Here is a 71,324-nt window from a genome sequence, read left to right as displayed (position 1 = left end):
GAAAGCTTTCTGATTTGTTGTGTTCAAAGGCTATCGAAGTACAGAGTTGCACACACTGCCCAGCCCAGCCCAGCCCATCCTTACAGCTTTTCAAACGCACCAAATCGTCTGCTGGGATGATGCAGTTTTCAGGCAGCGATCAGTTCGTGGAGAGAAGGGGGAATGTCCATGTAGAAATATTGTACAATTACATTGTAGATAATTACACTGAAGGATTGTACACACATCCTTTATATATATATATAATAATTGCAGTAAAGCATTGTACACAAATCCCCCCTTCAATGTTTGAGACCAAGCCCTTTCACCTCCATTAGGAGGCGCTGTTGGAATAGTTGCCTGAGTCAAGCTGCCCTCTGTTTAAAGAGGAGATCCTGAGGTTGAGATCAGGGACTCGTGATGTGTTTGATCCTACACGAGAGCCCGAACCTAATGCATAACAAATAGCTGCACATTTTACAAGTTGTGGCTTCTGCTGTGAAAACAAAGACCTATATGTGTAGATGGATATGTCTGCCTTCAGCCTCTCTGCCCCCACCTTTTGGAACTCCATCCCACAGTCACTTTGCCTCGCTCCCTCCCTGGCCTCCTTCAAGGCACGTCTCAAGACCCTCCTCTTCGACCGCGCCTTCGTTTACCCACCTTCCCTCCCCGCCCTCCACCTCTCCTGATCCCAACCCCCTGCTCGGGTCCAAATCCCTGACTGTCCAGTGCCTTGCGACATCCTCGTGAAATGCGCTATACATATGTAATTTGTTGTTGTTGTGTGTGTTGGTGGTGTTTGGTGTTGGTGTGTGGTGGTGTTGTTGAGTGTGTGTTGGTGTGTGTTGTTGGTATATGTTGTTGTTGTTGAGTGTGTGTTGTTGGTGTTTGTGTTGTTGGTGGTGGTGTGTGTGTTGTTGTTGGTGTGTTGTTGAGTGTGTGTTGTTGTTGGCGTGTGTGTTGTTGGTGTGGTGGTGTTGGTGGTGGTGGTGTGTTGTTGAGTGTGTGCTATTTTTATGGGGAGAAGTTAGGAAGCTGACTGGGCCACTGGTTTATTGGTGAGAGACCTCGGGGGGTTTGGTGTCGTGGAGAAGCACTGGATGATCAAAACATTTAATGTTGAGTGGATCAATTTCCATGGGAATAACCATCGAGGTACCATCAGGTCATTGTGAATAAATGTTATATCTTATTTTAAGATGGCAAAATCAATCCCCCAATGTGATACTGGAACTGAGATGGGACTTACATGTTATACATTAACCAGTTATATATACACATATATATATACATAGTGAGTTCCTCACAATGAGTCACTGATTCTTCAACATGCAATGTACAATATGTGGCCTTACGCTCAAATTCACTGCATTATCTAACGCTTTTGCTGTGTGTTTGTATGTGTGTCTTTTTTGCGATGGCTCGAGGCTAAACTTTAACATAGCATGAGCCTGATGTATTAACTGCTCAGGCTTAATTTCAGAGATACATCGCTGAGACACAATACTGGTTCCTGTCTTTCTCCCCAAGTCGTTGTTTGCCGTGAAAGATCTGCCTGACGACTTTAATCTATTCCAGCGTCTTGTCCCCTTGTAGCTAAATCAAAGGGTGTGCTTCACTCCGCTAATAAATGTATTTTTTTCTCTCTCAATAGGATACATTAGTTCACATTTGTTCCTGTTTTAAGTGATGATGAATGAACGCAGCATTTTTTTTATATAACTGTCTACGCATCACTAAACTGAGGTCAGCTTCTGCATTGAACATTATGCTGCAGTTTCAAACACCAGATTAAAGGAGTACTTTGGCTTGAAAGAAACATTTAAATGCCTGCCAAATCTCTCTCCATTTGTTTTGAAACACAGGAAATCTAAAATATTGCTGTATTTTTTAAAAAAAACCTCAATCAATCACTGTGGTCGAACATGTGACGGTGGGATGAAAGATGAAAATATTTGTTTTTCTGTCTTTTTTCTCCCTTCACACTCTTAATAAATTGTCAAATATCCTTTCAGGCAGATAATTTCTCTTTAAGAAATCAGATTTTATATTAATGAGGCGTTTGAATTGACTTCCTGGCTGGTGCAGTTTGCTGTCAACCTTAAGACCAGTTACCTTAGCTACAGACAGTCCATTAACATGAGAGACTGAACTGAGGTGTCATTGGGATGGAAGAAAGCTCAAGTAAAATGCTCATTATTTTCATACAGCGTAGGTCACATTGTCACATCACACAATGCATTTTTATACCATTTACATAGGGCCTGGGTTTTGGGTCAAAAAGATTTTTGTGTTTTTTTATAAAGAAAAAGTAACCTAAAAAAACTTTGGCTAAACCTTCTTAACATGCGCATCATAATAATACTCCTTGCATTTGAATGTACCACCTTATCACGTCGTTGAGATGTCTCAAAGTGTTTTAAAGATGTCTGGCACCATGATGGGTGACCAAAAAAAAGAGAGTAAAATAGCAACTATGTCCTTGGAGGCACCAGAGGCGATGTTTGGCTTCTGGTTTCTCACTTCACTACCACCAGAGCCCAGGGACAGGACCTGTGGATATGGCAAACGGTGGCTCTAGAAGGAAAAGAGAAGGTTAATTTCCATGGTGAGCAGTGCTGCCTGCAGAAGGAGGGTTTGCTGTTGGCTGCAATTTAAACTTTGCGTTCGTGCCTGAAGCTAGAATGGAGATAAGCACGAGAACAAAGGCATAAAAACCTGGAGACTAATTTAGAATGGCTGCTCACAGGAAGATAACGGCATGAATTGTTTGAGACTTCACTCAAATCAGCGTTAATCTCACTGGCAGTAACTCCAAGTGCATTTGAAGTGTTGAAGTGGCTCCCCATCCCCCAGAGAATCGAGTTCAAGATTCTCGTCCTCACTTTCAAGGCTTGCCCCACTTGCCCCCTCCTATCTCTCTAACCTGCTGACTCCCTACCAACCCGCCCGTTCCCTCCTTTCAGCGGGTTCCGGTCTACTCCTTGTCTCCCGCCCAACCCGCTCTACCTTCGGTGGCCGGGCTTTCAGCTTCTCTGCCCCACACTCTGGAACTCCATCCCACGATCCCTTCGCCTCGCTTCCTCCCTTGCCTCCTTCAAGGCTGGTCTCAAGACCCTTCTCTTCGATCGAGCCTTCGGTTGCCCTCCCCCCTCTCTGCCTTCCTTCAGCACTACCCCACCCCTCCCCCATGCTTGGGTTGTTGTTGTTGTAGCTCCGCCCACAGACAATCTCATGTATTAGCTCCACCCGCCAAGTATCACACATCAACACCCAGAACCAAGGGTTTACATGACCTCATGCACACGGTGATATGATTTGATTGGAACCTTCCAATACTTTGAGAGGCAAGGTCGAGCCTTGCTGAGAAGGTGAACCTTCCAGGAGTTTCTGGAGAGAATGAAATAACTATTTTCAGATAGGAATCTACTCCCCATGAGACGCACTAATTGATATCTGCTGTGCTGTGTATCCTATTTACAACTGTAAACGCTACCAGTGCAGGAATATTCTAATCAACAAGCCACTGATTTATAAAACCTGAAACAGCTTTGCTCATATCTTTCTCCTCTCTCTCTGAAGCTGGTGATTCACGCTTGGAGTCCAGGTTTCTATCTGACAGTGACAGCAGCCCCACTGTGTATCACCAAAGTGGTCTTGTCTTTACCTCGGAATAATGTGCTCGCCTGTGGGAGACAGAGCCATTCTATAATCATATGACATTTAAGCTTCTCAAGAGAATTCTGTTCGATCCTCCGCTCCGTCATCTGAGAATGCTGAAGCCGAATGTATAGATTATCTCACTCAGCATGTAGAACACAGATCAAACCTGGTACCTGACCTTTCTGTTGTGTTGGGTTCATAAGAACTTAAGAAATACTAGACGAAAAAAGACCAAGGTCCATCTAGTTCGCCTTCCACCTTCTTGGCGGTCGCATGCACTTATCTCCCGAACTACCTACCAAAGTCTTTGGGTTCAGTACCAAAACCGATGATTTGTGGGAGAGAGAGCTTCAAAAGTTAGGTTTAACTGGCTAACAAAGGGCAAGAGCCTTATTTTACTTAACGTGAGATGCAAACATTACCATCTAAACACAAATTTCTACTCTCCAACCAAATGGAAAATTAAGTGGACAAATCTAATTTAAAGAGTTCAATTGATTCCCCCCCCCACCACCCCCCACAATCAGAAATGCATTGATTTTCACATTCACTGTTATTGTACCTGGAATCAGTTCGGAAACTTATGTTGCCTTTCAGCTTACTTTCAGCGCACGTGACATGAGAGCAAAGCTACCAAAAGAACCACATTCAATCCAACTTGACGTTTCAGTAAGATATCGGTCCTTTTGTTCAAATGAGTGTCCACGGCCTCCAAGGCATAAAAGAACAAATACAAAATGACGAGAACTTCAGCTAATTCAATCCATGCCCTGAAGGGTGTTGTGTTTTTCACCCTGAGAAAAAGCGAAACAAGTTCTAAATCCAATCTAGCAGCTGCCATTCCTGGGGTCAATGCCAAATACAGCTCCAAATGCGTCTAGAATCCTACACCGAAAACACGGGGGAAAAAAAATTGCTGAAGAAAATAAAACAAATGTTGTACAGCTGACACTGAATCTTGTCTTAAAGAAGAAATTATAACTCGATTATCTTTCTGCGTACATTTTTACAAAGATTCATGCAGAAAGTATCTACATATAATGATAATGTCTGTATTCAGAGAAGTGTGGGCGGGGGGTGGGGGGTGAGTCTTAAGCTACCTTTGTGCTTGCTTCCTATTCATTCTCTTTCCCTGCTATGTCCCCAGATTGGTAATACAGTATTCAGATCATGTAGCAGTCTATTTCCTGCCGTGCTAGCATTGCTCAATACCACCATTGCAACTCATAAAAATAACCTCACTTCTGACACTAGAGACAAAGTAATGGTGTTAGCCTGGCTGCCCTCTCACCTCAGAATCAGGATTCAAGTGACATAATAATAATAATAATCCTTGCATTTGATATAGCGCTTTTCATGTCTTCGAGACGTTTCAAAGCGCTTCACAGAATAGACTGTAAAGTGAACTGACTGTATATTTGTGGGCGAAACGCGTCAGCCAATTGCGCACAGGAGCGTCCCACAAACAGTCGTGGGTTGACATGATGGGATTTTGGGCTCATAGTCTAGTCTGACACTCCCATGCATTGTGGAGTCCTGTAGCTCAGTGGTTAGAGCACTCGCCTCGCACGAGAGAGGACCTGGGTTCGATTCCCGGGCAGGACAAAATATTGGGCAAGTTTCCTTACTCCACACACACGCCTCTGTTTACCCAGCAGTAATTTATTTATCCAGCAGCAAGTCATTATTTTATATTATTATTGGGCGAGTGCCGCATTGATGAGAAAATGACAGAAATCCTGTCTGCCTGTCCAGGTGGATGTTAAAGAGAAGGGAGAAGGGAGTTTCTCCCAGTGTCCAGCCCCCTGCACCCCACTCCCGATAAAAATAGTAATTTGCTCCATGGCTGTTTGTACCAAGCAGTAAGTAGGAACCCACTTGTTGGTGGATTGGCGGATTGCTTTTCTGTTTGTGAGACATTGCTGAGTGCAAATTGACTTCTGCATTTGGCTACAAAACCGCACTCACCGTGCCTCAAACTAAAAGTCTGTGCTGCACTTTGAGATGTTTCGACCACGTGAGAAGCCACTATCTCAAAGCAAAGATTATTATTATTATTATTATTATAAGTTATACCATTGATTTTGTGCAAGAACATTCCTGATGAGGAGGTGATATTGCTAAGAAGTCTTCGGGCAACCGATTTGAGTTTGGAATCTGGACACGGCTAAACTAGCGGGGGGGACATCAACAGCCCATGGTGTAAGCTCCCTTTAACATGTGGTGGCAGTTTTTGGTATTTAAATGAGCTTCTGAAAAAAATGTTGCCCTTTGGCCAACCAATTGGATCACTCAATTTTAATTAAAGTACTAATCAGCTTTACCTCATAAGGCTTAAGCAGCTAATCTTTCCACAGATGTAAAGGCAAGATGGATATGGAAGATATCTGCATTGAATACGGAGATTCCCTGAATTAATAGAAGTCAAGATCAAAGATGAGAAGAGGAAGAGATGATGAAGTATTGAGGGTGGGGAATGGAGATATCAGCCACCTGTATCTTACAGTTAGACCTAGAGGCAGTGTGTAGCCACAGCCTCCAGACCTGCAGGTCCCACACACCAGCCCAGTGTCCATTCTGGGGGATGGAGTCACTTCGGCCTCTGACAAAGCAGTTTGTTTCTTGTTGCTCGAATGTGTCCCAGGACCAGGATCAGCCATCGAAGAGGGAACCGGCAGCAAAGCATCAGATCCCATGTTAGCAGGTCAGTGTGGTATGTCACACAGAGAGAGGGGGAGAGGCAGTGAGATACACACAGTGACATACACACAGGTGGTTAGAATAAACAGACAGATACAGTTAGAAAGACAGAGAGTGAGAGAGAGATACCCACAGAGAGGGTTTGAGAGCAGAATCATCAACAACAACAACAACAACAAGCCCTTCACTCAGGGTAGAGTCTCAGAGCGCTTGAATCCACCCAAACCCAGAGTGGAGGAGGGAGGGGGAGGGAGAGATACAGAGAGAGAGAGAGCAACATTGTTTTTATATCTGCATTGGAGCAGGTCCCAATTAGTGCAGATATCACTTCGCCTTCTCTACTTGTGAGTTCAGATAGTGCAAACTGGAGATAAGTATTGGTGGATATTGATTTACAGGAGAAAACATTATATCTGCTATAATTGGGCCACAATTCCATATCCCATTGTGGAGATAATGGGTCATTATTCAAACTATAAATTGGTTAGTAAAGTGCTATATAAAGTGCCAACCATTTCTTCCACGAGCCCTTCACCTCTGGTTTTCTTTATTTCCCTCCTCTCTCTCTCTCTCTAAATGTCTCTTTCCCTTTCTGACTTTCACTTTCTAGTTCTGCCTTTCTGACATTTCCTCTCTCTCTCTCTCTCTCTCTGTCACTCATGTTGTTGGATCTCATTTGTGTTCCTGGAAAAACCTTGTATGAATATGTGCAGAAATGTTTGTTTTCGGGCCAACCACGTGCTTCTACAATTGGACACCATTGCGGATAAGCAGACAAGTGGCTGATGTGCGGATATGGCATTCTCTACTGTACATGTGACATTGTACTGAGGTTCATGTTAAAGAGCTAGAATGGGGATGTATATGCCCCACACAGAAGATTCAAAGAGTGGCCATCGGGATGGAACCAGATCTGAGAATGTATCTGGTTGAAAATTGTGACTTGTTTTGTGTTAGTTGCTGTGCACAATTGGCTGCCACGAACTCACCCGCAAAATATACAATCGATTCGCTTTTGTGAAGCGCTTTGAGACGTCTCAACAACGTAATAAGGCGCTATATCAAATGCAAGGATTTTAATATTATTATTACCATCTACACACAAACTTTCCATTTGGGTGTAAATGTTGGAAACCTCCTTTTAACCATTGTTAAAGATCCTTTTACGGATATTATTAAAATCAGGTGTTAATCAAACCCTCAAGAAAAAGACGGGAAAAAACAGAGATGGTGTTAACTGGCAAAAGTCTGTCATGTTATTGAATTATTTTAATCTATATTGAGGTGAGCAGGTAAGGATCATTAGTGATTGTAGCTGTGAGATACAATTCTAACATGTTGCTTATTGGGTTCTCATTTACTTACAAACTAAATTAAAATCTGACATTTAAAATTAAAATCGAGATTTAAGCTGCAGTTAAAGAATTTTTTGAGGTTACAGCTTCACATGAGGCTGGTCTGTAAAGGTTATGGCAATAGTCTGAGAATTGCTGAACCAGGAAAGCACTCATTTAACTAACGCTTTTCTAATACAGGGTTCAAGTGCTTGGACCGAGCTATTATATGACCTTCATAAATAACAAAGCTGATGTTTTGTGGTGTTTGTTAACTGAAAATGATCAAATACACGATAAAGCTGGACACATTGCCTTTATTATTTTTAAAGTACAATAAATAAAATACAAAACGGAAAATATAAATTCAGGAAAAGATTGTTTTTTTTGTGGAACTGTGCATTTTGTAGCTTTGATCAATAGTTTTCATAGATTTTCTGTCTTTGGTGCAAGCTGCTGCATACTGTGTGCATCTAGTGAAAGACTACAGGAGTTTACTCACATCTGGCACGATATTGCATTGTTAAATCCCTGTCTGTATTCTGCACATGCTTACCTTGCCCTTAACTGAGTAACTGTGGATTTATTGTGGATGAGCGGTTAGTATTGCAGAGCAGTGAAAGTAATATTGGCACAAAATGATTATAATAATCCTCAATCATTACATTTGGTCTAGCAAATCGGAAGGACTTCTCAAAGCACTTCACAGGATACACTCGAAAGTGGAGTGATGGGCAAATCCACCGGCCAATTTGTGGACAGCAACATCTCGCAAACCTCTAATTTGGGTTTGGTGAGTTGGGGTGGGAGGGTGGGAATTGTTGGGCAGGACACTGGGAGAGAGAAACTCACTTCTCTTTTCAAATAGTTCTATGGGATCTCGAACAGGTACCTGACCAAACAGACTACATTCATCTTTCATTCCAATGTCCAATGTAACGTATGCGTGACATGAATATAATGTACATTGCAGCGTCCATCATTTAACTGGTGTTTATTCTTCAATGCACTATATATTTTTTTATGCACTGTTTTTCATCTCTTTATTTATCGAGAAATCAAGGTGAGGGTCTGAGCTCCATAGTCCAAGTGACCACAAAGTCTGAAGAGATCAAAAAAAGACATCAGGTACGTCAGAATGTCAAGCGTGGGTCTAAAAGGCTGTATAGGGTTGGAAGAAGAACAGATTGAGGGAGAGAGGAGTTTCCTGGTAATGAGATCCTGGCAAAGAGGAAGTTAGAATGGGAGTGTTAATGACAATACATTGAGGTTGGAGAGCAGAGGAAGGGTGTTTGGGTTGATGTATTTGGAGTAGAAGATGAATGGGGAAGAACATCTAGACTAATAATGACTCTAGTAACAACGTGCAGATAAAACGGAGTAAGATGAGAAACTCAGTAACGGGGATAGAGAGATATGTTCAAGGCCAACAGGTGAGAGAACAATCACTTATGGCTTGCTCTCTCTCAGAGAAGCCGGCAGGCACAGCGTGATGAATTGAACGGTCTCCAAACTCACCTCCAAATAGAAGGGACTAAATTCTTCTGAACAGTCCCGATCACTCTAAAACCTCCCCAACCTTATCATATAAACTCCTAAACTAGGTAGAGTATTAACAGAGGTGTGATGAGCCCAGGCATTGCCCTGTGATTTACAAAGAGAAGCCAAACTATACCACTAATTGTGCTGTAAAGTGAATATGATTCCTGTGTATGTAGACACACCAGGACTTTTTCACCTCAGGACATCTGTTTTATATAGGAAATGTAACATGTCATACTTGAGAAAGCAAACCCAGAATAATAATTGCAGATCCAATAAGGCAGTAATGCAAAAAATGTACAAGTTCAGTATTGTAAAGGGCAAGTTTCCAGCAGTAATGTTCTTTTCTTTACACACAAGCCAAATAGCAGCTCCAGAGATTTACTAGGAAAAGTGGTTAAAGACAGGATCCTTCAAATAGGGAGTGTGAATAAATCAGGATTGCTTCTTCCTAATAGACGGGGGGGCATGTGGGGACAACAACAACAAACTGTGCACCGTGTGTGGAGAGGATCAGTCTTGGTCTTAGTGACCATGACTTCACTCACTGATCGAACAAGATATTAGACAATGTGGATATGTGCTGGACACTATCTCTTTGGATCTCTAAACTCAAGGTCACTTAATAACAACAATTCTTACATGTAACATAGCAGCTTTATTAAGGTGTTTTATTAAGGTCTACATTAAATGTAAGGATTATTGTTATTAAGTGACCTTGAGTATTATTATTATACCTTGATTATTGTTATTAACTGCTGCTGGAAGCTGTGAGGGAAGGGAACAGAAAGGTCATGGAGAGGGAAATAGGCTCGTATGGGAGCATAAACACTAGTTGGGCTGAATAGCCTGTTTCCGTGTTGTAACCTACAATGTGCAACATGAGAGTGTGGCAATAGAATCTTGTGTGGGTGTTTTGACACTGAATAATTTCACAGGTCTATACATATTTAGATGTGATAACATATGTTTGCTTCATTAATAAACATTCGGATATTTAATACGTGGCAGGCATTTGATCCAACTTTTGGGAAAATCAGCCTGGCTTGTTAATGACGGGGATCGACATCAGGATGCACGTGATACGATTTATTACCAAATCTTCTGTGCAACATCCATTCCGAAACAATACGGCTGTATACCCTGCAGGACATTGTTATTTGGTGGCCATTTTGTGTAATCGTGTGATGGCCTTAACGTCAGTTTGGATCAATTGGTACCCACTCCCACCACTCAGAAGGTTGTGGGTTCAAGCTCCGTGTCTAGGCTGATGCTCCAATGCGCCCTGCATTGGTGAAGGTGCCACCCTTCAGACAAGATGTTAAACCGAGGTCCCATTTGTTTGTTCAGGTTGATGTTAAAGATCCCGTGGCTATTTGAAAAGAGCCATTTGTCCTGGCCAACAATCCTCCAGTTAAAATTCATCATTCACTTCATTGCCTGTTTGTGAGCCACTCGTGTGTGCAAAATGGCTGACTTGTTCACCCACAAAATCCAGTCACTCCACTTTGCAGTAAATCGTGTGAAGCACTGTAAGACGTTCTCCTGATGCAAAGGCACTATATCAAAGGCAAATATTATTACTATTATTAGATTAACTCTTGTTTAATAGCTCAATATTTTCACACATCCACCAAAAATCTTGCTTGTCGATTCAATTATGGTTATTTATGTTTAATTTTATTTCACACAACATTTCCAAGCGCAGTTTTTACTGAAAATATTGGGGCGGTGAAAAGTACCGGTTAAACATAGTGAAATGTGCTGTTGGCATCTAGGGAGAGAATCCTTTTTATTCTGGTAGCAGATTTGATCACCTTTGATTCTGTTTGCGGTGTGTTGATTGGAATAGCAATTGTTGGCCACCGTGAGTGTGTGTGAGGAAGGGAAGGGAGGACTGTGAGGGAGAGGAAATCATTGTTTCAAATTGATCACTGGAGATTGGACAAGGTGGAGAATGTCTCCAAGTTGCTGTGGAGTCTGATCATTGTGCGGGAAAGATTAGCTTTGTTTTAGACTCTTGTGATGAGTATGTGCGATTTCAGTGTGAGATGTGCCAATGACTACACTTGAATCTTGTGTGCGGCACAAAATAAATGGTTTGTTCTGTGTGACATTTACAGTACTGTTTGTACAACACACAATAACATTGAACCAGTGAAATATACAGAGGAGATGAGAATGTTTGTGATACAGTATTTATCACACAAGGGAGTTAAGCCATCCAGTTTTGAATGTGGCAAACACAGGTTGGTACAGGTTGATCGCTCATTCATATTTATGTAACTACTAACATTGTTTATCTAACAATGTTTTGAAATGTCGATTGTATTGTATTTTTGTGTAGTTTAGGATTATACAAATATACTTTTAAAAAAAACATTTTGTGACTTCTTCATCCTCTGATATTTCAGACCTTTTTCACAACTTTCTGTGGCATTTTTAGACCCCAACAGTGTCTTCATTGTATTGTCTGGTAAATGCCAAATAATAACGTGGTCACTCAATCCACGACTGTTTGTGGGGACGCTGCTGTGCACAATTAGCTGCCGCGTTTCGCCCAGAAAATACACAGTCAGTTCACTTTACAATATAATCTGTGAAGCGCTTTGAGACCTCTCAACAATGCGATAAGGCGCTGTATCAAATGCAAGGATTATTACAGGATTATTATGACAATTGTAGTGAACACTGCAAGACAAAGAGCAAAGGTACTCATTACGCCAGTCAACGCAGCCTCTGTTTGCAGTTAAGTGAGTCTCGTTTGGTGTCCTCTGCATCTTGTCCTGTGGTTTGAGATATCCAATATCTTCTCTAACTTGTAATGCAGTGAGAGCTGTCTAGATCCGCAATATCTTGTAATGCATCACAAGAGAATGGTATTACATCTTTTTTTTATTTAGCAAAGCAATAACTATCGACTCCCACACCCACAGTAATGATTTACACGATCCTGTTACCAAGGACAGAGTTCTGAAAGGGACAATGTAACCGAAGAAGAATTAAAAAAATTGAAAAAGAAAAGCAAATAAATATAAGTAAATCAAAAGTTTTGATTATAAGCAACACTGATGACCTCAGACATATGTTAATCATCTATCAGACAGTGTACTATATATATATAGTCTACAATATACAGTCACTACACTTTACAGTATATCTCGTGAAGTGCTTTGAGACGTGAACTGCACTATATGAAATGAGGATTATTATTAAATCCTAAATTAAACAAAAATACAAAACACTTTACATTTAAATAGTGTCTTTCATACTGTGAGGGCATTTCAAAGGACTTTGATCAAAATGATCATCAAATACCATAATAATAACAACAACTTGGATTTATATAGCGCCCTCCGCGCTGGATGGCGTCTCAGAGCGCTTGAATAGTTAGTAATCCTTGTATTTAATATAGAGCATATAGAGCATTGAAACATCTCGAGGCACCAACGTAAATGCCGTAACGTGTAGTGTCTGTATATTTGTATCTGTAGGTCAGATTTGCACACAAACAGGCGCAAAGTGAACGATCAAGTTTAGCTGTAGGATTGTTGGCCAGGACATTGAGAGGAAACTGCCTTCTATTTCGAATAGTTCTGAGGCATCAAAACATAACATTCACCAGAATAGATAGAGAGGACCTGAGTTTAACAGCTCCTCCAGTGCTGAACTGGGATGTGAGATCAACATCATGATTATTATTATTATTAACATGCCAATATGGGGCTTGAAATCACAGCTACAGCAATAACTGAGTGATGTTTTCAAAACCTTCTCCATGTCCACAGCTCTGAAGTCATTATCATTAAATCAATAATAATAATAATAATAATCCTTGCATTTGATGTAGCAACTTAACACGTCATCGAGACGTCTCAAAGCGCTTCATAGGATATACTGTAAAGTGTAGTGACTATATATTTTGTGGGTGAAACGCGGCAGCTGATTGCGCACAGCAACGTCCCCACAGACAGCCGTGGGTTGAGTGACCACATTGTTATCGTTATTAATTTGAAGGGATTATTACCCTCGGAAAGGGTCCATGTATCGTTAGATAAATGCTAATCTGCCAATCAATCAACACCATCGGTGTGAATTGATTTGTGTGTGTGTGTGTTTTTTTTTGCCTGTGAATCTGTGTTAAAGCGTGGATTAAACCAGGCTGCTATGACACATTTCACCCTCTGCACTGCTCTGTGGCTGGCTTCACGTGAAAGCTCACCCATTACAGATGGAGCAGCTTCTGTTAATAGCAGCCTCTTTTTTTTTAACACAGTCAAATCAGCAGCCTCTTGATTCATAAAGGGGAATTGTGAATACACAGCATATACATGTATTTCCTATGCGAGAGAAGTGCCTAACAAGAAGCCTGGTGGAATTTGATTTCAGATACTTTAACCTCTGGACAGATGCCACATTCCTAAAAAAAACACACAAGGTAAATATACAATCATATACAGTCTGTGTGTGTCTATATTATATATAATATAATATATATATATATCATCTCCAAAATGCAATCCAAATCCCAGGCAGATGATTGCAGATGGGAAAGTGCATTAAATACTGTTGTGTTTCCACGCTGACGTGTCCCATGTTGATTTGCAATCCGAAAGGATATTTATTCTCACATCATTGTGAAATCGATTTAAATGTGTTTGTGGTCTGCCCCCTCCCTCCCTCCCCTCCTGCTGCTGCTGATGCTGTAGTTTTGCCATGGTTTGTGTGTGAGATGCTGAGGTTGATGCTGTGTGATCTGACGTCTAGATGATGTTTGTCAATTTCACATCAGAAACAAAGCCAAGGCAAAGGGAAAGCTGTCTCTCTCTCTCTCTGCTATGTTCCTCAGTCAATGTTCGACGTGAGAAAGGACACAGCCAGCAATAAGCCAGAACACCAGAGATGGCTTCTCACACAATCCAGTACCAACATCCAGCCCCAACGATTCAAGCCTCCTCCTTCACCATCAAGATCATCTACTGGGTATTTCTGATCTCCTATCTCCCAAGCTGGTGAGTAGCATGTCTGTGTAGAATGTTTGCCCATCTATTGTAATCAGAATTAAAACGCCTTCTTGCTCTCTCTCTTTCTCTCTCTCTCCCCCACATGAGAAGCTTGCTGTCAGGATGCTGGTCAGAGAGACAGAGAGAGAGAGTGCTGCTGTTTTTCTTTAATAGGACTTGATATTGAGATGTGGAAAGGGCTTTAATCAGACCCCGGCAACGACAGGGATCCAGGAATCCCATTGTTCAAGGATTGTTTGTGATTGTGGGAAAAGAACCATTGTGATTTATCCACAGAGAGATTTATCCCCCTCTCTCTCTCTCTCTCTCTCTCTGTACTGAGGATGGAGACTTGCCTGGAATGTTAAACAGCCAGGAAATTGCCACTGGATTAATAGCAGCCTTTGTTTCTGTTAAAATGCTCTCTTTTTTTTCCTGACGAATAGTTTATCCTTAATATCTGCCCCCAGCGACCCCCACCCCGCCCCACACACACACACACACACACACATACCTACACAGATGAAAGCTTATCTATTAAGGCTGTTCTGATGTGTTTTTTGCACATCCAGGAAGAGATGGTAAATATGCCTTATGTAAGTTCATCACACACACACACGCTTAAATATACATTTACACACGTGTACATAAGGTGCTCACCCACACATGCAAAATTCACATGGTTATGTAAAGTTGATTTTAATTTGGTGTTGGGTCTGTTCAGGCTGATGTTGAGTGGGGATAAAGCCGATTTACATGAACCATATAGATTCATACAGCAAAAAACATGACGAGCAGATAGGGAAAAGTAGCACAGAGTAAAAATAGATGCTTTGAAAATTTAATGTAGGCCCTGCCGGCGTCAGTGAAGCTTGGGCTTGGGCCGATGCCGTTGGCTTGGGATTTCCCGAGAGCATTTGAAGAGGAAAACACCAAGTGTGACTCCTAACATGGCATTGCTGTCAGCTCGGAGCCAGAGCGATGAGGAATAATAACCCTAAAATAAAAATCCTTGCATTTGAAATAGCGCCTTATCACGTCTTCGAGACGTCTCAAAACCCTTCACAGGATGTAGTGTAAAGTGAAGTGACTGTATATTTTGTGGGCGAAACACAGCAGCCAATTGCGTACAGCAGCGTCCCACAAAAATTATAATTTTTTTTCAGACCGGGACTGAAATAACCCGAATGACATATTTGCCATAATAATAACAATAATAATAATAATCCTTGTATTTGATATAGTGCCTTATCATGTCTTCAAGACGTCTCAAAGCTCTTCAGAGGATACACTGTAAAGTAGATTGACTGTATATTTTGTGGGTGAAACGCATTAGACATGCATTAAACATGTGATGGGTTGCTTTTTGCTTTCAAGCCTAGACGTAAGCAAGCATCAGTGATGTGGTTCAGATCATTCTATAATTCTTTAGAGAATATTGTACCTATTTGTAAACCATTGTCAGGTTAAAAAGAGAACTTGGAGGAGGTTTTACCCAGTGAACTGCTGACATCATCCCTGGAAGATAAACAGCAGCTGAACACAGAGCGACCCCAATACTGATACTGACTTAACTGGGAGTAAGGAAGGGTAGTTGGAAATAGAAAAGGCTGACTTTTATCACATCGTTTTGGTAAGCAATGTCGATAAGCCACAGCCCTGGGCAAGAATTGTGTAAGTCTTCCTATAAATCCGCATTAAAGAGAAGACGAGGAGTTCAGGGCGATTATAGAGTCTAGCCTTAGGACAATGAAAGTTCTCTTTTCCTCTGCTTCTCTCCTCTCAGGGAATGATTCGCTTGCCTTTCTACAGTTATTTATGTTTGTATGTTTTATTCTTTCTTTTGGAATAACTATTAAAGTGCAACATAAGCGATAAATATAAATCTTATATTTAAAATTTTGATTGCTTTCACACACATGCTTTACTTACAATAATAATAATAATCCTTGCATTTGATACAGCGCCTTATCACATTGTTGAGACGTTTAACAGGATATATTGTAAAGTGAATTGACTGGACTGTGTATTTTATGAGCGAAACTTCGACTTGTAGAGAAAGTCAAGGCAGTGTGGACACCCAGGGGCTGTACGGTTGTTGTAAGCTGCTGTTTTACAGGTTATTGTTTCATTGATTCCTGAAACAATATAGTCTGTCCTGAGAATTGATAATGAAATGCTCCCCTTCTCCCCTTTCCTCAAACTCTTACGATTGGACATTACTCGGTTGGAGACAATATGATCAAATAACCTAAACGGTGCATAATGTTGAACTAAATTATTGCTGTAACTGAAATAGGCACCACAATTGCAACTCGTAGGGTATGGCCTCCAATAAAGATGCCAGCCATCCTATAAACTATACAGAGTTACAGTCCAATAGTCCAGATCAGGCTCTTGACTTAATTAAACTATTAGTTATGTCTTTTAAACCTAGGTCAGCAAACCTCAGCCAACTGTTCGGTGAAAGTACCAACCAGAGTAGAGACACGTGCTAATTTATTCAACTTAACTAATCCCCCATAGTTCTGAAGTATTCTGTCAAATGTTATAATGATCTAACTTGCTTAAAGCATCAAAATTCCTGAGAAAGTGAATGTTGTATATTCCTTGTTGTTCCTCTGCAGTAAAGTCATCTCTGGTGTGGGAATGAAATGAACCAACAGTGTGTGTTTTGCCTGGTGTGCATATTAGAAGAAGTTATTAAATATGGAAATCCTCCCTGTCCAGTGCAAACTGTTGGTTCGCTGTTGATGTGTCCACACACTCTCTGCTCAGTCAGTGATATCAATGGCAAGCTGTTGCGGTTTTAGTTGGTTAGACTCTTAGCAGTTAACCCAACGCACACTCTGGGCTCCCCTCAAGCCTTGGCTCTCGCCAACCTGCGCCTAATACTTTCCAGATTAAGGTAAGCAGGATGTGTCCCTCCAGGGAGAGAGAGCGCACTCCATTCCAGCAATCTATCTCTGGGATTTCCATGTGTAGGTGGGCTGCTTGGAATTCTTAGCTTGGTTTGGAGACTCTTAAACACGATGATGGGTTTCTGCATGTGTCAGACACCCAGCTGGCCAAAAAAAATCCTTTCTCTCTCTCTCTCTCTCTCTCTCTCTCTCTCTGTATTCTGGCTGCGTATTGTGGGATAGAGCAAATGTAATAAAATTGTGTGTGGGAAACATGACGACCGGCTTTGTGGCATTATTACCTCACAGGAAAAGTCACATGTGTTCTAAGCTTTTTGACAGACCCAGTTAGTTTTATTTATTATAATCATAATAATATAATCCTTGCATTTGATGTAGCGCCTTATCACGTCTTTGAGACGTCTCAAAGTGCTTCACAGGATATACTTTTACGATATATATAATATACAAATTTGCAGGGCTATGAGTGGGGGAGGGGGGAGTGGGATTAATTTGGAAAAGCTCTTTCAAAGAGCCAGCATGGACATGATGGGCCAAAATGGCCTCCTTCTGTGCTGTATAATTCTATGATCAGATTCAAGTGCATGCCTATTACACGGTAAAGTATAATCGCTGCAAATCTTTCTTCATATCGCCATTGAACTTTTACTCTGCTCTGTGTCTGCGCTCCAGGATACTATCCCATGTGAAGAGCACTATATAAAGTTGTTCTTGTTGTTGTTATTGATTTGTTCATTAACTTATTCTCACTCTTCTCTTTGTCCTGACCTCTCAAGTTCCAGTAAAACTGAAGATGCCGATTACGAAGATGTTACTCCTAATAAAACGTGGATGCTAAATCCAAAGATTTCCAAAAGCGACGTGACTGATATTTTAAACAACTTATTGGAAGGCTACGACAATAAACTCAGACCCGATATAGGAGGTACTTATTCCTAATTAATACCTGGCACTTCTGTTGTTTAGCCAGCCTTTGTCTTTATTTCATGTCACCAATTAAGTTGGAACAATGTCTTCACCTCGCCCCCCTCCCTCGCCTCCTTCAAGACTGACTCAAGACCCTCATCTTCGACTGGGCCTTCGGTCACCCTCCTACCCCTACTCTCCCTGCCCTCCGCTCCTCCTGAACCCAACCCCCAGCTCGGGTCCAAATCCCTGACTGTCCAGCCAGCGCCTTGTGACATCCTCCCAACGTGAAAGGCGCTGCTATACAAATGTGATCTTGTTGTTGTTTGTTGTGGTTGTCGTTGCTATTGTTGTTAAGTTAAACCAATCCTGATAATTTGCACTGTTTCGTTCCAGTAAAACCGACGATAGTTCACACTGACATGTACATAAACAGCATTGGTCCAGTGAATGCTCTCAATATGGTGAGTGAGATCCACTTTCACCTTCTCTTAGGGGCAGTCTAGGTGTTGAGTTATTTTTGTGTGTTTTCTTCGGAGAGAAATCATCCGACTGTTCACGGCGAGCGCTAGCATCGATTCGGAATGATCTGGAATGTCTTGTTGAGGATTAAGGAGACGGTTTTGTTAAATTACATTCTCAGGTTCCCGTCGCCCAGCTTCGAAACCTAATGATATCTGTTTCTCGGCAGATGGATTTTAAGGTTCTCAATTTCCTCCGTGCCTTTGCTGAACTCTCCTTTGTTTAACCTTCTCTAGCCCTGTATCCCAGCCCCTGGCCGCTGCTATTGTAGTTGCTGGTCACGTGAAGTCCACTATATAAATGCAAGTCATTGTTAATGTCCCGCTTTCTCCTCTTATAGCTTCCTTCCAAGCCCACTTTGCCTTGCTACCTCTCTGCCTGGTTTTCAACCTAAAACTCCATCTCTCTAACTATGTCTTTGGTCACCTTTAGATTATAACACATTATAATAATAATAATCCTTGCCTTTGATATAGCACCTACTCACATTGTCAAAACACCTGAAAGAGCTTCACAAGATTTGACTGTATTTACTGATTGTGCATGTTTGTAGGCGAAGACACAGCAATGTCCCACAAACAGCCATGAGATCAGTGACCTATTGTATCTGGGGGATTAACGGCCAGGACACTGGGAGAAACTCTCTTCTCTTTTGGAATAGTGTCTGGGATCTTTAACATCTCCCAGAACAGATGGATGGGACCTTGGTTTTCCATCTCCTCTGTTGGTAGATTCACCGATGTTGCTGACCCTAGAACTGCACTGCAGTTTAGCTGTGGGGCTTGAACCTACAACCTTCTCTCTCAGAAGAGAGAGTGCTACCGACTGAGCCGGGGACAGTATACATCATGTGTATAATCCTTTCAATAATTTATTCACTGAAACCTTCACTGTACCTTTATTCGTTGAGTCTTACAACCTTTTCAATCAATATGAATATATGAAGGAAACGTTAGGGTATTCTTGATTATGCAAATTACTTTTAATTTAATTGCAGCACAAAATGTAACAGAAGCCCAGATTGAATTACTTGCACAATTTTAAAGGCAGGCTCTTGTTGAAGAATACGATCTCCCAGCAAATTACAGATATAATGCAATTTACATTTATATCACGCCTTCACCCTTGAGACCTGGGAGGACATCTCAAAGAGCCTCACACTGCTGGCTGGGAAAAGGAAAGGTGACTGAAAGCACGGCCAAAGACGTATGATCCGAACAAGTTCAGAACGTTTTCAACTTTTATTTCTGACATTGAACAGAAGATGAGCTAAACGACAGACCCATTCAGTTGCTTAATTCTGTTCTTGCCACCAGATTGCCCGGATACTTATCTTTCGCTCAGTTCTCTTTGAGATAGTTGCTTGCTCTTGGTTCCACAGGAATGGTGAATTCCTTACGAGCGGGTGGCTCTGTGGGTTGTGTGCCATTGGTTTTCTTTATCCTGGTTCGTGGGGAACCTGAATGAATAGATTAACGACTAGTCTGGGCTTTCAGACTGAAATTAGATTATTGGTTCATCACCTCCAGCAGAGAGGTTCATATTGAATTTACCAGCATCTCAAAACAGTGTACAACATGACTGAGCACTTAACATATCCTGTTTATTAGTCACCTCCACTGGATTTGTTTGTGCATAATATTAACTTAAATCAAAAGTAACTTCATGTTTAGTGTCAGTTAAATTAAAAGTTCCTCCCAGTGAATTTGGATTTTGGGGTAATCCGTTTATGTTGACTACTATTTCAGAGGCCCTACACACTCTTAAAGTGATTAAGCTCCTATTATACTCAAATTACAATCTTTGTATTGTGCAAATACAAGTTCCAATCCTTCATTATTTAGCTCCTAAAGCGCTGTATAATGTTTCTAAGGAAACAATGGAAATTGATGCTTACAGTCATAATGTGTTCAATCTTGTCACAAGGATCAATTATGCCTTTTTTCCTCCAAAGTATTTATTGCACTTCAGCTGTAGGAAACATCAGTATTAAGAGTACAGCCTTTTTTTTTTAACATAAACCATCCAGTCAGTTTCTGGTGAGTGGCTGTTAGCTCGAGAAATGGATTTGACTCTCCTGATGGAAATATGGAAAAGCTAAATCCCTTCTTTAAATCAATGTCAGGAATGCATCAATTTCAACCCAAGCTAAAAGAATGTCACCGCACATACAGCTTTCTTTATACAATTAAACAGGTTGACAGCGCCTCTCAATATGTCATCTCCTGATACAGTAAAAAATTCTTAAATGTCAGGGAAAACCAAATGTCACTGGGAAGCATTCTCTTCCACAATCGTAAGTCTAGATATGGGTAGCAAATGCGATATTACCTTTGAGGAATGTGGACTGAGAACTGCATGAAGTGCTTCGAGACGTTCATCCTTTGTGTAAGGTGCTTTACAATCACAATCGCAATGTCGTACTCAATCTCTTGAGCTATTGCTAAGCCTAATGAGAATGTAGCTGATTGAGTACCAATGACATGGCAGTGTTATTTGATCGTGTCCAAGTAGCTACTGAATGTCAGAGGTAGTGAGTAACTCCTCTATAGCATAGATATCATTGGTGCCATCACAGCCAAACCCTGTCCTGTCCTACGTGCAAATTGTGATTATAAATCATGGCGTAATGATAAAATGTGAAGTTTGGCTAATTCTCTTCTCGAGGGTATTGAGACCCAGGGTCCTCCTGGCTGACATTGTGTAAGACATTAACTTTCCATCCTGATATTTTTGTTAAGACGATTCTTTTCTCTTTCTCTCTCTCTCTCTCTCTCTGTACCCCTTGATCAGTCTCCCACGCTAACCACTGCGCTTGGCCAAGCAAATAGGAACGCACTGTGTGACTCCAGTACTTGCCAAACCAAGTTTACGTGAGAATAGCCAGTCTTCATTCGTTTTTTTTTTGCCTTGTGAGGACTCAATGGTGTTCTCTGCCCCTTTGTGCCTCTTGTGAAGAATACACAGCTACAGCGAGAATTAACTATGTTGGCACAGAATTGTGGGCACAGATCCACATTGACAGACTCCGTGACATATTATGTTAAAGATCTATTGTACTGCATCACCTTTTGAGTTTGAGTTATTAGACTTTTGAGCAAAGGAGCATTTAATGAGCGATCTTAGAATACTCCAATGAATGGATCCAAAAATAGCCGAAAAGGTTAAAGTTTGCGCTGATATTTTATCACAGCCATATTTCTACGTGCCAGGAAGTGCAATGCATTAATTTTATTATATTATTGATTTCGAGTTAGCTGGTGCTATCTAAAGCTCCCACTGATACCAGTTTCCCCTTTGTAGCAGTGTGTAGATTTCACTATTATCTCATTTTATTGTCACCAGATTATTTACTTTTAAGGAAAGTTTGCTCTTCCATGTCTTTGTTTCATAAAATCCAGCTCAAAACATAGTAGATTCTGTGAAGCGCTTTGAAACGTCTCAATGACGTGATAAGGTGCTACATCAAATGTAAGGATTATTATTATTATAAATAGATTCGCTCCCTAACTTTAAATTTGTTTCAAGTTTACTTGCCAGATTCCATGTATATTATTTAATATATTACTAAATGCAGAACATGAAAGCCATAAGTGGAATAACCTGCAAATGTCAAATGTTTCCTATTGCATGTTGTTCACTTAATAATAATAATAATCCTTGCACAGTGCCTTATCATGTCACCGAGATGTCTCAAATATCTCTTCACAGGATTTGCTGTAAAGTGCAGTGACTGTGCATTTCTTAGCATCTTGTGTGAAAATCATTACAAAGTGAATTATTTTGTTTACTTTCAATACTTGTTATTACAAGTGGAGAAAGTATGGTTTAAAATGCCTGATAGCAAACTGGCCATAGCACCTGCACAGATATTATTACTTCTCATCCTGGTTTGAATGTCTGACTCATCTGATCATTTGCCTCCATGATGCAAATATTCATTTGGTAACTTTAAACTCTGAACAACCTTGACATCGTAAGCTCACCTCAGTCTCTGGTAGAAATGTCACCATTTCAATTTTGCTGCAATGCCAGTTTGTTCTGACAGAATTATGACAATAAACATTGTCTTGTTACCAAATAATAATGATATTATTAATTATAATAATTATAATAATAATAATAGGTGAGATAACTCATATTACCTGCTTGATAACAGGCATTTGTCATATGGCACATATTATTTTTACTGCTCGAGAAAATAGTGTCATTTGTCTCGTATTACTTTATGATATGTTTCCTCACGCAACAATCTACTTTGACGTAAAACTGAATAAAAACGTAGCTATTTAAAATAAAAACTGGCAATTTCTCATTCAATAACTTTTAGAGAAACTACAAAATGTTAACTAACTGGTGAGTCTTTGCTCTCTTTCTATTGTCCCTTTACACATCCTCTTCTCCCAACTCTCGCATCGAGAACGATTATTAATTGTGGTCACAAAGGCTTTAATCATGAAGTTTCAATGTGAGTAAAATAAATAGTTTGACGTGGACAATGCTAAACTATATTTGGTTCAATTCAACAGGAATATACCATTGATATATTTTTTGCCCAAACATGGTATGACCGACGTCTGAAATTTAACAGCTCTATGAAGGTGCTTCGGCTGAACAGTAATATGGTGGGCAAAATCTGGATCCCTGACACTTTCTTCCGAAATTCGAGGAAGGCTGACGCACATTGGATTACAACTCCGAATCGAATGCTTAGGATTTGGAACGATGGAAGAATCCTGTACACACTAAGGTAACAAGTGGCACCTCTCACGCGAAGGGTGGCGACCGTGTGGAAATCACTGCCGAAACCTGGGGTTGAAGCGCAAAGGATCATCGCATTTATTAAGAGGAGATTTGAAGGGTATGTGAGGGAGACGGCATCGAGCTGCGTAGAGGAGTGGAATAAGGAAGGGTGGGAGTTTGTAGGAGTTTAACCACTGGTGCGGTCTGTTTGGGCTGAATGGCCTGATTTTCTGTCGTAACATAACCTCAGGCTAGTGAGGTTTGTAGAGTAATCACTGCAGTTTGGTTGAACGTTACTTTGACAGTTAATGAGGGCAACTCACTATTCAGGCCATAACGTCACAGTCCTTTGTGTGACACCAAGGATGACCAAAATTCCTAACTCGCTCACGGTTCTGTAAAACTTAGCACAGAAAGAGGCCATTCGGCCCATCATACCTGTACTGACTCTCTGAAAGAGCTGTCCATTGAATTACATGCTCCTATCTTTCCTCCTACCACCCCCCACTCCCCCCCCCCCCCAACCACCACCCGCACATGCCTCTAATATATCTTCCTTTCAAATTATGCCAAAGTTGGTCTATTTAATAATTGTTCTTTATGATGACTTTCTCCTCTACTCTGTGAATGCTTTATTTGCTGATTTTTAACATGTGTCTTCCGTCTTGTATTTCCACTATATTCTGAACGAGAAATAGCAGCGAATGAAGAAAGTAAAATTATGCAGGAAAAGAGGCAATTAGGTCCAAACATGTTCTACCTTTTGACTGATCTCAACCACATCACCCAATCTTCTCTTTCACTTCTCCCTAGGAACACGTCTAATTGCCTCTTGAACCTATTTATACTCTGCATTTCAAAGGTCATCTCTGTTAACTTATTCTGCAAGTCACACACCCTCCTTCTCATTTTTTTTGTGTGCCCCCGGGTATTTGAACTCCTTGCCGTGTTGTGCCGCATTGCTAATTGATCTTCAGTTATTTTATTTGTGTATATCTCTCCATATATTTAATTCATTCTGTACCTCGCTGTGCCAGTAACCATATTTTCTCACAATGTACAATGTTTGATGTTTAAGTTCAAACAATATTATTTCATGTTTTGCTTAGGTTAACAATTGACGCTGAATGCCAACTTCAACTACACAACTTCCCAATGGATGAACATTCCTGTCCTTTGGAATTCTCAAGCTGTATGTATGAGTTTGCTATACATAACTTAGTGCTAGACATTCATAGCTGTAATACTGCAATACAGCAAAGCATCAGAGTTTCCTATTTTTATCTTCCTGGTACTTCAACAAAATATAAGATTAAAAAAAAATTGTATCTAGTCCAGAAAGAGAGGCCACATGAATATTTTTACACTCTTACTGTCCTCTCACTGTACTCATAAAATGAGTGGGTGCTAATCTACGAGCGGTATCACTGTATCTATCGTATGCTTGCAGATTTTTCAATTTTTTTTCTTACATCTATCCAAACCAGACTAAAAGTTCCACATCTGTCCGCCCCCTACGCGTAGAAATTGCCCTGTGTCTGGAACAGAATGTGCACTTGCTCTCTGGAGGGAAGCACAATGCTTACCCAACTCTGAACAGAGTGTGGGTTGGGGTTTTGCTGGAGTTTTAATCACGTAAAAAGCATAGCTTCACACTAAGAACATTGTCTGGTAAGCTTCTGACAGCTGGTCCAGCTAGGAACACCCCACTCATTAGTGCTTTGGCTTGGAGAGTTAACAGGAGCCAAACGGGAAGGTTCCCTCGTCCCACTTATTGGTCTGACTCTTCAAGATCTGCAGACAAACCAGTCTGCCACGTCTGCCCTGGGATACCGTACATGCACCTGGCTCAGGAACCCAACCACCTTCACGTTACAAATATACAATATCATTGACTTCCCAAACCAGTGCAGTGTGTTAGTGCAGCTAATGTCAATCTTGTGACATTCCAAATAGCCATCTCAGGATTTACTCTCTAAGAGTTAAAAGATTTATTCCAAGCGTTTAAAAGGATTTTTGAGACTAAATAATGATTTTTTTTCTTACTCGTAATCTCTGGAAGGACCTAAACTGATTGGTTGAAAGAGCAGCCAATTAGAATGACATTCCAGAACCACCCAGCGCATGAAAGTATAACTATAATCCTAGCATTTGTTACAGCGCCTTTAACATTGGGAGGTTGTCTCAAAGCACTTCACAGGATTTACCATAAAGTAGAGTGAGAGCTGTCATCATTCACAACAAGTGGCTTATTCACCTCAGGAACATTTCTGGGGATGTTAACTCTGATTTCAATGTAGCAGAAGTACACAGAGTGGAAGACAAGTGGTGAAAGCGATTTCAAACGGCAAGTTTATAATAATAATCCTTGTATTTGATATAGCGCCTTATCACGTCTTTGCGACGTCTCAAAGCGCTTCACAGAACATACTGTAAAGTGAATTGACTGTATATTTTGTGGGCGAAACTTGTGTAAAAGTAATAAACATTAGTCAATGAAACCTTGAACTTTCTCTATCCTGATGTCTAGATGGATATCCCAAGGATGAGATTGTCTACCAATGGAAACATAGCTCGGTGGAGGTTGGAGACACTCGCTCTTGGAGACTCTATCAATTTGCTTTTCTTGGATTACGAAACACCACAGAATTCATCACGACCACTTCTGGTATGTCACGTTTTTAACAGCTTTAGTTATAAATAATTATTTCCATCAAATATTCCTATTTTTGAGGTTTGATCTTTGTTGACTGGAACAAATCATTTTCAGGCACACTGAGCACATTTGTTTCAACAGGGATTGCAACAGGAGAATTTCTTCCATTCAATCACCAAGAAAAATGTACATTTCTTCCTAAAAATGTTTAGATCACTTGATTGTTTTGATTCAATCCCATTAGACTGGATGCAATGACAACACTCTAGAAGTGCTATCCCATCTCTAGCCAATGGGTGTAATAAATGCAATATCATTTACATTTATATAGCGCTTCTTATGACAAGAGGACATCTTAAATTCCTTAACACTGCTGGCTCCCCCAGCTCGGGTCCAAATCCTTGACTGTCCAGCACCTTGAGATATCCTCCCGACATGAAAGGTGCTGTGTAAATGTAATTTTTTCTGTTGTGGTTGTTGATGTTGTTGGCTGGGCACCTGAGCTGAGACTGGAAGCCGAAAGATGTGGAGAGGGCAAAGCTGACGAAAAGCACAGTCAGAATACCTTGTCTTTTGAGCTGACGAGATTAGGGTTACAAGGTGACCTTTGTACATTCTACCAGTCACTGTATATGATACGCCACTTTACGGCCTCTCTCACTCTGATAAATCCGACTGACAAATCCACTCCCAGCCCAGTTTATATAAAAAAAATAGTTTGCAAATTCAAACGAGTTGTACAAACAGGACACCCGAACTAAGTCTGGATGGCTGGTTCACCAGATGTAAATCACTGACAATGCACCCACCTATTTGCACACGTTCCCTGGCATATCTTTTACATTGTTGAACTATGTGCTAACGCTGGCTGTGGCTATTTATATCAGTAGCTCACGGTTCTTGTTTCAGTCAGCCTGAGCTTTGGAGGAATCCATTACATAAGAGACAAACTGATTGACATTTCGTTTGGAGGACACACTTCCAGTATTTAATTTGCGTCTGTAATGAAATAGTAAATGAGTTTGCACTTATCATCACGGCCCATTATCCAATCCCACAAACGGAAGGTTATACATTAAACTGCTTCGCGGGTCTCTCTCTGCCTCCAGCTCAGTTCTTTTGGCAACCCATTTCCTTAAGGGCTTTAGCTGATTATTATCAGCCGCTGTCTCCACATAGCTTGTGATATCTTTTCAATAAACATTATTAGAGTTTTCAACAGACCAATTGAACTCAAACAATTGCATTAAATATGAATGTCCTGCGTGCAGAATCTAATCAACCTGTTAGAGGGCATTCCTTCATATCATTAAATTGTATCAGCACATCTCTTTGAGATGCCTCGAAGATGTGTTAAGGTGCTATATCAAATGCAAGGATTATTATTGTTATTATTATCTCCCAGCACACAACCCCTCAAAGACATAAACAATCTTTAACAATATTCAGAGGTATAGGGAGTAACATTCACTCTTGATCCCAAGATATATTAATAATAATCCTTGCATCTGATATATAGCACCTTATGGCAGCATTTTACTGTAAAGTGTAGTGACTGTGTATTTTGTAAGGAAACGCGGCAGCCAATTGTGCACAGCAGTGTCCAACAAGCAACGGGGATTGAAGTGACCAATTTATTGTTATTTCTTTTGAAGGGATTATTACCCCCGAAAAAGTGAATCTATTGAACCACGCCTGGCACGTGTATATCTGTGTCGTTTCTATTCCTGTCTGCAGTCCATTGTTTACAATTTCAGCCCTTTCATTTCTAAAGCTAGGATTCCTGCGATCACGTTCTGATATATGTAACTGCCCCTAATATCTGGATCAGGATTTTGACCCACATTCACCATGGAGCGAGTGTAACTCATCACTGACCTTGAAGGCCACATTGACTCTGTGCAACTGGATTCCATCACATTATCCTACTCGCTCTGTGTCTGTACAGCAGGATTTAACAAGGTTTTAATGCCACATGTTGGAGTGGTGCCAGTCTCAGTGATGAACAGCAATGGTCCCACAGCAAAGGAAGCATCACGTAACAATTCAAAATCCCAAATCGTTTCATTCTGAGACTTCACTGTTGACAAATGTTTTCACAGACTTTAGAATATGTTATTTTTCTTGACTTTATCTTCTTTCGTTTTAAATTGTCTTTTTCCAAACGAGTCACTTCTTTCAAAGGTGGGATTCAAAATGTGAGTCGGAAAGGGTTCAGCTTCTTAAACACTTTGACCTCATAATCTAAGATGACATTCCAATACTGTATTGGGAGCGTGTTGCAATGTCGGAGGTGCCGTCCTTCGGATGAGATGTTAAACTGAGGTCCCGTTTGCCTGTTCAGGTGGACCTTAAATATCCTATTGCTCTCTTTGAAAAGAGAAAGGAGTTTCTCTCTCCCAGTGTCTTGGCCAACAATCCCCTAAATAAAATTGGTCACTCACTTCATAGCTGTTTGTGGGACACTGATGTGCACAAATTGGTTCCACTTTACAATAAATCTTGTTAAGCACTTTGAGACACCTTCCTCACATGAAAGGCACTTTATCAAATGTTAGAATTATTATTTATATAATAATAATTGTGAAGTGGTCTTCGAACACTTCACAATGAGGAGGTTGGACACTGAGCAAGGGAAGGTGGTGACTATAGGTGGGGTCAAGGAGGTAAGTTTTTAGGCATGATTTAAAGGTAGATAGAGAGGGGTGAGATGGAAAGGGATCTAGATGTTAAAGCTGAAGCATCATTTGAAATATCACAGCAGCAGGAATATTTACCTATCTGATACTCTGGCGTTTTTATTCATCTTTCTCCCCCATCTCGTGTTTTAATCCTACACGACATACACTCTGACTGGGAGAGCAGGCACAGTGTCTGCTCCAAGGCCTCTGCCAATATTGCTCACCAATTGTTCATTGAAGAGGGATGTGATGGGGAATGTACATTGACTCCACCTTAGGCCTTTAGTGAGGTGTTTTGCTGGATCTAAACATGCTATATTAGTAGTTGTGGTATGAAAGCTGTGCATTCATTTGCCAAACCAACAATCTACTGGGGCTAGATTTTCTACCATTTCTGTTGAGCTGAGTCTAACTTTAAATCTTCAATTCAAAGTCTTATTTCTGTACTGATGTGTGTGATTCATCTGAATTTTAATTGATGTGAGTTTTTGGACCTAATTTGCTTCGTGTACATTAATCATTGCTTCACATACATTAATCAGCAAGGATACGTATTGAACTCTCTCAAACAGCTGCAATGCTATGAAATGCATTGATGGAATGGACTCTAGAGCATATTTCTGCTTTTAATTTTAATTCTTTGAAGCAAATTAAACTCTATTTATAGGCATTCTCGTTCTTTAAAAGTAAACTTGTCGCAGTAATTTATTGTCAAGATATGCCAACAGTATCATCAGGTTATTTTATTGCTAAACAAAAATAATAATCCTTGCATTGATACAGGGCTTTATCATGTCGTTGAGACGTCTCAAAACGCTTCACAGGATACACTGTAAAGTGAATTCACTGTACATTTTGTGGGCGAAGTGCAGTAGCCAATTGTGCAAAGCAGTGTCCCGCAAACAGTCATGGATTAAGTTACCAAAATATTATTATTTTTCTGAAGGGATTATTACTCCCGGAAAAGCAATCCGCCAATTGACTAACAACCGGGTTCCTACTTACTGCTGGGTAAATAGAGGCGTGCGGAGTAAGGAAACTTGCCTGAGGTTCATATATTCATTCTTAGAGAGAAATTCCATCTTGGTCTAGATTTACTCGGTTAACGTAACATTTCAAAGAATGTGAAATTTGGCAGATTCTGAACTTTGAAGCTAGTTTTCTGTAAACTGTTTTAAGAAGCAACAAAAAAAACTGCTTTGAGGTTGAGCCATACCAAATTTTTGGACCCATTAAAATATTACCTAAACAGAGTAAATCCAGCCCCATTGGGTACCTTGTTTATTGAGGAAATGTGAAATCATCTGAATGCTATCGTTAATTACCTCTTTTGCATGCAGATGAAGGTTCAAGGTAATAAGTGGTACATTCATTATCTTCTTTATATGGATTTCTCCAGGGGACAGAAATCTATTTGAGTTGAATGTATAGGTAAACTTACAACCCGTGGGGCAGAAAAGCTTGAATTAAGAAAAGAACATTTATAATCATGTTGTTTTGCAATACGCAACTTGTGCTGTTCCACAAAGGAACCAAGCTCTGGCACATGTAAACCAGACAGCTGCTCAGTGCTGATTACCATTCACATTCCCTACAATGATTTGAATGACATTTCGATTAAGATATTTTGTGATACTTGGCATAATTGGAACGCTATCTCACAGTAAATTCTACAGAGTCTTACATTAGTGACACAAATGGCCATTGTATGCAGGCTACATTCTCATACATTTTATTGACATATTTTTATATATATTATAGAGAGAGATAAAACTAGTTAATGTCTTTTCTTCTGGAAAATTGATAGTGTGCAGTTAGTTTCGTGTGTGACACTCGCTTGAGGCTTGTACCAGTCCATTAATGAGTATTGCTGTAGACCATTCTCTCTAGATTAGTATCAGTCCTTTAGTGACCCTGTGGCTAGCCTTGCTCTCTCAGTGAACTCCGTTAGTTAGATACCTTTGTGTCTTGAGCAGCACCACATAACTAACTAGCACTGCTATTGCTATGTAACATCCTCTGCTCACTATTGTGAAATTGGCAAGGACAACAACACACAGCAGAGAAAAATCACTAAAGATTCATCACATTATATCAGGGCCGATGTTTAAGTCTTTGCACAAATTGACGTTCTTTTGGCTCCCGATTATGTAACACTGTTGTGATTCCAAAACGGGTCTATAATCAAGCGCGCAGACCGCAGTATTGTTAATGAGATGTCATTGCAGCAGCTTCACCAATCAAAGGGCAAATGATGGAAGTTGACATTCTATTTATTTTAGGAAGGGATTCAGGAACAATAATATGTTTGTGCACCGTTATCTTTGAGAATGCTGAACTGCAGCAATGCTGGTGTCAGGAAGGTAAATAATGAACATGGTCTATCAATTGGCAATTTTACATGCAACGATACAGCACAGAAATAGGCCATTCACCCCAACCAATCCATGACAGAGTTCAAACTCCACATGAGCCTCCAGCCTTGCTCATCCCGTCCCATTAACTTCTATTCCCTTCTCTCTTATTCCAGGATCTTGATAGAATGAAAGAGAAGAGAAGGGTTTCGCCCACAAAATATACATTCAATTCAGTTTACAATATATTCTGTGAAGCTCTCGAAGACGTGATAAAATGCTGTATCAAATGCAAGGATTATTATTATTATGCTTCCTTTAATCCTTTGGTGAAATGCAGCAGATTATATCCCTGTATATTTGCTAGTTTCTGGTTCAGCCTTGTCTTCTAGTTCTTATCTGATAACCAATTTAAAATCCTTATACAGTACTTAGCAGAAGATCGATGGTAGTTTTGGTAACACTCTTATGAGACTCAGTTTGTCATATACAGTACTTTGAATTGGAATGGAAGGTTCTTTGAAATATAAGCCATTTAATTATCTCGAATATTCAATGCGTTACAGAGACCTATCCTCAACATCATGCAAGTTATTACCATAATGTGATTGAGTGGAGGGAGGTGTGACATTTTCTGTGATCCACAGCTAAAACTGAAAAGTTAGTGGGAATAAATACAAAGAAGTGTAAATAGAAAACATTTGAGATTGACAGTTTCTGTTTACTTTTGGTGTATATTGGAGTTATTGTCATTAACAGAACTTTTAAACCACCCCCAGAAAAACTATCATCCACATTCATTAATATCCCATTTTCCTTATCTATTTGAAAGTGTAATAAACAATCTTTATATTTGATATAAGTGTATTTCGTGGAAGCATCTTAAAGTGCTCCATATTGACTGTGTATTTCTTAGGTGGCAATGGTGACTGCATGATTTTTCTGGAATTCATTTAAACTCGCAAACGGTGATGAATTCAGTCATCTTGGAAGACGTCCTAAAGCAGTTGAATTAATATGCAAAGTTGAGACTGAAGCATTCTGCGTTGATGCCGAGATCCTTTAGTGATGTTAATTTTATTTGATTTACACCCTGACGATCAGTAAGTTAATGGTAATACCTCGTCACTGATTTCATAAAAAGGTCACTTTATAAGTCGGATTGACCGGATTTCTTGATTTGGTTTGAGTTCCCACCTCAGTTATCCTGAAACTATTGTATGTTCCTCTTGGTGATGCTTCTCGTTTCCCCAGTGGGGGAGGGAGGAGGTGGAGGGAAACATGGAGGGAGAGGGAGGGAGAGTGGGAGGGAGGTTATGTCTGAGACAGGCGGGTGATGTGAAAGTCGTGTGTACATTCACCACTCTACTCCAGCTCGGCTCCTGTTTGCTGCCACTAATTATTAATTTCAGGCAGGCTCAATGCACTTGATGCCAATTTCAGAGCTGCTTGTAGATGCTTCTAAATTTTCACAATGAACTGAGTCCTGCGTTGCCATCCATTGGCAATTGATCTGTGAAATCCATTGCTTAAAAGAAAGCTGCTGTGTCATTAGTCATATTCTCAGACAGCCTCAATCTCCCCCTCTCAACAATAAAAACAACCTTTATTTCTATTTTACACACATTTACTCTCTTCTTTTAAATCATTCATTTTCCTCCCAGGCAGTGATGTTCTCTTGCTAATAAATGCTAAAGCAGCAAAATAACAGTCCAGCAGTCCAGCATCATTATACCATGTTATCTGAAATCAAGCATTTTTATTTCATAATGAGATGCAGCAAAACCTCCTAACTGAGAGCTTTAGATACATAATAAACGCACGGGGATGCAAGGTAGGTCTGCAAACCTTAGAAGTGAGCGAGTTATTACTTTTCTGCAAGGTATAATGAGGGTGTGATGTGTATTAGAAGCAGTGTTAGTGAGAAGCTTAAATCATAGTAAAATGTGAATAGCAGTCTCCTGCAGTAAAGCTTATTAATTTGGTACTAGAAATTATAATGATAATAATCCCTGCATTTGCCACAGTGCCTTATCACGTCATTGAGACATCTCAAAGACCTTCACACAATACATTGTAAAGTGTGTATTTGTAGGCAAAATGTAACAGCCAATTGCGCACAGCAGTGTCCCACAAATAATTGTGGAATGAGTGACCAAACTTTTTGCTGCTTTTTTGTGGGGGTGGGGTCGGGAGATTTTTACTCCCAGAATATGATCCACCAATCAACTAACAACTGGATTCCTAATTACTGCTAGGGAAACGGAAGCGTGTGGAGTAAGGAAACTTGCCTAAGGTTTTGCCCCAACCACCCGGGAATCGAACCCTAGTCCTTTCACTTACGAGGTGAGCGCACTAACCACCACTACACAAGATTCTACCTGAGTCTAGATTTACTCTATTTTCTTAGCATTTCAGAGCTTCTAGAATTCTTAACACCAGTCTAAATGTTGAAGTCGGTTCCTTGTGTGTTCTCTGTGGTGTTGGATGTAGGACCAAGTGAAGCTGAGTTTAGAGGGAAGCATCAATAAAAAAAATTATAAATCTTACACTTCCCCCTTTCACGTCACAAGGAAATCGCAACAGCACTTGACGGGATTTTACTGTAAAGTGCAGTATTTTGCACAGTGAAAGTGAATGAGCGATTATGGGACTAGGACAACTGTTTCAACAATAAGGTTACACCAGGTGAACAACAATAGTCGATTGAAAACAATTTAAACAACACAAAGCAGAATGGTGCTGTGAAATCATATAGAAAGACTGGTCACCTCGACTGTCTATCCTTCCTCCTCAACCCCCACCATTCTCAGTTGTATTTTATTTCAAGATGGTTCCCCGTGTGTTCTTTTAAGATAGCTGCTATCCGTGGTGCTGAAGTAAGTAGAAATAATCCCTTCAAAAAAAAATTTAAAAAAAAATGTGGTAACTCAACCCACAAAATATACAGTCCATTCACTTTATAGTACATTCTGTGAAGCGCTTTGAGACATCTCAACAACATGCTAAGGTGCTATATCAAATGCAAGGATTATTTATTTTTCACTCTCTCTAGGTCTCACAATACCAGAGAGTAGAGGTCAGTCAGCCTGCTCCAGATTTCTGCTAGTCTTGTGTCAGGGCAGGATGAACTCAACTGATCTTCCATCTAATTTCTTTTCTTGTCTCATGGGAAAGTATCAAGCCTCCACTTTGTGCTTCTTATAATAGCTGAGACCTGAAGCTCGCTAAGTTGACTATTTCAGGCACCGAGCCGATGTATTATCCACTGTGAAACAGGACGGGATGTTATACCTCTTGTTTTAAGTGTACCTATAATGGGATTTTCCCATTTAAAGTGCACTTAGTCAACCTCACTGCACTTAGCAACATAATTTCTCAACCCTTAAGATGTTGGAGAATCAATAAACTGTGCATTTTGCATTTATTTGAAGATAGTTTAACAAGTATAATCCTGTCTTGAGCTATTACATTTTCAGGTGTAATATATATTTTTTCTTCTGTAAATACAGTAAATCGCCAACAAAATATACAGTCAATTTCACTTTACAGTATATTTTGTGAAGCACTTTGAGACATTTTAATGTAATAAGGTCCTATAAAAATGGTCAATCCTTCCTTTCTTTTAAATAATTGCAAATAATTTACCTGAGTTAAAAGGCGTAGATCTTAAATTTGAAATAAAATGTATAAGCTTTGGTTATTTCCTCAGTCCAACAACTTGGGCAGATTTTGCGGTGATCATGTGCTCACATTGTAACAGAATGTGATTACTACAGTTCATGGCATTTCGTTTCCACACAGTTGCTTATAGGGAAAAATCTAGCTCACTCAGTCAAACAAAATGTAGAGTTCCTTACAAGACTATTGATCATATAGATCTTGGCATGCCATCGGGTTGACAACATCTCTTTATCCTTTGATACCAGTTGAGTTTCCTCACTGTCATGTCATCAGGATTAATTTTTGGAACAAAAATGTAGTTGTTTATCCAACTAAAATGTACCCTCCAGAGTTATTATTATAGTGATTAGTAAAAAAAATCAAAAGTTAAGAACCTCTTTTTAACAAAAACTCAATACCTGCATTATCCGCACACAGAATTATTACCTTTGACTTTCTGTCCATATTATTGCTGAACTCTTCAACATGTGTCCTTGCTTTTTTTGCTGTCAAGCAAGCCAATTCCCTCTGGCTCTTCTGCTCGGTTGATAGAATGACAGTCAAACACACTAAATGATTAATTGCTTGCAGGGCTATTCAACACAGCAATGCCTCTGAGCTTTCTAATAGCAGCACAAGCCATGCTTTATGTATTGACCAGTATTGCAAATTGCCTCCGGTAGAACTTGTCAATTTGCAACTCTTTTTGCGAGCGTAAGTAGCTGTGGCTGTGCTGGTTTTCTCATGTGGCTTGCTTCATTGGAAGCTGGTACCCGGCTAACTGGCAAGTTTGCTTCAGAGCTGGCGAGTTAGTAAGTTTTAAGGAAAAGCAAATAGCTGGAACATTTTTTGATTGTCGTAAGATTGAGAAGAGAGAGGGCGAAATAGAGGCATAAACAAAATAGCGTTCCCTTTAGTAAAATAATATTTATTTCATGAGAAGACTTGAATTACATTCTTATTTCTTCCCGTTTGGAACAGTAAAATAATTCCTGTTTATAACCTCTGGTGAGTGGCCTCCAGTGACGGCTATATTACAATAACCTCTTTGGCTTTTTCAGTGTAATTTCAACACCAATTTCAACTCTCATTTTAATTTCCAGAATCGTGCTATATAATAATGGGTTACAAAGAGACTCATTGTGAAGAGTGAACATAGGGCAGGATTTAATCAAAGGGAATAATCTTATTGCTTACCCCCAGCCATTTGACAATCTATATATAATTAGACCAGCTTCTTAATGCTCCAGTGAGTTTATTTTATTGCTCCAGAATAGTGTTTGTTCTGTTTGTGGCTGTGATTCATGTAATAGCACCACTCTTCGGCCCTGACATCAACACATTCCCCTTCTTTGTTCAATGTTGCTGACAGATTATTTTTAACTTGGTACGAATAACTCTTATCCTTTTTTTTCCATTTTATGGAAATCATAATCTGTACTTTATATTAAAAACAACACATAACGGGGGAGTACAAAGGTATGGAGTGCGTCCCTGCATTCCAAATAGCTGTTTTGTAAGGGTGGGAACAAACTAGCGGGGCTCAGTGGTCTGTTGCGTGCTGTATGTGATTCTGTGCTCGGTGTAATTGTAGCTTCCCTCTTAGTTTATATTGTTGTCTTAGATCAGTTAAAGCTCGTCTCTTTCCATCCATTCCACCATTCATATTGCTACGACTCGAGTCACAATGAGTCACAGCATCAGCCTTTCTGAAAATCTGTTTTATTTTTTTATTAACCCCTTCAACTATGGAACGCTTCAGGGAATTTCCGTTGTGCCGGCTGGCTGTTTCTCTTTTGCATTATCAGGTTGTGCATGAGTCACGATGTCACAGAAACAATTCCTAGCTATTAATTCCTTGTTATTAATATACCCAGCACTAACTTTTATGTTACTCTCATTGTAATTTTTAAGCTATCGTATGGGCAGAGAAATGGGTGGTATTTGTGTCGCTCCCAATAGGTTGAGTGCGGCTATCTTTAGCCTCAAACAAATTATCAGTGGTTAAAGTGATCCATCACTTAACCTTCAACATCTGCAAGAGAGGGTACTCGAGTGTATGTAGACAAGGCCACAGAGTGATTTCAACTTTAATTTTAATTGAACTTTAAATCTAAGCGCTCCAGGACACTACCCAACGTGAAGGGCGCTACATAAATGCAAGTTGTTGTTGTTAAACTGTCGCATAAATTATTGTAGCAATAAAGTGGTTGCACTCTCACTAAGGACTGTGAGTAAAAGCCTTCTTCATTAGCATTAGAGTCAATTGTAGACTCATGGAGGCAGTGTTTATGTGTCCTCCTCAGTGAATCTATCACAGTCAGTGGCCTGGAAAGTATAAGCATAAATCTCTCGCTGTGACCGCAATATGCCCTGTTCATAATATCACTCCAGTGAAAATCCAGAGCTAGCTTGATGGAGAAGGCTACTCTCAGGCTATCTCTGGTCAGTGAATCTATCTAACATTTGAAATATCTAGCTATTCAGATGAGATGTCTTTCACCATATCTGTGCTTCTCTGACATTTGGTCTTTCCATCTTTGAAAAGGAGGATTTATTTTTCGGGGGCAAGTGGGAAAGCTTATTAAAGTGGGTTTAATTTCCAAACATTGTTTCTGTGCGTTGCTTTTGAGAAAGCCAATGAATATTTATACATTGCAACTAGATTGTCTTCCTTGTCTGTTTTTATCAGTCTGGATGATTAAGCTTCAACTAAAGGAGCCCTGGGATGTATTTACCTCCAGAAGAACCACAGAGATCAATCGATTTTACATGGCATGTTGACGCACGCATCTGGAGGCGGCTTTTATGAAGTAATGAGTCTTCTGAGAGTCAAATCACATTGTCTTCAATGGTTGCCATATTTTTAAAAATTCTCCTTCAAGTTTCTCTCATTTCCTTGTTTGATTCTATGGAAGGTTAACGTGCCTTTAACAACTGCCTGACTCCAAAGATCCTGCAACACTACTCGGGCGGAGATGGGAGATTTTTTTTCTCCGTGTTCTGGCTAACAATCTGCCAGATTAATTGGTCATTCACCTCATGGCTGTTTGTGGGACATTGCTGACGCAAATAGCTGCTGTGTTTGCCTACAAAAACCATCACTGTATTTGACAGTAATTAATTGTGAAGCGCTTTGAAACCTTTTTATATAACATTCCTGTTGCTTTGATTTTGAAGATTGGACAACAAGAAAATGTCAATGTATATATATAACCTGTTGCTTCAGGTCTCACTCCCAATTGCTGAGTGAGCAATGGATTGCATTGTGTGGTACAAAGCCATGGACATTATGAACTCCAAAGTTTGTTAACTGTTTTAGCTGCTCTCTATGGCACCAATAAGTTCTATTTGACCCTACAATTAGGTTCAGTGTCTTTGGTTACAGTGTGAATAAAAACAGCAGTTAGGGGATGTGTGATGTACAATTTGTTAGTTTGTCTTGAGTGCGAGACTCATTAAAACAACTTCTTTCTTTTCTGCAGGAGATTACGTTGTTATGGCAGTGTACTTTGACCTAAGCAGACGGATGGGCTATTTCACTATTCAGACCTACATTCCTTGTATACTGACTGTCGTTTTATCCTGGGTATCATTCTGGATCAATAAAGATGCTGTACCAGCGAGGACATCATTAGGTATGGAATGCTTAAATCCTATGTAACAACTTGGACTTCTATAAGTGTAAGTTGTTACTGATGAGCATATTTTCAGAAGACCAGGAACTTAGATTGTAAGGTTTCTGCAGATTTGTTTCAGGTCTTCTGAACTTGGCCCAAACATTTGGCTGAAGTTGATCACAAGCTTGTCTTTGAACTGTTCATGGAGCCAATAGGGATTGATATTCTTATCAGTCTACGATTGCTAATTGTGCTTTGATACAGATTCTGCTCACACCAAGTTGAGGCTTGAAATGCATTTACAAATGGGAACAAGAAGCAGAAAACAAATTCCCCAAACCAGGAAGTGCCCAAACTCCCATAGAATTCCATCCATTCTTCAACTGGGAGATTATTTTGCCTTCAGAATATTAGATTGTGCAGAATTGTAGAAAATTCTTTGATTCAGTTTTAATTTGAAGCTGGTTCTCTTTCAGAACCGTAGAACTGAATTGAAATAAGCTGCTTTATCCACATATCTTACAATCCCTCCCGGTGCAATTTCATTGCTGAAAAGTAATATGTTCTGTGTTTCCATCATATGGATTTTCATAAAGCCCCTTGTATAACAACTGCTAGATATGATTCTCACCAGATCTCTTTCAAATTTATATACGGGTAGAAACATCAGCCTAATGTAACCTGACAAACTAACTTCCTCAGATGAGTTTTCTTTGCTGTTGTAACAACCGCAATTCCGCCTACACAGAATAATGCAATGCCAGAAGCTCTCGCGTACCTGTTCTACACAGTTAAGGGAAATAGGACTCTTCTGGATCCAATATTTATTCGGTTTATGGATGGAATATCATAATACATTCAGGACTTTTGGTTCTCAAGTGCTTTTTGGCCAAGTCTGTTAATGGAATAACAAATGTTACAGCAACTTATAGTTATTCAAGAAGTGACCATAATAGTGAACTTCAAGTGGATGGGAATGGTTGGCCATAGCAGGTAACCTTTTGAGAGATATTTACGACAGATATTTAGGTTTTGTAGCGCCATTCAACACATGATCTGAAGATAAATGTCTATGTCTTTTGACTGAGTTAGGTGCAGTGATGCAATAATAGTTATCCTTACATTAGTTCATGTCAGGAGGACTTCTCAAAGCGTTTCCCAGATGCACTATAAAGTGGAGTGAGTGTATGTTTTATGCGCAAATGCAACAGCAATTTGCACACAGTAGTGTCTCACAAACAGCCAATTTTATGGTGAGATTCTAGGCCAGGACACTGGGAGAAACTCACTCTCTAGGTAGGTTTAACAACCAAATATTTTCCAGATCTCAATGACATTGATTGACTAATTTATACAAACGTTTTAGTTTCGTTGTCATGATATCTGGTGGGATGTCCTGTTTGCTTTAATTTTAAAACTGAGGCTTTGGCAGAGGTGAGAGCACACCAAACAGTGACAGCAAATATCCTCTACCATAAGCTGATCATTCATCTTGTTCAAACCGCATCCAATGATTACAGATATTTGACATTAATGAGAACAGCTCATTAAAAGTACATGTATGATATAACTTATGGATATGTTCCCATATTTCCTTCACTTCAGAGGTTTTCTGCCAAGTATCTTTATTAATAATTGTCTAGCTAGCTAATGTGAACAGATAAAACTCATCATTCCTTTTATAACTAATTTGTGAGACATTGCGGGGTGCCAATTGGCTGCAACGTTCTACGAAACACACAGTCACCACTCTTTACAGTAAATCATATAAAGTGCTTTGAGATGTCCTCCTAAATCTGAAAGGCGCTATATCAAATGCAAGGATTATGATGATGATGATGATGGCTGCACAGATGTAGATTCTATTGCCTTATTCTATTTGGTTCCAATTCTCAATTTTGCCAGGTAATGGGGATTAAGAGTCTGAGGCAATGCACCTGATTTCTCATTACCCCTCACTGCACTGCGTTTATGATGCTCAGTCTAGAACCTATTCCAAGCATCTTCAGCAGCTCAATCTAACCAGCAATCCAAAAGCAAAAGTAATTGAAAACACTTAACAACAACAAGACATATCTTATACAAAACAGATGCCTGATCCAGTGTACAGAGGAAGAACGTAGAATGTTAGTTTGGATTTAACATTGGATTGGGAATTGTGGCTTGTGCCTTGTCCTCCATGAGCTACCACTTCATATTATTTCTGCCACGCCATCAATTCTTAATGGGAAACGCCAGCAGTTCATGACCGAGCAAACGTATTGCTTACTTTATCTCCTGAACTACCCTGTGTAACCCTGAAGATGTTTAGCTCTCCTGCTTTGCTCAGTTATTCCATAGTCAAGGTTTTAAAGATGTTTCAAAAATATTCCTGGCATTTGCCTTTCCCGTCGGGAGGTAAACGACAAGTTACAAAGTGCTTCAGTTTACTGTAAAGTGCTCTACGAATTGTTTATTTTATTTTTCTCTTTTTAAAAAAAAGTCTTTCAAAACACTGAAGCTATTATATTAATAATTATTTAAATTAATTCATTTTTAAATGTAATTCTGAATTTCCCCTTTTCCCCCCTTTTGTTTTCTTATACAAAATCCCATTGAAAGAGCAAATAACAACATTTCTTCAGTACTTTTATGTCTGTGAAAAGTCCAGGGCAAACCGAGTTCTCCTTGACTCCCCCTGGAGTAATACTCTGTGTGTTGAGGCTCCCACTTTGGAACCCATAAGCGAACGGCTGAGAAACCATGGGATTTATTCTCCCTTTTAGGCAACAAAGGAGTTTTCCCCTTACATGGCATCTCCTTCACCAGATGTTACCATCAGCCCTCGCTTCCTGCCAATGTGAGCATCCACCATTAGGCTATTCCACTTAGATAATGTGGTTCGTATCATTTTACATAGATGAGACATGTGGTGTATTGGGTAAATCCACTGGCGAGAGTGAGAGTGAACCACACAAAACAGGACAAACCATAGGAACAGGAGTAGGCCATTCAGCCCGTCGAGCCTGTTCCGCCATTTAATTAGATAATGGCTGATGTAATCTGATATAACCCGGATGTAATCTCTGATTGTCCTCAGTTTGATTTCTGCCAAGGTATCCATAGGTTGATGCTTTGGATGAAGAGAGAAAATTCATTGATTCCTCCTGATGGCTATTTAATGATGGCCTCTAAGGAATGGATGACGACATTAGCAGCTCACTTATGGTTTCCTTTTCCATAGTCTGCTAACATGTACAATAGCTTATTATTCTCCTGCGCTAGCAATCTTTTCATAAGCATTACAGGATTTAATGGTATTGCTGATTTTAAACATGCAATAAAGAGTTTGCCTGCGATGGCACTCAGCATGTGGATGGACCCAATCACCTAGACTCATACAAGGACAAAGACATGGTCAAAGCACTGGAGGGTAACTGACATTCAAAGAACAGTCTCAAGCATGAGTCATTGCCTTCAGGATAGAGGGAGAGGAATAAACACAATCCATTCATTGTACAATACAGCAGCAAATCAAATTCACCAAACGTTTCACATTATTGGAATTACTTACTATGGAGGACATAATTGGAAACCTGGAGAGAGTGGGCGGGGGTGAAGAGGATGAGGCCACATTTTCAAACACGTTATTAGACATTTATTATAATGCTAAAATATGTTGATCGATTTGTTGATTAAACTGTTTCCCTGCTGATCACGTTTTATTATATTCCAGTTCATTTTAATCCCTCAATTTAATAATAATAATCCCTCCAAAAAAACAAAAACAGTAATAAATTGGTCATTTTCAATCCACGACTGTTTGTGGGACATTGCTGTGCGCAATTATCTGCCGTGTTCGCCCACAAATATACAGTCAAATTCACTTTACAGCATATTCTGTGAAGCGCTTTGGGACGTCTAGAAGACGTGAAAAGCACTATATCAAATGCGAGGATTATTATTATTATTTTTGCACAGAGTAGAATTAATTCAGGATGTATATACTATATAAATCTACCCTCCCGTTTAAAAACAAGTGAAATTTTACCAGCTCAGGTTTATTGATGGAGGTACAGGCTTTTTCCATCTCCTGTTTTTTTTGCTTCCATTAGGCAATAGGAATTTCAGAACTTGAGCATCAATCCATTTAGTTGTCAGCCTGACTCAGTCGGTAGCACTCTTGCTTCTAAGTCGGAAGAGGTTCATACCCCACTTTGAACTCACAGTCCAAGCTGACGATCCAATAGAGTATGTGAGGTGCACTGCACTGATGGAGGTGCTGACCTTCGGATGAGACATTAAACTGAGTATCGGGTGGACCTTAAGGATCTCGCGGCAGTATTTGTGAAGAGAAGAGATTTTCTCCTGATGCCCCAGCCAACAATTCCCCCCCCACCACCACCACCCAGATAAAGTTGATTATTCACTTCATGGCTGTCCACAAATTGGCTGTTGCGTTGGCCTACCAATACACTTAACAATACATTACAAAATACACTTAATACACTTTAAAGTGAATGGTGTGAAGCTCTTTGAGGTGTCCTCCTGACGTGAAAGGCGCTGTATCAAATGCAAGGATTCTTACCAACCTAAGCCTTGTCACTCGCCTTTCTTAACAGTTGTTCTTTCATTGCAGGGATCACCACTGTGCTGACGATGACCACCCTGAGTACCATTGCTCGTAAATCGCTACCCAAGGTGTCCTATGTGACAGCGATGGATCTCTTTGTATCTGTCTGCTTTATCTTTGTGTTTGCTGCCCTGATAGAATATGGGACCTTGCATTACTTTGTCAGTAACAGAAAGCCCAGCAAAGTCAAAGACAAGCGGAGGAATCGGGTACGTACCATTTTCAATATAAGATTATTTTTTTATTCCCAGTTATTATAATTCGTAGCCATTATCAGTGATTAAGAATGTGTTTTGCTGCGGTTTTTAAGAAGAAAGCATTTCCTCAGGAGGGTTTTAAGGCCTGACTGCCAGAGCTCAGAAATCCTGAGCGTATCGGAACCTGCTTTTTAGTCTTTACAAATATGTATAGACGTGGATTCAGATTAGAATGGCATCTATTCTGTTTGCCGCTGGCCATAAATGTAGCATATCATGGGACTGTTGCTTTCATTTTTCACTGCGACAGTAAAAGGACATCCTGTGATTTAGTGCATTTCATTAAGCATGCTCACTTGATCAAACGAGACGAGTTGATCCAGCTCAGATGCTTGTTAGATCTGTATTCACTATAAGATACATGCATAGGAAGTGCTGGACAAACCTACTCCTTAAATCATGATCACTCATCGCCTCCACGCTGAGTCCTTTAACAAGCCTTTCACTTGAACTTGGCTGATTACTGTACTGGGTAAATCTGATGTAGAAATTATATCTTCATACTCATTATTAAATATAAGGCAGTAGGATGCAATTTTTGTTTATTTTGTTCGATTACAAAGATTGATTTATACCCGAGTTTGATTCACATTTTGCGGTTATGGATTTATCTAACCCTGGACTTCAATTGTGATAACTTCAGTCTAACACATTATTAGATGCACAACATTATTCAGAATGGATCTCTGTTGCTTTTGATATCAAATTAAGCTTTTCAGTGCTTGTTCATTCTGTTTAGTTGAGTCCTGTTTCCCCCCCGTATTGTGTTTTGAAATTTAATTTGCATTGTGTGATAATTACGTATCTCTTTACACTTTCATTCTGTTTTTTTGAAAAGCTTCTTCGGATGTTTTCGTCAAAGGTACTTTATTTTTACAATCAAAGAAATACATGAAACGTTTTCAATTAAACTATAGTTGTGAATAGATGTGTAGTGCAATAATTAGAATGTTCATTGTTTGAATGTATGTCTTTTGTTCCTCGTCAGTGGTATGTATACTGTTTATGTGATTCCCGACAGATTGATGTTACCAATGGGGATAATGGTTAAGATCCCAGAGAAATAATACCTTCATTTGGGGACACGTTTCGCCCACAAAATATACAGTCAACTCACTTTACAGTGTATCCTGTGAAGAGCTTTCAGACATCTCGAACACGTGATAAGGCGCTATATCAAATGCAAGGATTATTGTTTTTTTAAATAATTTTGTTCCAACTTACTGACAGGCAGAGAATAGGTTTCCACTAGTGCAACTGTTGTGGCATTGCCTTTTTAATTTAATTTGATTGTCAGTTCCAATATAGTTTATTCAGACTTGTGTGCAGCAGTTATTATAAACCTGGTAAAGTGATTTGCAGATCACTGTAGCAGATGAATGAGTCTGCAAAAAATAATCTCAACTGGGGCTGTGTGTTAGCTCAGCTGTAATTGTATCTCAAGGCCAACGATATAGGCACAGGATTAGCTGGTCAGTTGGGGTGATGGTCAGTGTCTCCTGAGCCAGGGAGTGGAGAATTCAATTTGTGTTCTGCTGTTTATGGACATCTGTTGACTATGCTGCAAAATACATAAGTGTCAAGTTAGGACATGATTTGCTGGTGAGCATTCCCTCTCTGGACTGATATCAGAGGGTTGGCATTAATAATAAGAATCCTTGTATTTGATGTAGCGCATTACCTCGTCTACGAAACACGTCAAAAACACTTCACAAAAAGTATTGTAAAGTGCAGTGACTGTATATCTTGTGGGCGAAACTGAGTCGATCACTACAGAACAGGAAGGTCATTGGGAGAAACAGTTGTACAATCTGTTTCATTAAAATCAAAGTGTGTTCGTAATCTACAAAGTATAGGAACAGAACACGAGGCAAAAACATTCAGAGTTACACGCATTATAGAGAAAAGGTGGAAGCTGGAGCCTTGATTACTTTGCTACCCAGATGTTGAGAGGCAGATCATCAGTGTATGTTGAGCTTTGTGTTACATTCCCATGTATAGGTGCCATATGGATGTGGAATTTTCAGGTTGTTTTGGAGACTTTTGAACACGGTGATGGGTTTCCGCACGTGTCAGACACCCTGCTGACCAACGCAAAAAATGAGCTGGGCTAATGGAACTGCCCACTTCTGGTTTAACGCTGCAATAAATGATGAATTTCCACTGCTGAAATAAAGAGAGCAATTTAGTTAAGTATTAGGGAGTGGATCTAATTAACTTAAGTGAGTGCATATTTTGATATCCCAAACCTCTGAATCATTGTTGGAGCAGGTTTTATTATCCCCACAGACTTAGCTCATATGGTTCATGTCGTTTTTAGTGCCTGATAGGTTTTTCAATTTAAAATGGATCTATCAGTTTTATGAGTGCAACATGACAATGCACGAAACAGTAGTGATATTTATTTTCCAAAATTGCTAAATAGCAGAACAAACATTTAGTCCGGCTGTGTGCAGCACAAATACCTCCAAATATTAATTAAGATAAGCCAAAGGTTCTAAAACTATGCGTGTCTTCTTAACACACACTTGAGGGAAAAGATTGCATTTATCTAGTGCCTTTCACATCGCGAGGATCTTTCAAACTGCTGGATGGGCACCTGAGCAGCCGAGTGGGAGCTGAGTGGAATGGGGAGGTGAAATATGACTGAAAGTGCGGTCAAAGAGATGAGTCTTGTTATGGGCCTTGAACAAAAATAACAAGCGTTTCAACTGGCGTGAGTCAAAATCAATTTTTACTTGAAACATTTAATGAAAGTAAGATCCAGAAGATTGCAACAAAACACAGATCGTCCTAGAAAGTGTAAAAGAAAAACACTGCGAAAAGGAAGATGAACTCGACTTATGTAATAGGAATGGACAAGCCTCGAGCAAAAATAACTTGATGTCAAAGTGATTCAGATTTGCTTATTAGCCAAGCAACCTCCACAATTCCAAAGGTAATTCAATATATTTCTTGACATGCTAAATGTTTATCGACAGGTTAATAGTTGATCCCCCCTCCCCACTGCGGTTGTTATTTGGTGAGATAAAAAATAATCATTAATAACAATGCAATATTGACGATCAATTAATAAAAAAATTAAAACATTTTGAAGTGCGATTCCCCAGCATTGAAAACATTTGCCTCAGCTCCTAAAACTCTGTGTATTTGTTCACTTCACAGAAATGGCTGCTGAACTTTGGGAGACCCTTTTACTCAAAGAAATCTCGGGATTCGAACCATGAACTAGCTGAGGCACATCACCCACAGGAGAACTAGATGGTCACACACCGACCCCTGCACATTGGTTTTGAGGGGCGTTTGCCATTCCTGAATGGCAGCATCTCAGAACTGCAGCAAAAAATAGGAGGCTTCCTACTTTCTGAACCAGTTTCTGAACAGGGGAGCAGATTAGCTGAAAAGACAAGCTCCTCAGTTACCTACGTATTACACAGTATTGTCACATCGCCATGTCCCTGGGACTTACCAGGTGGCATTGACGTGGGCACTTTGGAAAGCGCTAAGGGAACAACCCATGTGCTGGGTAGAGGTCAGGGGTGTGGGACAGCTCTTCACTGTAGCTGTTTTATCCCCTTGTTTTGTGGAAAGAACCTTTGCCTGGTTTGGCTGTTCAGCGAGGTACCTGTGGAGGATCCTGCACAGGCGTCTAATCCTCCTATTGCTTGCCAGAATCTGGATGTTATCCTGAATCATTTTATTGCCACAAAGTCAACTGAGCAAACGGTCCTGACTTGGTTGTTAAGATCAAAGGGATGTCAGAAGTCAATAAATTACAAATTAATGACTTGTTAATGTATCAGCCATTAGACTGATATATGTCAAATTAACACTTTTGTGCTAATATTGCTGATTTGTGTGAGGTGTTTGTTCAATCACGGAGAGATTGACTGGGGTCAGGATATCTGTGGGACTTGCATAGAGCAGAAAACTTTGTAAGAAAATTACAGCTAAATTAGTTAAATGGAGGATTTAAAGTTAAATCTAATCAGAGTAGAAACAAGGTTCTGCGGTGTGTTGCCACAATCCGGTATAAAAAGGGTTAATACTTAGAAGGAAGAGGAATTGTTCGCTCACCTCCTGCTGAAACAGAACATCTGTCTGTGTGTGAATCACAGCTTGTGCCGCGGCACGAGGAAAAACAAAGAATTCTGGATGCGATATAAAAAGGAATGACCTGAGTAAATGAGTAAACAGCCCATTACAGGGTGATTCAGTTAGTGCTCGATATTGTATTGTACCTGAAGTTAGTAATTTGTTAATTCTGGAAAGATTAGGGTTGCTCAAAATATCTGTGTTCCCAAGCACATTCAATGCCGCTGTGACAATGTGACATGGTAGTGCTTCGAGGTCACGTATGTCCCTGGAGCACACACACAGGGAGAGAATTTCTGAAGCATATGGCCAATTTGCTACAACTTGTTGGATTGCGACCAAGTAATAAAAAGCTACGTGAATGCCGGAAGCCCGTTTTAAGAATTATTAATTGTGCAGTTAGTTTCTGTGTCCCTGACTGCTGAGAAGAAAATTCAGCTTGGTTTCCATTATCTAAAATGAGAAGCATTTCCCCCACCATGTGTGTCCTTGCCAGCCATCCTGACATTAAATAGATTGACTATTCAACACATGGCTGTTGTTGACGCCAGTGGCCGATTCACCCTGTGGCCGCCGTTTGAAGGTAATTACCTGTTGTGGCACTTCAATGGAACAATTGCTAAAAAGAAAGCAAGTTCTTACTTATTGACTAATTTCCGATGATACATACAGTATCATCAGTTCTCACTTCAAATTATATCATGGGATCTTTAATGCCCACCTTGAAAAGATAGACAAGTAAGACAGTCAAAGAACTGCACCTCTACATTGCCCTCCTGGCTTGCTGTTCGGATCATTAAAACTGGGAGTTGGTTATAAGTAGGGCACAGAATCATAGAATTATACAGCACAGAAGGAGGCCATTCGGCCCATCGTGTCTGTGTCGGCTCTTTGAAAAGAGCTGCCAAATCAAACCCACTCCCCCGCTCTCTCCCCATAGCCCTGCAATCGTGCTCCCCCAATAATTATCTACTTTTATCGAATTATCTACATTATTGTGAGGTTCGATTGTAGATGGTACATTATATCTCATGTGAGGCTAATCCCAGAATAGCATCGTCACCAGCTGTGTAAAGGTGGATAGCTCAGATTGACTGGAAATCATTAGATACAATTGAAATGCACTTTATTATCAATGAATAGAGAAGCATGTGGATCCCACGGAGCCGGAGCAGAAACAGATCTGCTGGAAATGCACCGCAGATCAATCAGCATCTTAAAGAGGATAGATCAATGCTTTAAACATAAGTCCCTTTGCTATCATTGCTTTGATTTCATGGGTACCCGAGACCTGTTGACCCACAACAACTAGAGCAATGTGAATAATCACAGGTGGTGAACGTGTTGCTTTTCATGGCTTCACATTTTTGTGAAATCCTGTAAAAGCTGACTTAAGTGGAAGAGATAAAAAGAATAATTGTAATCATGTGTCACGTCTCGGTGTGAAACTGTTAATCATCTTCAGGAATGACACTGTGTATTCGTTATTTTTTAAAAGTATTTTTGTGACATTTTTGCTTTCCAAGAAGCCTTAAAATCGTCCTCAGCATTTATCCCAATTTTTTAATGGTGCCTGGAAGAAGCAACTCTATTTTATAAACATTTATTCAGGTATGATTGGAAATGTATCTGAAAAGGGCATTTTTATTGCTGTGGGAAAGAGACTCGTTGGGAAAATAAAAGATCAGAACAAACTAAATTTGAATCCCTGAGAGAAGTATTTCACAACAACAAAAACTTGCATTTACACAGCGCCGCTCATGCAGGCTAGCGTCCCAGAGCGCTGACATTGGCGGAACACGACACTGAGCCGGGTGGGGGGGGAGAGGGAAAGGTGACTGGAAGTACAATTAGGAAGGTCTTCAGGCGCGACCTGAAGATGGGGAAGGAAGGGGCGAGTTGGAGGGATTGAGGGATTGAAGTGATATAATTGAGGGAGAATGTTCCAGAGTTTCGGGGCGTAGCTTATGTATAAAATCCTTCACAAACTCTTCTGTGATGAGAGGGTTAATATTCCAGAGGGAGGAGCTTTAGTGACATTTGGAATTCCAGGTTTTTATCTTCTTTATGACCAGAAGAAACAATTGTCAATCTTTTGCTGACAATAACCTAATTGAACTTTGTGGTTAATTTGCGATAGGCTCCGACTGTTGACATTCGCCCCAGATCCGCTGCCGTCCAGATGAACAACGCCTCACACCTGCAGGAGAGAGACGAGGAGTATGGCTATGAGTGTCTGGACGGCAAGGATTGCGCCAGCTTCTTCTGCTGTTTTGACGAGTGCCGCACAGGAGCGTGGAGACAAGGAAGGCTACACATCCGAGTCACCAAGATTGACCAGTACGCCAGGATCTTCTTCCCTACGGCCTTTGGTTTGTTCAACCTGGTCTATTGGGTTGGCTACCTTTACCTGTAAATATCAAGAGCTGCCATAAGCCTCGGCCCCATCTGGTGCAGATCCATTAAAACCACCTGTAAAAACTAGATCTTCAAGGAGAAAAAAAAACGCTGTAAATTTTTAAGTATCTCTTACACAGATGATTGATTGAAAGTTCAGTGCATGTTTTTTTCTTTCTTTCTTTGGGTCAAACGATCGCCAAAATGCTACAAGATCTTTTTTTTCTATAAAAAAAATCTTTTTTTTCTGTCTCTCTGGCGGACTGGACTGTAATTTGAATGAAATGTGTAACAAGCCAAATCCACCTACTTATCTGTGTGTTATTTGCCTCGTGGCATGAGAGAAACAAATAGGAAAGCACTTTCAGAGTTGAAATTTGCACTAGAATCAGACTAATGAATACCTTTCAGCTTCAGAGTTCTGGTCAGGAGTCCCTGGTGTGGAGGACGGCCACGTGTGTCTCAAATCCAGTCAGGCTCTAACTATCGGGTCTCAACATTTATTTCTTCCCAATGACGTTGTATATTATTTGCTTTGATTTGGGCACTAATGTGCTATTTATTTCTTTTATTTAACAAGAAGGGAATAAAATGCAGTGGAGCCTTATAGTAACTACTTCTGTTTGTCGTTAAAAATTAATCTCACTAAAATCTCTACAATCTCTGTTAATCAGTCGAAGACAAAGGGGCAAAATTCCTCTTCTCAGCCCGAGACACCATTTTGCCTGAAAGTTTGAGATCACACAGAATCGTAGACAGTTCTTCATCTTAATTTGAAAACTGGTTAGTTTTCCGTAGTTCTTAAACATAAGCGACTTCCAGATTCAGATTGAATTTAAAATGTTTCCACGGTTCCGATTGACCTGAAATTTTACAATACAGTGCAATAAAAACTTTCACGTCGGGAGGACGTCCCAAGGCAGTGTAGACACGATGGGGTTACAAGGCTGAGGCTTGGTGGAATTTCAGGCTAACTGGCAGGTCTGTTTCTGATAATGGGATTGAGTTGTAAATCCCTAGATCTATCCATGTCGTTACTTTCTTTTATTGTAATCTTTCTTCCCTCAAACCTAGACATGCGTCTTGGTGCAGATGAGAAGGCTGGCAGATAAATAACCTGCTCCCAGGTCTCTACTGATCCTTATAATGTTGGTCAATGTCCCTCAAACCCCTTCTCTTTCCAATCTTACCCTGACAGCTCGTCCCTGGCCTCTATTTTGAGGGCTTTCCCGTTGGGAAAGATTGGGATATCTGGCTGTTTGGAATGACAAGGCAATGCTGCACCATGCAGCACGGCTAAGCTAATTGGTCAGCAAAAGGTATAAATACCTAGCCACATCAGGCTAGCCATGATAGCGCAGCAGACATTGTCCCCATGTTGAGACCACTGACCTTGAGGTCTCCAATCACTGCACACACCACACTTGCATGTTGCACTGTTACGATATTGATGTACATCTTGACAGTTTCATGCAACGTTTTATACAATTATCTGTAATTATATACACGATTGTAACAGAACGAACTCTGCCGGATGGTATCAATAAACTGAATACAAGCCTGGACTGGTGCAGTAGTGATAGACTGTTCACTTGTGGCTATCAACTGGAACATGAATACCATTGATTGTGCTGGAATGTTGCTGCAATGAATGATGATTTCTCATTGCCAAACAATCATGTGCTTTATAGCTCATTGATTTTAACTCGTACCACAGCCATGATAATGACACGTACAAGGCACTGTGTTTGGCAGTGTCGTGCTGTGATTTAAACCTTCATTTCGCTTCAGTTTGAGATATGCAGGTTATTAGCGCCTTAAACATAACGAGTGAGCTCAGAAATGAAGCCGGGAGCAAGCAAACTCAACATGTCATCCCACCTCATAGCCAGGGTTTCAAAGGAAGACATCATTGGTTGTAGAAGCCACGAGATGCAGGACAACCACAGAGGCTGTAATTACAGAAAAAGGTAAGTGCAAACACTTTTTGACACAAATAGCAAATGGATTTGACCTGGCAAATATGACTTTTGTGACCTTTTCCTGAATTATATATTTGAATGCATGTATAGGAACCAGAGATTATTGGGTAGGGGACCAGCTTTGTGCAATTAAGCAGCCTCCATTGTAATGATTCCCCCAAGTCACCCTGATTCTAAATAGATAGTGAACTATACATTACACATCGGTTTGTTGCACTATTAAGGGCACCTGTAATTCCTCTGTACCCATGATTACAGGTGATGCTTAATTAGACTTCACAGAGGTTGCTGTGAACAGTCACTTCTATTTATTGGCTCCATGTAACTTTGTGTTTAGCTTTTTGTCAACTTTTTTCCTTTATTATCTGTGAATACTCATCACTTTATGCTGTACCATTGCCACGTTTTGCCTGCAAAGTACACAGTCACTTGCACTCACAGTAAATTCCTGTGAAGCGCTTTGAGACGTTTCGATGGCATGATAAGGCGTTATATCAAATACAAGGATTTCTTATTATTATCAACTATAAGGATTAGTATTCTTTGATGACAACCTCGTGATTTTGTGATAATAAAACTTTTTTTTACTATTTTAATGAAACAATTCCTGGAATTGCCTCTTGCTTTGCTGTTGCTCAATTAAATTCTGTGATTTGAACATCCACCTTATGTTTGATATTTTTTGCTTTTAAATCCAGATTGATCAAGTCTGTTCACTGAAAGTATAATAAAGGATGGTTCCTCTGAAACACTCCCCTATATTGTAAACTTTGAAAAGCCTCAACTTCTCAAAAAACTAACAAGATCTGAAATTTCAATATTGAAATGTGTAATAATAATATTCATCATCCCAATTGGATTGCCAGAGGCCAATAATAGCAGGAATTATTGCTTCTATGGTAAGAAAATGGAAGATAATGAGGATTGTGGGGTTAAAGACCTCGATAATGAAATAATACTGGATAACAATAGTATGTATTGCCAATTGAATGTCCAATCATTATTAAAAAGCTCAACAGTAGAATTGAAATGCTACATTAGACATTAAGTCCAATTTTCACAAAGCATTTCAGATCCAATTTCTGTTAGTATCCGCTCGCAATGCATATGAAGCACTGAACCGTTAAGAGGTTTTAGTAAAAGCAGGACTAGAATATACACCGTAAACTGATATTCCTCACAGGACTGTCGAGCTGTTGAATAGTAGAAGATCAATTTTATTTCAAACAATATAATCTAAAGCCTCTGAACTGTTTCCTATCAGTGCATGGGATTAAATGGAAAATCTAACCTTGTCATATTTAAGGAAGTTCCCCGTTGCTTATTTTAATGAGCATTTTAATGGGTTTGGAGTTTGGTTTAACAGAGTTTGGTTGTCGGTCTCCAGTGGTGGAGCAATACTGCAGAAACATTGAGAAGCTACTGTAACTATCTATTTTATGATAAATCAGATGGGACAGTGGTTATTAGGGTTGCTGTCACAGTATCTGCCACAAAGATATGTGGTTAAAATGGTTGAATCTTCATTAAAGATAGGCTGTTGAATATTATATCCATCATTGAACATATTTTTTTCAAAATTATGTAGTTCCATTTTAAAAAGAGTAGTGACTCTGGAATAGAGTTCCAGAAAATGGCTGAAAGTCCGCTTGCCAATGGTGGAGGAAGAGTGGAGGAAAGAGAAAAAGACTTGTGTTTGATCCAGCTCACTGCAATCAAACTACAGGCTAGCAACTAGCCAAATGACTGGGATGAATGTGGAACAAGTTTATGACAATGATATTAGTGCTGGAACTGAAATCTAGACAAATTGGTTGACCCAAGGTGTCAGAGATGTCCATGGAACCACTAACCTCCCAAGGGCTCAATAATTTCTGACACTTATTGTGATGTAATGGGATTTTCACCTGCAATGCAATTGTAAAATTGCAAAAGTGTCGATACTCATCAAGGGCAGGGAGCTGATTGATAGGTTGTGTCTGACCTTCGACCATTGTCTGCATAAACATTCAAGAATCGAAACTTACTTCAAAAGGAATAGTGTGTGCAGCCTTGAAATTACTCACTGTGATGTATGGTGAGAGTAATGTTCAGCCTGTAATCTAATTGTGGGCGTTAATTGTTCTTAACCAGACAAACTTTAAACACATGGTTTATGATAATATCAGAATAGCAACATGGGAACAGGAGTTGGCCATTCAGCCCCTCGAGCCTGTTCCTCCATTCTATAAGATCATGTCTGATCTGTACCTCAAGTCCAATTACCTGCCCTTGCCCTATAACCCTTGATATCCTGATCTAACAAATACCTATCCACCTCAGCTTTTTGATGACAATTGCTGATGCTGAATACACAATGGAATTGCTTTGAAATGAACCACTCGTTGCGATGCAATGCTCCGACCTGGCTTTGAATATTGTGTTTGTACTGATCTTTTGATGTTACTCCAAAGCTAACCTTTGCATTGCAAGAGAGCAAACCCATCAATGCTAACACACCATGACAGGAAAAGTGACCTTTTACCAGGTCCTACCCAGTTGGCATGTTTCAGTCATCAACAGACAACATGTCCTGTGATCCTGACAAGCAATCCAACCCTCTTACATTGCCAGACCAACCTGTACAATCAGCGCTTCGAGTCGCTACCCCACATGAAGGCTCTATGTTAATGAAAATTGTTATTGTAAAATAGTGACCCAACCTTTTAGGAAGTGAGTGACATTGCAGCAAAATCAATATTGAACCTTATTTCTGGACCTCTGATCTTTTCTAAGAATTGCAACTAGGAAACTAGGATGTATTGGGAAGCTTGTATTTCTTTCAATTGATATGAAATCAAAACTGTTACCTGGCGAGTTTCAGAATGCGCTAGGTCATTAGTAAGAAGTGCCTCGGTTGTTGAGACTCTCCCTCACCATCACCTCCCCCACCCCCCACACCACCTCAGAGCACAGCAATGTCCCACAAACAGCCATGAAATGAGTGACCAATTTTATCTGGGGGATTGTTGGCCATGACACTGGGAGCGAGAAATTCCCTTCTCTTGTCAAGCAGTGCTACAGGATCTTTACCACTAACCTGAACAAGAGACATCCGTTTAACATTTCATCCAAGAGAAGTCACTTCCAACAATGCAGTGCACTCCCAGCAATGCAGCCTGGACTATGTGTGTGTATAATGAAAATAAATGAATGTCACCTGCAAAATAGGGCCTATTACCCAAAAAACAAATACCAGGTAATAACAGAAGAAGAATGAATGAGCAAGAAAACAATAACTCCATAACTAAGGCAGCTACCTCATGTCCTGATATGTCCATTTATCATTATGTTCCTCCCTCGAACTCATAGCAATGGGAATTCCCATTGGGATTTCTTATTGCTCTCCTATTGAATTCAGAATCTGTAGTTCCCTTCAAAGCAATTTATAAGTGTGTTACTCCTTATTAGGTGGCAGTCTATTCTGCTAACTGATGACTGTAATATCTTAGGCAGTAGCTGAACTTACATAGCATTGCCTAATGCTATACATCTTTGGATTCAAAATGACAGTCGTCTTTTATATTTTTAAATTTTCTCCCACAAAATATAGTCAATTCACTTCACAGTATATTTTGTGAAGCACTTTGAGACGTCTTGACAACGTAACAAGGGGCTATAATCAAACGCAAGTATTATTATTGTTATTTCTTTTATCCTATTACATGCCTTTGGGGAAAATGTTACATTTAAGGACAAACGTGTATTATATGATAATAATAATGATAATCCTTGCATTTCATATAGCGATTTTCATATTGGGAGGACATCTGAAAGCCCAAATAACTTTTGTTGTAAAGTATAGTAACTGTATTTTGTAGGCAAAGGCTACAGCCAATTTGAGCACAGTAATATTCCAAAACTGGCATGAGGAAAATGGCCATAATATGTAAAATCAAAAGTAATTTGATCTTGTAATTCTGTTTACGATCATAAACTAATGAAGGTTAGCTCTAGCTGTTTATGATGTCATAAGAATTGTTCGATTGAAATACCGCCAACCAATTACCACCCTATGTTTATTTATTAGTGTCATTAATCTTTCTGTACTAAAAATTGTCATTGAATTAGCTTTAAAAAATTGTGTAGATATTTCTGTTCATCTTTGTAATAAATTATCTTGCGGAGTCTGCCTGTATGATTTATACCGCACTTAAAGGTTTAGAGTAGCAGGTCATGCTCGTTGGTTTATGGGCCATTTTTGCAGGTGGAGGAATGTATTAAAATGCCACTGTGTCACCCTTCCCCTCCCACACTCCCTACTGAGCCCACTGACTTGCACTTCACTTCTGCTGTCCAGATTCTATCGTTTCTTCCAAGACGCTACCCTACGTGACGGGCGCAAGATAAATCCAAGTTGTTGTTGGCTTGGTATGATCTGTGACCTCTTTGTTCAGATCTGTTCCATTCTTTTTCTGTGTGGGTGTATATATATATATATATATATACACACACGTTTTTTTGGGTCAGTCGGGTGTCTGATACACTCGGAAACCCATCACCAAGCTTCAGGGTATACAAATGTGTGGGTTCATGCTTGTCATGTGTGCAAAGGGAATAATGCCCAATGATGCATCTTGTGTGATGGAGAGGAGAAGCTGTTGGCCAACAAAATAATCACTGAAAGAACAAAATACCATATGCATAATATTCCAAATTACATTCCTGCAGACACACAGTACCACAGCCTGAACCACCCAACAGTGGGAGCTCTGCTCTACAAGTAAAGCATTAAGCCACATTTTAGCTTTGCTCACAGACTTTATGCAGAGTTAATCATCATTAATTTGTGGACATTTTACTAGGGCTTCGTATAGAAAACATGAGTTTTAAAAAAAAATCGGTGGCTCCTTTTACATGTTCGAGACAGAAATGTTGATGATAACAATTGTTGATCAAATGCCAATCAATGTCTTTCAAACATAGATTGGATCATTTTCTTTTAGGAAATAACATACATAGGGAGTTCAGGACATATGTGCAACTGACCACCAGGAAGGTGGAAGGCGAACCAGATGGACCTCTGTCTTTTTTTGTCTCGCATTTCTCAAGTTCTTACGTGTTGTTACTGAAAATAATTGGCAGTGGTTGCAGAGCAGAGGGAGGTGGGCAATCCTTCTTCAAGCTATTGATTTCTCTTTCTCAATACCGATTACTCTCTACCAGCCAATCCTGCTCACTTCCCAACAGTGATTAAGTCATTCAGTCTGGGCTTTAATCACAATGTGGAGGGTGGTGTCAGCAGGGAAAGAACTCACCATCAATGACATTGCACAAGGTCATTGTTCGAGATAAATAGGCACACCTGTGTGATGAAGATAAATACCTGTTAAGCATTGGTTTGGTTCCAAGCTTGATTCGGTGCATTCCATAAACACACATACAAGCAAACGAGGTTAGTCCCATTTGTACCTGCTGTGATCTAAACTAGCATTTCAGATGTTTTTTTCACGGAGAACAGTCAAATCTGAGAGTGACTGCAAATGCTGCACTTTCATAATAGAGTTTCAATAATCAGATAAACCATGAGCGTGAAGCATCCATTTATCTAAGCCTCTGTGATGTGTTTACAAACATTAAATCACATCTACATACAGTGTAGTCCATGAAGATAGTTTATTCTGTATTTTTTTGCTGAAAATTAACGTTGTAAACAGTCGATGCAGGTGACAGCAATTGGTCTATGAAGCGATTGCTGATATATATATATATATATATAACCCTGTGTTGATGAGAGAAGAATCAGTACACATTTGGGTCAAAATGTAAAGATGTCAAGTCAGTGTATTCCTGGATTGTTCTGGGGCTGTGCAGGCTGTTCCAGGGTTGATATTAATCAGGGTGGTTGCTGAATGGAGGTGTTTTCTTGAGCAGGTTTGACTGTATTTTAATTCTATTATAGTATGTTACTTTCAGACCTAACTGTTGTTCTTAGTCATTTCTTTAATCTACACATTCATATTTGGTTATTTATATCTCAAAACAAGCTCCAACCCTCACAGGAATTTTGCATGTTTTATGTTAACTGCCCAAAGTGACCTAATTACCATCAGTGATGTGTTTGTATGTAATTACCACCCCACAGGTTTGGTACATGTCACTCGTTTTGCTTCAAGGCTGAAAGTGATATCCAGCTTTAAAAGCTTCATGTCCCAGCACAAGGTTGAGCTTTATTTTCCTGGGAAAGAGACCCAACAATTGATGATCATTACTGACTTTCAATCTTACGCAATTGCTTCTCCTGTAGCTGGCAAAGGTTACACTGCCTCGGGCATCTTTGTATGTATGTAAGGTAGCACGGGTTTGGCTCTCTGAGGAGTGTGTCAGAATAGATTGTCGGCTTCTCTGCAGGAGGACAGATTGTAGCTATTTCCTGATCTTTAAAACCTTCATTTGAATTCCCATTGTGCTTACTGCAATTTTATCTGAAGGTAACTGAATAGACTGATCTGCTGGTTCTGCAGCTACACCCGTTCCATTCACTATCTGGGCATCCTTTGCCTTTCAAGAGGTGGAGGAGGCGGAGATATGATCCTGATGAATAGTTATTTACAGCTTGGTCTGTTGTGATCAGCATGATATCTTCAGCACGTATAATACAATAGAAGCTGTTTACAGTTGACCCTAGTTGCTCTCTGGATTTTTAAAAAAAAAGTTTTGATCATCTGCTTCTCTCCAAAAAAGGAAAATGTGGTCACTCAACCCACGGCTGTTTGTGGGACACGTCTGTGTGCAATTGGCTGCCGCGTTTTGCCCACAAAATATACAGTTCACCCACTTTACAATATATCCTATGGAGCGCTTTGAGACGTCTCAACACTGTGATAAGGCACTGTATAAAACACAAGGGATTATTATATTCCACTCTCAGGGAAGCAGGGAATGTTGAGGTTTGGGAAACAAGGGAAGGTGTTAGGCGATGAAGATACTCGGCCTGTGAGGGATGCTACAGAGCTGTCAGTCATGGAGCGAAGGGTTGATATAAGGCAACGCGGAGTTCAGGATGGTCCACTCACAGCGCCAGGCATCCCATATCCCCAAGCTGTACAGCGAGAGTGGTCACCTAGCTTCTGGGGCTCACTGGGCCAGTGACTGTTTCCAGGTTGTCAGATCACTGATGTCACTTCCCGGGCACTGCACATGCTCACTGTGTGTGGAAGGCATTGCTGAGGACCAACAATGAATCAACTGGACAGAGATTTCATTGAACCTGTGAGTTTATTTTGCAGTTTCATCTTGTAACAGTGGGGGCAGCTACAGTGAGATCTATCAGCGTGAATATTGAAGACTTTAAGGAGTTTTGGGGAGGGTGGAAAATCACCTGCTTTTGTGGACCATTTCCCTTCAATTTGGCCACTCGGGCAAAACTGTACTGTTTGTAAAGTGATTTCTAAACTGAATCCATGTATCAGTTATTGCAGACTTGATTTTCACACGGCTCCTGACTCTCTCTGATCACTGCTCGACATGAACTCAGTGCAGAATCATTGTATTTGGCTTATTGGCTCAGAATCACAGAACAGTTCTCAAAACACCTCTATAAAAGCATATTCATTACTGCAGTGCTTCAAGTGCCATTTTGAGTGGTATTATTTGCAGAACAAACAGCCTTGCACTATTGCTCAAGGGGAAAATGCATGTACCAGAGTTAAATCTATTTGCACAATAGAGTACTAAGGACTGTTCTAGGGACCCTTGAGAGCTACATACAAATGCATGTGAGTGGGAAGTTACTTGTGGAAATATCCCTGAGACATCAGCTACAAGGTGAGGGATACAGTGGGAGAATGGTTATAAATCAATCAATCAATGGAGAGAAGGATAAATGAATGAGTGAATCAATGAATGAGTGATTTTTTTCAGAAAAAACTGCGGAATTACAAGCAGAATTAGTTAGCAGAGAAGCACAATGATTAAATTAAAAGTAGCCACTGGGGAAAATTGCAAGCAGATTAATTACTCCTTGTTATTGATTCTTAATTAATCCTCCCAGAAGATCTATTTCAATTTTAAATCTCTCCACGGTCTTGCCCCACCCTACCTACCTCTGGAACCTTCTTAAACCCTACCAACCCACCCGCTCCCTCTGCTCGGCAGATATATATTTTGTTTAGACCAACACTTACGTGATTCCTATATTTTGTTGTTGCTATTTTTCCCACTAAATTGTATTGCTCCCAACTGTTAGCACCCTCTTATTTTCGAAATTGTCTTGAGTACTTTCCCGTTGCAGATGTTGAGCTAAGGAGCTTTATCTTTTGGTCAGAGAGGAATCAATCAGATACATGCAGTATTTATCAGTTAACCCTGTTGTCGTGTTTAACAGTCAAACCTTCCAGCAGTTGCTGAGAATTCACAACAATGATTTCCTCTGCATCTACAAGGCTTAAGTAAAAACCTGTGGATCCTGTTTTTAATGCTATCCCTTATGAGCATGGATCCACAATACCAAACTGTACACAATTCAGAGCTAATTGGCCATCTCACTGGAAGAGGGTAGCTGATGCTGTGGACGGGAGGAACACACTGTTAGAGTGAGACTGAAGTCAAAGACTTACTGTTAACAGTGTTTGCTACATGTAAGGAATCTTTGATAGTGTGCTCGGCGTGAGAAACCCAATTGTGGAGCCACTGTGAAAGATTCTTCACACATAGCAAATGGTGTAGAATATCCTCTATTGCAGTGAGCAAGCACAGGGAACTTGCATCTGCATCTAAACTGTGCAGGACCTGAACTGGAATGCTGTTTAAAATGGTTCCATTTCCCAGCACTCTTGTCTAGGTATCTCTTGTCTGCAAGCACTCACATAAAATAATTAAAATATTTTACTTGGACTATGTTTATTGATTAAAATCCCATTGGAAGGACGTGAAGCTGAACCTTTTTGTTTCCAGGACAGTAACATAGAGCAAGCTGTGTTAACCTTGGCTCTAATGGTTTCTGTTGACGAATGTGATTCACAGTTCCTGAGAGGGTGTAATCAATCCATCCTGGAGACCACAGAGTATCAATCGCTGCATGTTTTATTGATAGAGATGCACTGAAGTGCAAGTGAGACGTGTCTTTAGTGGAAGATTGGACGTGAAGCCACATGTGAGGTTCCACTGTTTGCTTTACTTGTTAATATTGTCCTTACAAAACCACAGGGACTAGGATGAGGGAATGCCTCACAACTGGCAGACAAATTCCTGCTGCAACAACAGCATCGTAAAGAAAGTAACTGTGACATGTAATGAATGGGACATTGCTGTCATGAGCCTTTAGAACAAAACATTCCCAGACATGATGCTTGCTCTTCCCTGGACTTGCTGATCTCAGCTCCAACTGTAGTGGAGATACTATACATGCTTTCCGAAGCCATGCATTAAGAATAAGGGAAAGGTCTGTGTTTTGTGGGTGAAATGAGGCAGACAATTGCATACAGCAATGTCCCACAAACAGCCATGGAGTCAATGACCAATTTTATTTGGTGGGATTGTTGACCATGCATTGGAGTGTCAGCTGAGATTGTGTGATTCCAAAACCCGATGTGGGCCTTGAACCCACGACCTTCCCACTCAGGCACAAACGCTATCACTGAGCCAGGCTGACACACAAACCATTTCCCCAGGAGAGCAATCCATCAATCGACTAACAACCGTGTTCCTACTTACTGCTAGATACAGAGAGGCGTGTGGAGTAAGGAAACCTGGCTAAGGTTTCACCCTGCCCGATTAACCCTCTTAATACTGGTGGAGAAGCAATACATTTCTCCCACATCATCACTGAGATTGACAATGTACTATTCAGTGATATCAGAGCATTAACCTGGCACCATACACTTTAGGAAGCAATGGTGAATGCTGAGGCTGGGATATCTCCTTCATTCTGTTGCTCCTCGTACTTGCTTAATCACTGTGACAGCCCTTGGCAAATTTACTCAAAGCTTTAAAAGAAAATTGCTGCCTTTTTTTCCCTCATTAACCAAATTGCCCATAAGTAATGGACCTCCATGACAGTTTTGATGAATTTTGTAATGTTTAGCAGGTGGAGAAACAGGTTGGTAAAATTGATCATTAACATAATTTTGTAATGAGATATGATATTTTTATTAATTTCACCTGAATGTCCCCGGCAGACTGATATTTTCTTGCTATCAATCACCTTTGCTATGTCTGTATTCAGAACCTCACAGGCTAACAGTCTCAAAGTTGCCACATAATTGTTAGCTGATCTAGAGATATTGGTCTTGTGAGGCAAATGAAGTTCCTCCTAAACTCCCTACAGAAGGTTCAAGCCCCACATCAGGATTGGAAACTCATAGTCTAAGCTGACGTTTCAATAGGGGTGTGCTGCATTGTCGGAGGTGCCGGCTTTTGGATGAGATGTTATATCGAGGTCCGTCTGCCTGTTCAGAGAGACATTAAAGATTCCCCTGGCCAACAATCCCCCAAATAAAATAAGCCATTCACTTCATGGCTGTTTGTGGGACATTGCTGTGCACACAAATCACAATCCCTGTGCTTTACAGTAAATACGAACATAAGAAATCCTGTGAAGTGCTTAGGGAACTTCTCTTGTTGTGAATGGCAATGTACCCAACGCAAGGATGATGATTATTATTATTATTACATCTGGCGTTATTTACCTTAATTATGAAAAATGTTCAATTATTTTGTAAAACGCTTCGGCAACGAAAGATTTTCAGGGCAACATTTCACAGCAAAGGCCTCGGGAATTGGAGTCTGCGACGTGTTTTCTTCACCCATCCTCATTTGAGATGGAAGTTCTTACCTCAGCAATGTCCTCCATTCAGCCCATGCAGCCAAGAACTGATGAGACTCAGTCAAGCACGGCAAGGGAAATGGGATGACAGGCAGCTCAGGGACTGGACTTGTAACATTCAGCCCGAGAGTCGAGCAAGACTGCAGTATGCTAAACTGGTTACAGGGCACTTTCCAGTCTCTAGAGTTTTCTCATTAAGATTCATTCCTTCACAGCACAGACAAAATAATATCTCTGGTTCACATCAACATTCTTTGCAACGGGTAAAGAAAGAAATACGATATTTAGCTTATCCTAATTTAGCACCTTTCACATCGGGAGGACGTCTCCAGGAGCTGCACACAGCTGAGGGCAGGAGCCGAGGAGGGGAAAGATGGCTAAAAGTGCTATCAAAGAGGTTTGTTTTGAGGCAAGGAAGGGAGCAAGTCGGAGGGGCCTGGGAATGGAGTTCCAGAAAGCAGACACTAAATACAACCCCCCACCCTTCTTATTCCTCTCACCTGGTCCCCTCTTTTCCCTTCTCCGTCATGTACACATCACATTTTTTCTTAAATACACTGATGCTGTTTCCTTCAGCCTTAGACTGGATGGTAACGGTCAAGGGGATTGAGTTAACTTGACGTGTGTGTTTCTTTTGAATCGGAAGATTGTGGAAGTTTAAAATATTGCTGGAGGACGACTCCTAGAGTTATTATTCAAAGAAATAATTTGCCTTATCTTTAATTGATTGCTCTCTTCCATTTTTATATTACTTGCATTGGGCACAGAATGCTCTCTGTATTCCAATGACTTCTTATCTTCTGTTTGGATATTCCTGACACATCTGTGCTCTCTGTCAGAAAGCTTATGCATTCACTGCTCACAAAGCTTATTTCCAACTCACTTACTTCCTGCGCTTTGTTATTTTCACCAGTCAAATCTGAGCTCCGGTTAATTATTCACATTTCAGTGTGGCTTCTCAACTGTGCATTTTACATGAGTTCCTCTTTAATGCCCTTTACTAAACTCACTTGGCTTCACAAACTATTTCTGCAGAAGTTTTGAGTGATAATAATTTTCCAAGCAGCACTAACAATTTTTTTTTAGCACCAATCTCCCAATAGTCTGTCCTTCTTGTTAAACCTGCAAGCCAAAGCTCTAACAGTTAGGATGGTCCTAGCTGGACAAGCAGCGGGAAAACTTGCCCCTCTTTATTTAGATCTAGGCTTTCCCTTAACACGTGCAAACTAACAATTTTCAGGTCTGCTGTTTAGTTAGAGATTCTGCCTGTAATCCCCTTATGAAAGTCATCAATATACATGGAAATCCTAATGTTTGTAAGTCTCCACCATTCAATTGCTGTCCATCGAAAGCAATTACCATCTAGAACCACTCTGCTCCTCACTGTCAATACAGTTTTCTAACCAACCTGAAACATTTCCCTCAATCCTTCACATTTGCTGTGAGATTTGCAAATCAAATCTATCAAATTTAAGATTCATGATCAGATCATAAATGGAATTAAACCTCACATTTAAGCTTTCTTCCGCAAATCAACAAACCTTTTGTGCCTGACCCAAACTTTATCATAATAATCCTTGCATTTGATTATAGTGCCTGATCATATCTTTGAAACATCTCAAAGCGCTTCACAGTATGTTACTGTAAAGTGGATTGACTTGAGTATTTGTGGACGAAACACGGCAGCCAATTGCACACAGCAGTGAGTGGAGTGTCCCACAAACAGTTGTGGATTGAGTGATACACATTTTCTTTTGAGAGATTATTACCGCAGAAATTATCCACCAATCGACTAACAACTGGGTTCCTACTTACTGCTGGATAAACTTCCCCTCCCCTCCCTTCTCCCCCCATGACCCCAGTGTGGGTCTGAACTGCTGTACACTGTCCAGTGCCTTGGGACGTCCTCCCAATGTGAAAGACGCTGTACAAATGTAATATTGTTGTTATAAACAGAGGCGTGTGGAGTAAGGAAACTTACCTAAGGTTTTGCCCTGCCCGGGAAGCAAACCTGAGTCCTCTTGCTTGTGAGGCGAGTGCTCTAACCACTGAGCAACAGGACTCCAATCCCCTTCTTAGTATAATATCTGGGTTTGGTAACTTATAATGTGGAGGACTGTGGACAGGAATGTCCAAGTGCAATGTGTTAGGATTCCATCTCATGGTACTGCTGCATTGCCCCATCATTGGGCACAGACAGAGGGGGTAATGAGCAGCTCAATTATTTCACTGTGTGCCTCTAATCACATTATCCCAGCCTGGTGCCATGTTATACCAACCTTCTCCTTTTTAAGAGCTCTGCCTTCATTTGGATTATTTACGTGGCTCAATTGTTGAATGGAGAAGGATTGCGGAAAAAAAAACCTCAATTATTTAATTGGCACATCTTGTGGCAAAGCTTCTCTTGATCAGTGCTTGTCTAGTGTGCAGATGTGCTGACTCTACTCCGAGCCCAGTGTGAGAGAGCGAGCTATGTCTCTAGTCTCTGATCTGCACAGCTGGAAATGCTAGGCTGTCTCAGTACAAACAGCCCTGAGCCACGCACTGGCTGGTAATTGACAGGAGGTTCTCAGACAGCTCGAGCTGGGTTTGCGAGGAAGTGTAGCGTTTCCACAGGGTTTACTTCAGGCCACGTTGGCCTCGAGGGACTGTATGTTGTTACTGAGAAACGGAAGATAAATATCCCAGTTCGGTTTCACACATTCCTTCACCAAAACCTCAGCGACTTCAGGACAAAAATAAAATGTAATCGGAATCCAAGAAACCGTCGTCGCCACTTTGGAATGCAATTGTTTTAAGCGCTCGGGGACGCTACGCTGTATGAGAGGTGCTATATAAATCCAAGTTGTTGCTGCTGCTGCTGTTGTTGCTTAAGCCACAGGAACCAGCACTGCAGTTTGTGCAGAACTCTGTCACTTCACCTCTGGATCCTGTGTTTGGAGTCAGTCCTCTCGAGAAATTGAAATTCTCCTTCCTGTGTTTTCTTGCCTCTTATCTCCTTCCTGTGATTGCTGTGAAGACACCGAAGAGACATGAACTGGGCAGGTTGCTCAAATGCAATGTTTTTCTTGTAAATTTCAGGTATGATTTTCCCCTTTTATTTCTGCATTTTCATTCTATTTAACCATCAATCTGACTTGATGGTCATGATGGTAGTCATAATAATTAATCTTGACACGAATAGTAATCATAATTAATCCTAATATAAATAGTAATCATAATTAATCCTAATATGAATAATAATCATAAGTAATCCTAACACTAATAGTAATAATTAATCCTAACACTAATGGCAATAATAAATAATCCTAACACCAATAGTAGTAATTAATCCTAACACTAATGGTAATAATAATTAATCCTAACACTAATAGTAATAATAATAATAATCCTTTCTACAGCAATTTCAAGTGTTTCAAATCACTTCAGAGGTAAGATGGCCTGGAGCTGTGAGGGACAACTTTTAGTCTGATCCCAGGACAACATCTAAAGCTCTCTAACCAGGGATTGCCTGAGCGTGCTTCACATGTTCCCATCTCCCTGGTGCACAACCCAGTCCACTGACTGTGCTAACTGCCTCCCTGCTCATCTAGGCTCAGAGTCGGCCTGGAATCACACCTGTCCTCATGCTGTGACATCGAACATCTGTGTGCCTCCCTCCCATCTGAGCAGCTTCAACACAGTGGTTTCAAGTCTCACTAAGAGGATAAACTGGCGGGAGGAATGGAAACATTAATGATCAATTTCATCCAGGAGATGGTTGGTCAGGTCAGAGATAGAAACTCCCTTCTCTTCAAATACTACCGTGGGAACTTTAACATTCACCTAAACACATAGACTGCTTGACAGTTTAACGTGTCATCCAACGGATGGCACCTTTGACAATGCAGCACTCGATCAGACCCTGTATCAAACACTGTATTGGAGTATCCTCAAAGTACCAATGCAGCCTTGAACCCACAATCTTTTGTCTTTGAGCCGAGAGTGCTACCAACTGAGCCAGGCTGACACCGACTGAGCCAGGCTGACACCGACTGAGCCAGGCTGACACCGACTGAGCCAGGCTGACACCGACTGAGCCAGGCTGACACCGACTGAGCCAGGCTGACACCGACTGAGCCAGGCTGACACCGACTGAGCCAGGCTGACACCGACTGAGCCAGGCTGACACCGACTGAGCCAGGCTGATACCAAATATAAATGGATGAAATCCATTAAGCTCTCTGGCGCTTTGTTCTGGGACAAGTTGTTGTTGTTGTAATTGAAATGACTTGTTGACATCACTTTGACACTGCAATGTATCAGAAAGAATTTTCTCCTCATGAACATTATAAGAAATAATTCAATAAAATGATCCATTTCTGGATCGTATGGCGGGCGACAGAATACATCATCATGACAAGCTATTTGTATATCCTACATTGTAAACATGGGTTTATTAATGTTCTGATCTGATTCATAGCAAAACGTGTTAAATGGAAATATTGTTATTGGACTCACAAATTAAACTGGGAATAAATATCAAAGCATTGGAAGCCCAGTTTAACCCTTTCATGTCAATATCTGTAGTATTGTAACTGAATAATAGCCATTATTATAATTGGGAATATTGTAAAAATGTTATTGGATTTTTGATTCGTAATGGACTGATGAAGGATAAGTTTTTCTTAGAAATAACATGGATTTCTGCAAGTAGGAAGTTGTACAATGTAAAATATTGTGCAGGATGGTAAAATACAAAAACACATTGGAAGATTAGTGATCTTGAAAGGAGATCAGTTGCTACTAGCCAGAAGCTAACCAACTGTGTCTTTACTTTTACTGCTTATGTCAGATCATAATAACATATCATTAATAGATTAGAACACACCGCAAAGAGTCCAGATTAATTTTTCCATGTGATATTTAACTGCACTTAGTTTGACGCACATTAAAAACTTTTAGCTGCATTGCCTGAGGTGGCTGTCAGCAGATTTGTTGTACTATGAGTGCCATATGCTGCTTACGCGCATTCTTGCAGTCTGACTGACCAGCTTCTGTCAGCCAACATTACAATATGGAGGCATCAGTCTGGCTCAGTGGGTAGCAATTGTGCCTTTGAGACAGAAGATCGTGAGTTCAAGCCCCACGTTGGGACTTTCAACTCATATCGTCCAGACTGACAAAGTTTACTATTCCTGTTTCCTTCGGCAACCTGTCATGTACGTGGTGAACATTGCCAAGATTAGTGGAGTCCTGTAGCTCAGCGGTTAGAGCCCTCGCCTCGCAAGCGAGAGACCTGGGTTTGATTCCTGGGCAGGGAGAAACCTTGGGCAAGTTTCCTTACTCCACACACACACGCCTCTGTTTACCCAGCAGTAAGTAGGAACCCGGTTGTTAGTTGATTGGCGGATTGCTTTTCCGGGGCTAATAATTCCTTCAAAAAATATATAATAATACTAAATTGGTCATTTCAATCCATGACTGTTTGTGGGGACGCTGCTGTGGGTAATTAGCTGACACGTTTCACCCACAAAATATACAGTCAATCCACTTTACAGTCTATTCTGTGAAGCGCTTTGAGACGTCTCGAGGACATGATAAGGCGCTGTATCAAATGCAAGGTTTATTATTATTAAGAATATAAAAAGACTTTTGTTACTAAACCTTGATCTGAAACATGCTACGCAAAGGGTCACAGGCGGATGTGTTTATTTCCATGTCAATTTCATCTTGTTGAACAGAATGGTCAAGGAAATTTGGGATGTAGAGCTTACAAAACAAACAGAAGATATACAGCTCTGAGTGGGGTGTATCAATGGATGGACATTACCCTGCTTTGAGAGGTGAGCAAAGCGTTTCCTGGGGGAGAAATAGCAATTTCCTACATTTCCTACGTGAATGCATTTATGAATGTCTTACTTTATCCCATTTCTCCATTCAGTATTAAAGTTCATAAAGCACGAGGGAGGGAGGGAGGGAGGGAGAGAGCGATGGGTGTGAAGGGTGTGAAGACAGAGCAAGCCGTTTGGAACAGAAGTTCAGAGGCAAAAATCAATTAAATGCCTTAATGAGACATAGTTAGCAGGCAATCAGATCAATTATTTAAACGCAGTCCAATTAAACTGAGACGAAGAAATAGGTTTGAACCAAGCTGGAGGCCTTTTTGCAGGGAAGAAAAGCTGACTTTAATATCTGGACACACATTTAAAGCCATATGCTGCAAAATTACAGCTCCTGCAGCAATCAAATTCAAAAAGAAATTGTGGTAAGAATCCAACATTTTTTGAGAAATAATCCCTTCAAAGAAATCAGAAGGAATGAGTGTCACGGTTCAGTGTGTGTGGGTGTATGTTTTTGGCTCAGTGTTGGAGAGGAGTAAATCTCGTTTTACTCACTTTAACAGTGTGAGGCAGCATCAAACAAGCCAATCAGATGCTGGCTACATTCCCAAACCAATTATATTCAGATACACAGAGGTCCTGCTCGAGGTGTACAGAGTCTGCTCAGGCCCCACCTCGACAGTTCTGGTCATTGTGACGCAAAGCAACTGGTCAGGCCCTGCGGACAGTGTAGAGGATCTTGCAACACCATTTCTATTTGCAGGGCCTTTCCTTTACGCAAGCGCTCTGAGACTCTGCCCTGCAGACGCCGCTGTTAAATGCAAGTTGTTGTTGTTGTTATTCACGTCGGAAGAACGTCCCAAGGTGCTGAACAGTAAAGGGTTTGCACCCGAGCTGAGAGTTGGAATCGAGAAAGATAGAGGGGTCATTCCTCTAACACTGACCCCCAGGGATACAGGAATGAGCTTGAGCATTCCAGGACACTAACCAGGGTGAAGGGCACTGTATAAATGCAAGTTGTTGTTGTTGAGCTGGGAGCAAAGATTGGACAAGTTTAGAAAACTGTTCAGCTTTGAAAAGCAACATCTCAGATGGGAACTTATAGAGAGTATAATAACAATCCTTGGGTTTAAGATGTAAGAATCGTAGATAGGAATGTGAAAGTAAAACTAAGACAATACTTTCAGATGTGCTGTGGCATTGGAATAAGACAGTACTGATTCAGGGGTGAAATTGGGTGTTTCAGGAGAAACACCAGGAAGGTTTTCTTCACCAAGATTAACAACTTGAACAGGTCACCAGGAAAATCATTGGGTTTGGGCACTGGACTCATTTAGGTCATGATGTTGTGATGGGAGGGTGGTTGGATGCATATTCTGGGAGGATCAGATCAGCTTCATTTAAATTGAATTTGAGAATCATCGATAGTTACAATTGTGAAACGAGAAAGAACAGAGGATTGAAGATGGTGTAACAAACACTTGATTTTATTTGTAGAGTATAGAGCCTCGCTTGTTCAGCTCAGCAAAGCTGGGCAGTAACTTGCTCTTAACTGTGAGATAGCCTGGCTTTAAGCTCCTTAATCTTAAGGATATTAATGTAACCCAAGAAAATAATCACCTATTTTTCTCTTGTTTGCTTCCCACAGCAAAAAAAATGTCCTGCATCACATGGTTCTCAATCACATGGTTTGTTATTACACATAGAAAGTGCAGTCACAATATAAATTTTTGGTGAATATAACTTGATTTATTATCAGTGTCTGTGTGCAGGAGTCTCTGTGCATTTTCTATAGATGCCTTGCAATTTCTCCAGCTCCAATAACTTCACTGTGAGACTAGACCCTATTGAGCTTAAAAAGGAAAACAATGGGAGCTCTTGCCTATAATACAGATAGAATCAGGGCTCATCATAAATGTTTACACTCTGACCAGGCAATGTAGCTGCAGGGCAGAATAAAGCACGCGATTCCTCATGTTGACATGATTTCCCACAATAATTTCCCCTGTAACTCTCCCTCCATGCATCAGGAGACTTTGCTCATTACTTAAAATGGTACATTTGAGTTCTTGCCAAGGGGTAATGTAAAGGAACGACTATTTTCACACTTGGAGATATTAAATTACGGAATAGACTGCCACCAAAGCCCAGTAACTGCGATCTCAGCTGAAACATTCAGCAGTAAATAAATGGACAATTTCCTTAGTCAACAGAGAGTGGAAAGGCGCAGACTCACCACATGGAGAGGTGAAAATGGTCAATGAACGTCCTGAGTTCAGGTGAAATGAGGAAGAACAAGAATAACCTCACAGGGTTGCCATATCCTGGCAATAAAACTACTCCAACCCCTCGTGCAAGGAGAGTGGGATCTTGCGTTGAGAGTTTAAGGCAAGAACAAAACAACCAGAATGTGGCACAATATTCTATCAGCAAATCTGACTCATTATAAAGATTGTTGGTTTTGGGGGAATAAAGGTTTACACTGGGACAAAGGGGGAAGCAGCCTTGAGTTTGAATTACATTATATACAGTGTATTATTGTATTATATTATATATAGAGTATTATTGTGTGGTATATAGTATATTATGTACCATATTATACACATGATGATTGGGGAATATGTAGAGGGAACTTTACTTTGGTTCTGATCCATGGTTTATGTGTTTTACCAAATAGCAAGTTTGCGTTCCTCAGTTCTAGAACAAGTGGCGAGAATGCATTTAGGCTATCGATGCAAATGCAATGGCAGGAAATGCAATTCAGTGGAAGTTGCTCAATATGAAGAATAAAGCCCTTTTTTTATTAGCGTGATCATCATGAAATTGGAAACATTGGAATCATTGGGATGTTGGCTGGAGCTTAAATCCATCTCTAAGTTTTGGATGAAAATCTGTTCTGTCGTTTAACAGTAAATGTGAAATAGGCAGCACTGACCTGGCGATCTTTCTCAAAGAGATTAATGTCTGTAAAAGGAAATCATGTTGGGAACAAAGGGGCAGATAAAGTGAATGTTTCTCTGCAGTAGTTTAAACCTAACTGAGAGTTTGATGTTGACCTTGGGAGA

General features: G+C 40.3%; 1 protein-coding gene across 2 annotated transcripts; it reads left to right on the top strand.

Moving 5' to 3' along the window:
• The first annotated feature begins 13,465 nt into the window (after positions 1-13,465).
• LOC103189395 (gamma-aminobutyric acid type A receptor subunit gamma2) lies at positions 13,466-49,966 on the top strand. Of its 2 annotated transcripts, XM_007909768.2 has the most exons (11): positions 13,466-13,659; positions 14,071-14,233; positions 17,922-18,070; positions 18,448-18,515; positions 23,103-23,323; positions 24,426-24,508; positions 25,847-25,984; positions 38,156-38,308; positions 42,909-43,111; positions 43,998-44,021; positions 49,395-49,966. In XM_007909768.2, exons 2-11 carry the CDS (start codon positions 14,124-14,126, stop codon positions 49,668-49,670), a joined length of 1,425 nt encoding a protein of 474 aa, XP_007907959.1. In that variant the 5' UTR covers positions 13,466-13,659; positions 14,071-14,123; the 3' UTR covers positions 49,671-49,966. The 2 variants fall into 2 exon arrangements, with proteins under 2 accessions (XP_007907959.1, XP_007907961.1); XM_007909770.2 differs by lacking the exon at positions 43,998-44,021 and having other exon boundaries at positions 13,467-13,659.
• Positions 49,967-71,324: the final 21,358 nt, after the last annotated feature.

The sequence above is a fragment of the Callorhinchus milii genome, unplaced genomic scaffold, assembly GCF_018977255.1.
Source record: "Callorhinchus milii isolate IMCB2004 unplaced genomic scaffold, IMCB_Cmil_1.0 Scaffold13, whole genome shotgun sequence".
Lineage (NCBI taxonomy): Eukaryota > Metazoa > Chordata > Chondrichthyes > Chimaeriformes > Callorhinchidae > Callorhinchus > Callorhinchus milii.
This window is presented reverse-complemented; position numbering and strand designations above follow the sequence as displayed.

Coding starts and splice junctions, on each gene's coding strand:
- LOC103189395 (XM_007909768.2), top strand. CDS start 14,124: ATGGCTTCTCACACAATCCAGTACCAACATCCAGCCCCAACGATTCAA. Junction 14,234..17,921: donor ATCTCCTATCTCCCAAGCTG/GTGAGTAGCATG, acceptor TGACCTCTCAAG/TTCCAGTAAAACTGAAGATG. Junction 44,022..49,394: donor TTCGGATGTTTTCGTCAAAG/GTACTTTATTTT, acceptor AATTTGCGATAG/GCTCCGACTGTTGACATTCG.